The sequence below is a fragment of the Phodopus roborovskii genome, unplaced genomic scaffold (assembly GCF_943737965.1).
Source record: "Phodopus roborovskii unplaced genomic scaffold, PHOROB, whole genome shotgun sequence".
In the NCBI taxonomy this organism is placed as follows: Eukaryota; Metazoa; Chordata; class Mammalia; order Rodentia; family Cricetidae; genus Phodopus; species Phodopus roborovskii.
In genome coordinates, this window is record NW_026126459.1 from 7,485,466 (window position 1) to 7,557,554 (window position 72,089).

A 72,089-nucleotide genomic window follows, 5' to 3' on the forward strand; every position below is an offset into this window, starting at 1 on the left:
CCACACCACACACACACCACACCATACCACACACATCACACACCACACACACACCACACCATACCACACTACCACACACACCACACCACACACCACCATACCATACCACACACACACCACACCACCACACCACACACACACCACACCACACACCACACCACACTACCACACACAGCACAGCACACCGCACTACCACACACACCACACCACCACACACCACACCACACACACCACAAACCACCACACACACCATACCACACCACACACCACACCACACCACACACACCACACACCGCACCACACTACCACACCACACAACCATACACACACCACCACACACCACACCATACCACACCACACCACTCCACACACATCACACACCACACCATACCACACACATCACACACCACACCACACAACACCACACCATACCACACACACACCACACTACCACACCACACCACCACACACACCACACCACACACCACCACACCACACCACTCAACCACACACACATCACCACACACCACACACCACACCATACCATACAACCACACACACCACACACCACCATACACCACCACACACCACACCACACACACACCACACATCACACACCACACCACACACCACACCACACCATACAACCACACACACCACACACCACACCACACACCACCACACCATACCACACACAAACCACACCACCGCAACACACACACCACACCATACCACACAACCATACACCACACCTGACACACCACCATACCACTCAACCACACACACATCACCACACACCACACCATACCACACCATACCACACCACACACACATCACACATCACACCACACACACCACACCACACACACACCACACATCACACACCACACCACACCATACAACCACACACACCACACACCACCACACCACACACACCACACCACACACACACCACACCACACACACTACACCACACACACACCACACATCACACACCACACACACCACACACCACACCATACTACACCACACCACACACATCACACACCACAATCACACCACACCACACACACCACACCACCACACCACACACATCACACCACACACATCACACACACACCACACCACATCACACACCACACCATACCACTCCACACACACCACACACCACAGCACACACCACACCACACACACCACACCACACATACCACACCATACCACACACATCACACCACACCACACACCACCACACCACACACACACCAAACCACACACCACACCACACACATCACATACCACACCACACACACCACACTACACACCACACAACCACACACACCATACACACATCACACACCACACCACACACCACCACACCACACACACCACACCACACACACCACACCACACACCACCACACCACACACACCACACCACACACACCACACCACACACACCACACCATACCACACACATCACACACTACACCACACCACACAACCACACACACCACACACACCACACCACACACCACCACACCACACACCACCACACCACACACACCACACCACACACACCACACCACACATATCACACACCACACACACACCACACCATACCACACTACCACACAAACCACACCACACCACCACACACCACACCACACCATACCATACCCCACACCACACACATCACACACCACACATCACACACCACACCATACCACACAACCACACACACCCCACACACCACACCATACCACACCACACACCACCACACAGACCACACCACACCACACCACCATACACACTACACCACACACCACACACCACCACACCATACTACTCAACCACACACACACCACCACACCACACACACACCATACCACACCACACACATCACACACCACACCACACACACCACACACCGCACCACACACACTATAGCACACCACACACACACCACACTACACCATACCACACCATACACATCACACACATCACACCATACCACACACCACACCATAACACACCACACCAACACCACACCACACCACACCAGTCACCACACACACCACACCACACCACACCACACTACCACACCACACACACACCACACCACACCATACCACACACATATAACATACCACACTACCACACCACACATCCACCACACTACCACACACCACACACACACCATACCATATCACACCACACCACACCACACTACCACACCACATACCACACCACCACATCACACGCCACACACACACCACATCACACCATACCACACCACACACCACACCACACACACCACACAGACACCACACCACACCACACTACACCATAGCACACCATACACATCACACCACATCACACACCACACCACACCACACCACACCATACCACACCATACCACACCACACACATCACACACCACACAGACACCACACGCACCACACTGCACCACACGCACCACACGCACCACACGCACCACACACACCACACACACCACTCCACCCTCATCACATCCTTACTACCATCCTCACTATCCTCAGCCTGTTACCACTATCCTCACCACTATCACCATTATCCTTGTTACCACAACTGCCACCATTGTCACCAATATCAGCACCACCACCACCATCATAAGCCCTATCATCGCCAGCCCTTGACCATCCTGCCTCAGCCTCCCAAGTGCTGGGATTACAGTTGTGTGCTGCCACGCCTGACTTTACTGACATTGCTGAGAGTCACTGAGTCTGTGACATGCTGGCATAGCACTGGGGCAGGCTGGATAGGTCCCTCTGGGGATGCAGGCCATATCTAGGCTCAGACATGTTTTTAGCAGATGTGTGGCATGACTCTCAGTGTCACATTGATAGTACATGGTACCTATGTCTTTTTTGTTGTTTTTGTTTGGTTTGGTTTTTCGAGACAGGATTTCTCTGTGGCTTTGGAGGCTGTCCTGGAACTAGCTCTTGTAGACCAGGCTGGTCTTGAACTCACAGAGAGCTTCCTGCCTGTGCCTCCCGAGTGCTGGGATTAAAGGTGTGAGCCACCACAGCCCGTCTTGGGATTTCTGTGGCAAGCCGACACCTCCTCCATGTCTATGGTGGCCTTTGGCTTTGCTTCAAAAGGTTTTGGTGAATTCTATCATAGCCGGGTAGTGCAAACAGACAGGGTGTGTCCTTGTAGCCCTGGTTGTCCTGGAACTCTCAGAGATCCTCTGCCTCTGCTGGCCGAGTGCTGGGATTAAAGGCGCGCATGCACTACTACCCCTGGCTCATGCGTTTTTACTCTATTTTGATCATATTCCTCCACTGCTACTTCGCTTCTTCCTCCTCCCATTCCCACAGATGCCTACACGTGTAGACGGCCCCTGCCAGTGAACGGCCCCTGCCAGTGAGGCTGCGTGTCTGAGGATAAAGGGACATGTCAAAAGATGTACATACGGTAACCTCACCAACATACTCCAAGGTGTGTGGGCTCAGGGGTAGTGCAAACAAAGCACTTCTCATTTTTCTTATTAAAACACAGGTGATGTTTACAGTCAGCTTAAGTAAATACAAGTACAGCAAGGTGATACAGCTGGTGTTCTATCTTACCATCTTTGATCATATGAAAAAAGCCATGACCTTTGCCCCAGGCTTTTGTCTTTCCGACAGAGATACTGTAGACAAGCCAGGGAATTCTCTTCATGTCTTTGCTTTCGTTTTATTATTTTATTTTATTTGGTTTTTTGTTTTGTTTTGTCTTGTTTTTTCGAGGCAGTGTTTCTCTGTGTTGCTTTGGAGCCTGTCCTGGAACCAGCTCTGTAGACCAGGCTGGCCTGGACCTCACAGAGATCCGCCTGCCTCTGCCTCCGGCGTGCTGGGATTAAAGGTGTGTGCCGCCAACATAGGGACTTTATTTTATTTTATTTATTTATTTTTTTAAGACAGGGTTTCTCTGTGTAGTCCTGGCTGTCCTCGAACTCACTCTGTAGACAAGGCTGGCCTTGAACTCAGAGATCTACTTGCTTCTGTCTCCCGAGTGCACAGCTTTCTTACATAGGCTCCCACATACAAGTATCTTATTTGATTATAATTATAGAGTGTCAACTGGGCCTGGTGACATAGGCCTGTCAGGAGCAGAGGCAGGAGGGTTACAGTCTCAGGACATAGGCCACAGCGTGAGTTCAAGGCCAACCTGGGTAACCTAGAAGCTCTGTACTGAATATTGCAAACGGGTCTGGGGTTGTGGCTCAGTGCTGAGGTTCTTTTTGTTTGTTTTTCGGTTTCTAGAGACAGGGTTTCTCTGTGTAGCTCTGTAGACCATGCTAGCCTTGAACTTACAGAGATCTGCCTGCCTCTGCCTCCCCAGTGCTGGGACTAAAGGCGTGTGCCACTACTGCCCGGCAATGCTGACATTCTTGACTAACATTTGTGAGGCTCTGGTTCAGTCCCCAGTGCTACATGCAGAGAAAACATGGGGGAGTGAGACCTCCACAAGTGGACTACCTATGCGCATGGGTGGCATTCACATGGACTGTGTATTTGGATATAAAATGAGGTCATCTAAATAAAACCCTGCCTGTGGTTTAAATACTGTTTATTCACTCTAAAATTTCCTGTTGAAAGTAACCTCACAGTCAGCCAGGCATTCCATTCCTGTGCTTGCCCCTTGCCTCGTGGTTCCATTTGGACCTTAGGCAGGTTGGATAGTGGATGCCTCCCACTATGGTCGTGTGTTGTGTGTGTGTGTGTGTGTGTGTGTGTTTAACTTCTCTACTCATATTTTCTCTTCCAAAACACCCTCACAGGCTCACCTGGAAATAGTGTTTACCAGCTATCTAGGCAACTCTTTTAATTTTAATTAATTGATTTTATTTGTTTGTTTATTTATTGAGACAAGGTCTCTTTACATAGCCTTGTCTGGCCTGGAATTCAGAGAGATCCACCTGCCTCTGCTTCCTAAATGCTGGGATTTAAGCCCTGTACCACCACGATGAGCATCTAGGCAGCTCTTAAGGGGATGATCTGCTGGGACTAGAGGGAAGGTAGAGGAATCAGTTTGATTCCCAGCACCCACAGGATGGTCCACAACCACTCAACAACTACAGTTCCAAGGGATCCGATGCCATTCTGACCTCTGTGGCATATATGGTGCACATATATACATGTAAGTAAAACACTCATAAAATAAGCAAGTCTAACACACACACTGAAGAGGTATGTCCTTCACCACAATGTAGCCAAGACTGGCGGCCTTGTAACTTTTTATACCACCAAATCAAGGTATTAGCCATGTTATGCCAGGGGTCTCTGTGAAGACCAGAAAGAGAAAAGACCCCTTTTCAGAGTGTCCTCTTGCCATACAGAAGCTGGGCATATGGTTGTTCTCCAGGCTAATGTGAAAAAAAAAAATAGTGTTTTCTGGAGCTGAAGAGACGGTTCAGCATGCAAAAGCATTTGCTGTCGGCAGATGGTCTGAGTTTGGATCCCAGCACACATATGGTGGTTGTTTCACAACTCACTGTAACTCCGACCCCCGGGAACCCAATGCCCTCCTCTAACCTCAGGTTATTTGTACATAACCACGGGTTTTGTGCACACACACAAGCACATAAATATTTTTTTCAGTGTGTTTTTCTCTGCCTCAGCAAAACACAACCAGATAATTGACAAACACAGGGCTCCACCGTCTCCTGAGTGTGTGTTCTCTGGGATAGATACATATCACCTGACTTCCAAACTGCAAGAGTGAAGGGCATGTGTGGATGCTTGGGAGTGTGACAGTTTGGGAGTTGGGTTCGGATAGCTCTGAGCCAGTGACCAAAGAAGGCAGCAAATGCAGCTGAGACAGCCAGGCTGTGCCCAGCAATAAAAGTTATCCCTATGGAGCTTCTGACAACACTGAAAAAGAGCAGGGCCCTGTGATGTGGCCAAGTGACACTTAAAGTGTCAGCATGAGTGGAACATGTCAGGAATTTCAGCGCTCTGGAGGTGGAGGAGCTCACAGTCCTGTTTACCTAACCCTGGCTTTGAGCCATCTGGGTTAGATGAGCCACTGAATCAACAAACAAAAACAAAGCAACAACAAAAGAAAAACCAAGGGAAAGGGCCAGATGCCAGTTCAGTCACAAAGAATCTATTACACAAGCATTAAGACCTGAGTTTGGGCGGGAAGTGATGGCTCATGCCTGTAATCTCAGAGGCAGGTGATCTCTTTTGAGTTTGAGGCCAGCCTGATCTACATAGTGAGTGCCAGGACAGCCAGGACCGCACAGTGAGACCTTGCCTCAACAAAACAAAACACACTGAGTTCAGGGGCTGGAGAGATGGCTCATTGGTTAAAAGCACTAGCTGCTCTTGCAGAGGACCTGGGTACAGTCCCAGCACCCACATGGCAGTGTCAGTTCAGAGGATCCAATTCCCTCTTCTGGTCTCTGTGAACACTAAGCATACAGGTGGTGCACAGGCATACATGCAGGCAAAACCTCATTCACACAAGATAAAACAGAAAACAAAATAAAGACCTGAATTCATGTGCCCACTACTCAAGAAGAAAACTTGTGTGGTAACACTCCCCCATAATCCCAGCACTTCGGGGTGAGAATGGGAGGGTTGCTAGCCAGACAGCCTAAGGGAATAAAAAAAATTCAGCTTCCATGAGAAACCTAGTCTGGTCGTTCCCTTCTGAAAGACTACATTTCCCAGTGTCCCTTGCAGACTATGGAAGTTGTTTCCATCATCATTAGGCTGCATCCCATTTTCTTCTGTAGGCTTTTTGACCAATGGGTGACAAAATGCCCCCTCCCCCATGGTCCCACCTAAGGTCAGATCAAGGCTCTCTTTTTGTGCCTTCAGTATTTCCACAGCTGCAGTTTATAATCCAACATCGTCAAATGACTCAAGCTGAGTGTAATGAAGGAAGACACCTGCTCCATCACAGGCTCATCCACACAAATAAAAGTCATAAACAAAACTGAAAAACTACTTTCAAGGCAATTATGAACCTGTGAGTCCTGTGTGAGTGACATTAGCTCAGGAACGCAGCCAGCCTACTCTGGATGCCCTGTCCCACCACGGAAGAGGGTACATGAGCTTGTATAGTCACAGAACAGTGGTCAGTCAGGACATTTACTGGTTATGTCGGTGGGATCATCAGGTAGGCAGTTCACAGGCAAGGTAGGAAGTCCCTGTAGGTTCAGTGTAACCTCTTCAGTGCCGGGCTGGTGGAGGGACACGTTCTGTGATGCATATCTACTTGCCAGGAGACAGATAAGTCAGGCACAAAGTTTAGCTAGATGAGTATAGATAACTGACTCAGGACTGTGAGTGATCCTTCCCCCCAGCCAAGACCAGGCAGTCTGCAGAGCCTTTAATACAGACAGATGCAGCTGCTTCAGAGAACTACAGCTCACAGAAACTTCTGATAAGAGCAAGCCCTTGGTAAAGATGCTTGTGGCCACAGCCCCACAGCCCTGAGTCCACACGTGGAGAGCAGCAGTGTGGGCAACAGTGGGCATTTTTCCCTCACTGACTCCTCACTACATTGACACTCCCCCGCCCCCCATACCGGTTTCTATTTGTCGCCCTGGCTGTCCTGGAACTCCCTCTGTAGACCAGACTGGCCTTGAACTCAGAGATCTGCCTGTGCCTGCTTCCATGAGTGCTAGGATTAAAGATGTGTGCCACCATTGCCTGGCATCTTATTATTTCTATCTTGGCAGTGCTTGGATTAAACCCAGAGCTTTACTTACACAGCCAGGTCAATGCTCTACCACTGAGCTATATTCTGTACTCTTAAAAAATATTGTATGTGTATTGGTGTGAGGATGTCAGATTCCCCTGGAACTGGAGTTACAGACAGTTGTGAGCTGTCATGTGGGTGCTGGGGATGAACCTGGGTCCTCTGGAAGAGCAGTCAGTGCTCTTAACGGTTGTGCCATCTTTCCAACACCACCCTCCCCTCTCCCTTCCCACCCCCCTCCCACAAAAAAAAAAAAAACCCAAAAATTTTTATATAGAGACAGGGCCTTACTAAATTGCCAGGACTGGCCCTTCACTTACCCTGTAGCCTGGGAAAGCCTTGGACTTTTGGTTTTCCTGCCTCAGCTTCCCTAACTGCTAGGACAGCCTGGCTATCAGCCCCAGATCAATGTAGACTTTTGATGAAGGGATTTTGCTAACAGCACACTGTATATTCTGAACATATGACCTGATATTAATTCTGAGCCAGGTTTTCTGGCCCATTGTAGCACTCAAGCCTGACCTCTCAAGTAAACAGATTTTCTCACAGCTGTGGTGGCCAAATATCCAAATTGAAAGGGTTAGCAGGGTGGTGTCTCCCTGGTTTGTAGACACTGGCTTCTCTTTGTATTTTCATGTCCATCTCATGTGCCCCTAGGTTATAATCTTCTTTTCTGAGATAGCCTCTTGTCATGTGGTCCAGTGTTGTTGGGGAATATACTGTGATCTAAAGGGCCAACATCTTCATCAGATCAGCCTGCTTGATCATCACAGCTGGGTGCTGTAGAATGTTTGTTTATATTGTAAAGATGTGTCTCTGCCTAAGGTGCCTTCTGATTCACTCAATAAAGAGCTAAGTGGCCAATAACTAAGCAGGAGAGAGATAGGTGGGACTTGCAGGCAGAGAGAGGAAACTCCAGTCAAATCTAGGCACTTGGGAGACAACAGCCAGATATAGAATGAGCGGGGCATAGAGAATGGGAGAGAGGTAAAAGGCACGTAAGAATGTATATTAATAAGAATATGGGTTAAGTTATGAGCTAGATGAAAACAAGCCTAAGCTAAAGGCCAAGCTTTCATAATTAATATAAGTCTCCGTGTCATTATGTGGGAGTTGCCTGGCTGGACAGAGAAAGACTCATTATAGCTGGGTTTGTTGAATATTGGCTTTCTCTCACAGAAGGGGTGTGGACCCCTGCCTGAGTATCTCCCAACTATCTGTAGCCCTAATTGTATGTAGCCTTGGGAAGGGGCTTGAGGATATGGGGGGGGTGTCTTATTTTTCTTTTGCTGTGATAAAGCACTATGACCAAAGCATCTTCTAGAACGAAGGGGTTCTTTTGGGTTTATGGTTCTATAGAGATTAGTCCAGTCCATCATGGTGGGGAACCCTGACAACAGCCATTGAGGCATGGGGGCAGAAGCAGAAAGCTCCAAATGCATGAAGCAGACAGAGAGGTGTGGTGGTTTGAATGTAATTGGCCCCCATAAGCTCCCACACTATTAGGTGTGGCTTTGTTGGTGTAGGTATGGCTTTGTTGGAGAAAGTGTATCATTGTGGAGGCAGGCTTTGAAGTCTCATATATGTTCAAGTCACACGCAGTATCTCAGTTCACTTCCTGTTTCTTTCAGCTCAAGATGTAGAACTCTCAGCTCCTTCTCCAGCACCACGTCTACCTGCACACCATCGTGTCCCACCATGATGACAATGGGCTGAAACTCTGAACTGTAAGCCACCTCATTTAAATGTTTTCCTTTATAAGAGTTGCCACAGTCATGGTGTCTGTCCTCGGCAATAGAAACCCTAACTAAGACTCAAAGCCCACCTCTGCTGATGTATTTCCTGCAGTGTGCCTCCTCATAACCTGCCCCAAAGCACAAGCTATGGGGCACCGTGCTTTCAAATGCCTGAGCCTATGGGATGTGTTTATCATTCAAACCACCAGGGGAAAGACCAGGGGATCAGGGAAGGCCATCATCCATGCTGGGCAACCTTCCAGGGTGGCTCCTTTCAGGTCCTGTCTGCTCCTGCACAGAACCTCTTACCTATTGCTCTGTAAGTACTCCTACTAAACTCACAGGCCTCAGAGTGAACTTTGGTGGAATCTCACTTTGGTTTGTTTCTGGGGAAGGGTCCAGGAATGTAGAAATATAAAATTGTAAGCCCAAACACATTTTGGAAGGAAAAAAAAAAAATAAAGCTGAAAGCCACTGTTAACCTTTAACAACCGCTTTCTGCCTTAAGAGCAGATGACACCCTGGCAGCCACTGTGTACAGAGGTAACTTTAACAGTTGTCTCCCGCCTCCCGGCTTCCCAGCAGACAAAGGTTAGCGTCTAACCATTTCCTCTGTGGGACCCTCTCAGTTGCAGTCCCTTAATTTTTAACTGTCCTCCTACGTGACTCTACGCTCTACCTTGCATTCTTTCTGGAACAGTGAAAAGCGGCTGTGTCAGCCACAGGCTTTCCCAAGCATCCTAAGTTAACATCCTACCGTCCAATAACCAAAAGTTGCAAAACTTAAAATGTAATGTGACTTAAGCCTGCCCTCAAGGTTGCAAAAGCTCTTTGACCACACTGGTGCTTGATTTTCCTATAAGAGGAGGCCCAAAACCAATCCCCATTGCAGTTTCAGAAGCCTTATCTCTGGCTGAGGTCCCAGTTAACTGGTAAGCTTTTTGTGCCCTGAGGTGATTTTTTTTTTTTTGGAATGAAGTTTGCTTCTGTTTCATACTTTGGTGGTCTGTTCCCCCATTTTTTTGTGAGCCTGGAGGGACCTTAGGAGGAGTCATAGCCATTGTTTACATCTCCTCTGCCGAAGGAATTTTAGCAATACCAGTCTGGCCTGGAATTCTTGATCCTCCTGCCTCAGCCCCCCAAATCATGAAGCCCACAAGCTAATCTCTTAGGATAAGGTCACCAATCATACTAGGCTGGGGCCAGCCACAGGACCTGATTTCCTTCTGTTGCTTACTTATCCTGATGCAAATACTGCCGTGTGCCTGAGGTACCTGGGGTTAGGACTTGGGGAAGAACACGGTTCAGGCTAAAGGAAGCAGGTTTTCCTACTTCTGTCATGTGACAAGACCTTTCCTGCCACAGTGCGGCTGCCATACTTCTGTTCTGGAAATATGGGGTCGGGAATGATATCTTTACAGTTTATCTTTATCAGAGTTTTGTACCTGAAAGAAATACTGTTAGTTATTATTGTTTGCTTGTTTTTTTTTTTTTTTAGGGGAGAGGGGAAACCTGTATAGATTTTCTTGGTGTCTCAGTATGTTTCTATTGCTGTAAGTTAGTATCAAAGATATCAGTGACTTACTTGGCTTACAGTTCTGGAGGCTGGAAGTCCTGGGCCATGGTGCTGTCACTCATGTGCCCACCTATAGACTGGACATGGGAGGACATCATGTGGCAAGGCAGTGTGTCAAAGAAAGCTCCTCTGTACAAGGAAGTCCACTGCTCTGTGAGCAGATTAAGTTCTCATCCTCATAGAACATTGATATAAATATTAAATAATAACAATCATCAGCTACTTGTCTCCAGACCCCAGGACAAAAGAACCTGGAGTTATGGGAAATGTGTATGACACATTAGAGCCCAGAGAACAGAGTTCCTCTCCACACCCATATCTATGGTTCACATGGAGCCAGGCCTGGGCTGACTCTGCAAGGTCAGCGTCGACCTCCTGTCACGCCCTTCTGGCTCCTCACCGTGTTGCACCTTAGCTGGCTGGAACTCCTAGTTTGCCTTGAGTTTGCATTGTCCTGCCTGTGTTTGTGGTCACAGCATTGTTCTGAGCTGTGGAATTCACATGACTCATCTGCAGCAGCATGGGTTGCTCTGAGCCAGGTATCCTCAAACCAGGCTTGGGGACATAATACAATACCAAAATAACAAGGGGCATGCAAACGTGACATGTGAATACTGGCTATATGAAAATGCGTCAACTGAGATGGTTGTTCCTTCTGGACCTTGGTCAGGGTGAGAGATGTGGCTAGACTGGTAGAATGTTTAGTGTGCAGGAGGCCTTGGGTCTGATCTCTATCTAGCATGGCTTAAACCAAATATGGTAGTAGGAAGATCAGGAGTTCAAAGTCATCCTCAGCTACACATGAAACTTGGAGGAAGCCTGGGATACACAACACTATGATTCAAAGCAAAAGTGAAGAGACACAAGTGTGGGACCAGCACCTGTAACCCCAGCTGCCCAGGACACTGAGGCAGGAGGATTTCAAATTGAAAGCCAGATTGGGCAATGGACAGTGGAGCCTAATCCCAACTAAAAATGTGACTTGTTGCTGTCTATCTTATACTGAGGTTGTTGGCCTGTAGGGAAGTCTATATGATTATTTTTTGGATTAATGATTGATGTGAGAGTGCCCAACCCACTGTGGGCAGTGGTCCTGTGTTGTATAAGAAAGCAGGCTGAAGCAGGTGGTGGTGCACACCTTTAATCCCAGCACACACAGGCAGAGGCAGGCAGATCTCTGGGAGTTTGAGGTCAGCCTGGTCTACTGAGTGAGTTCCAGGACAGCTAGGGCAACGCAGAGAACCCAGACACGGAAAAAAAAAAAAAAAAAAAAAAAAAAAAAAAAAGCAGACTGAGCAAGCCATGAGTAGCAAACCAGTTAGCAGCGTCCTCTCTGTTTGAGCTCCTGCCTCCAGCCCTGTTGGAGTTCCTGCCTTGACTTCCCTCAGTGATGGACTGGGATCAGGGCATGTAAGCCAAATAAACCCTTTCTTCCCAAGTTGCTTTTGGTCCCCATGTTTAATCATAGCAATTGAAAGCCAACCAGAGGACAAGAAGTGTGATGTTCAAGAGACAACATGAAGATGGGCACTGGGGGCCTCCCCTCCACATCCCCTACCCCCAAGGAGGAAGCTCCTATGGATGTCTCTTCTGGGCTTTAGGGTTACAGCGTGGCTGTACCATGGGGCCTGGGAGGAGGCCATGGCAACCTCTTACTGATTCCATCTCCGTATTTGGTGGCATAAAACATGTTGGCCGATGTGCTGGTTCTCCGGAGGCCACCTTACTGCATCCTCTTTGAGCTCCCGTCTGTTGTCTTTCTATGACATGAGTGCCAGGCAGGACCTGAGCTCTCTCCATCTCAACAGGAACCCCTTGATTCCTGCAGCAAGTACCTGGGACTCAACTCCCTGGACACCCAATCTTGGTATAAGTTGGGATGTCAGGTATAGTTGCAGTGTAGCGTCTTCGGGGACCTTTTCATCTGCAGTCCAGTTGTGGCCAGCAGAGTGAAGGTCATAGGCGGCCTGGTTGGGGAAGGTTGTAGCTGGAGGTACTAGATCTCAGCACTAGATCTCAAAGAAAATTTGAGGACTGGAACCTTTGTTTCTAAGGGGTTAGCACAGTCTGGTCAGCCCTGCCCATTGTCTTTAGTCCCATGTGTGGTTGCCTAATTCTGTGTCTGGCTTTCTCCAAGGCTCTTGTTTCCCCATGGGGTGAAGCTGCCTAGGGTGACTGCCCTTCATCAGGAGTGGCATAGGCACACATGATTTTCTCAGCCTCTGGGGGGCCCATCTGTCCCTGTATTTGTCTCCTAAAGCCAGGGCCCGTGGAGACTCAGCAATTATCTCCAGGTGATGCTCTGTGGCTAGATTGGACCCTGGGTCTAGCCCCAGCTGTCTCAAACACTGGTCATATTCCCTGAGCTGGCTAGGGTATCTGAGGGGTCAGCCTGTTATAGAGTCATTTGGAGCTTCTATCAGGGATGTCACACATCACAGTAACTCTCTCGAATTGCTGTCTCTCTGGAGGGCCATTGGGCTTAGTCCCCATTGAGTGCTGTGTCCTAAGCCTCACTGTAGCTTTGTCTGTATCTGAGGCCTTGCCACAGGCTCTGAGCTCCACTGCTCCAAATCACACAAGGCAGGCCTGGATCACAAAGGGGCCGAACGTGTCCCCTTTGACCCTTCCCTTCAAGTCTAAGCCACACTTCCTAGGCATAACTTCTGCCCACAGTTCCAGAGGAAATCGTTTTAGAACTTCCTGACCAATCGCTGTGACACACGACTGAGTGGGGGTGGGGGATGGTGGGTGGGTAAGGTTGTAAAGTTCCCAAACTTGAATTTTGAAATATCAGCGACATTAGCTGTGTGTGTGTGCATGTGGGGGTGCATGCAGGGTACTACAACCAGGCTTTTAAATTGTGCAATTTGTTTTGATTTCATTTTTAGAATTTAATATTTACATTTTATTTGCCTGTTGGAGGATACACAGGGGCCACAGCCTGCTTTTGTTTTTTTCCTACAGTCTCAAAGAATGCCTTCTTGGGGAGCATAGATGGTAGTGTCATCAATGCCCAGGGTAAGTTTGTTTGTTCTGCTTTGGGATCAAGTGGGGTCTGTCACCATCTGGAAAGTCACAGGAAGCCTTTGCTCAGTTTAATCCAGGTCCAGTGGGATGCTATTCAAGAACTAAAACTTGGCTTAGCCACGAACCTAGCTTCCCCAGCTGTGGCAACCTTGCCCTGGAAGGCCGGCCTGGCTAGAGACTCACTTCCCAGAACCAATGATGATGTGTCCTAGTTTGCTTTTTATTGCTGTATAAACATCATGACCAAAAGCAACCTGGAAAAGGAAGGGTTTCTTTCAGCTGACAGCCTGAAGTCCCCCATGAAGGGAAGTCAGGGCAGGAACTGAAGCAGAGGCCATGGAGAGATGCTGTTTACTGGCTTGATCCATGTGACACACTCAGCTTGTCTTTTCTAAGTCTTTGTTATCACCATTACTTTATGTAATTATGTAATTACTTTATGCTGTTTTGCCTACATGACTGTATCACACGTGTGCAGTGCCTGTGGAGGCCATAAAAGGACATTGGATCCTGGAGTTACAGACAGTGGTGAGCTACCATGTGGGTGCTGGGAATCTAACCTGGGTCCTCTGGAAGAGCTCTCAGTGCTCTTAACCATTGAGCCTTCACTCCAGCTCTTAATTAGCTTTCTTATACAACCCAGGACTTCCTGTCCATGACTGGCTCAGCCTACAATGGGCTGGGTCCCCTCACATCAATCATTAGTCAAGAAAAGGCTCCCACAGACTTGCCTACACATTTTCTCAAATGAAGTTCCCTCTTCCCAGATGACCTCAGCTAGTGACAAGTTGACAAAAATCTAGTTAGCACAGGGCCCCAGAGCTAACTGCCTGATCAGGTTCCAGCTGTTTGTCCTTGGATGGACTGATGAGGAAGTGACCCTCTGATTCCCTGTAAAGCCTTAGGGGGACCATGTCACTGCTGGCTCTGCAGGGGGACTTTCCAGCAGGTTCTGCTGGCAGCTAAGAAGGTAATTTTTAAAAATATATTTCCTGTTTATTACAAGGTTAATACATGCATAGAATGTATTTCAATTTTATTCACCCATTTAACTCCCTCTGGTTCCCCTCATCCCAGAACCTTCCCCAACTGTAGTAAAATGCTTTATTTTCTTTTCTGGGGAGCCCACCACCCAGCTTCCAAATGAATCACACACATGGAGTCTTATTACTTATGAATGCCCAGTATTAGCTTGGCTTTGTTTCTAGCTAGACTTTCTTAAATTAAGCCATCTACCTTTAGCTTCGGGGCTTTCCCTGTTCTCCTCTGTGATCTTAGTTAGTCTTACTCTGTGGATGGTTGGGTGGCTGCCCCCAAGTGCTCTCCTTGCTCTCTAGCTCCCCTCCTCTTCCTCAGTTCTCCAAGGGTAGCAAGGGCTCTCACCAGCTGAGCTGAGCCATCTCCTAGTCCTCCATGGTTTACTTTAAAATGCTGCACTTTAACCCTGAATTTCTTCTGGAGGAGGTGTTGCTGAGCTTTCTCTCCAGCCCACTCTGCACAAAGGCTCCAAGAGGAGTTTGTTCCCTGGCTTTTCTGGCTCCACAGCCCTAGGCTTACTTGTGCAGTTCCGGCTGCACCGGCTTCTGCCTTTTCTAGGCCTTGTGTATCACTGGCAAATGCTCTGCTGTTGGGCCACATTCCCATTTTATTTTTCGAGATTTTTTTTTTTTTTTATGTCTTTGGGTGTTTTGCCTACATGTATGTCTGTCCATGTGCATGCAGTGCCCGAAGAAGCCAGAAGAGGGTGTTGGATCCCTTGGAACTGTAGCCACCATGTGGGTACTAGGACTTGAACCCAAGTCTTCTGGAAGAGTGGTCAGTGCTCTTGACCCTTGAGCTGCTTGCCAGCTGCCCCTCCCCCCCTTTAAAAAGAAAAAGATCCAAATGTGTTTCATTCAGCCATCATGAACAGCTAGCTTTTGGTACTGGCAATGAAACCGAAGGGGGCATACCACACAGTCACACCCTCCCAGCCTCCTCTCCCTCTTTCCCCTCCCCCCCAAACAGAGGCCTCATTCAGGGACTTTAGAGGGCAGAGCTGGCCATCAGGCAAGTGGCTGGTCCTACAGAGCAGAGCACTCAGCCCTGTGTCCTCACATACCGGCCAGAGGCCCTGTGGTCAGGGAGCAGATGAGAAGAGCAAGCTGGGCAGGGGCCCGGCTGCCTGGGGATAAAACAGGCACAGAGCTCACAGGCAATGGGAATAAGCACAGGGCTCCCTGTGGGCTGGGGTTTGGATAGAGCTGTCCCCACTACTGAACTTCCTGTGGGCTGTTAGTGTTTGATGGTCCACACGGGTGTTCGGAAAGTGGACAGCTGCGGAGAAAAGGGGGTAACACGCCAGCAGCTCTCCTTCCCCACACCAGTAATGGAGCCCTCTGGGAAAACCCACCCTGAGGTCTGCCAGTCACATTCATAACACGGGTGTGATGGGTGCCAGAGTCGCCCAATGTCCAGTTTACAATGAGTCATTACAAAGGCTCTTGTGAAATGACAACATAGGCAACAGGGTCTGCTGTGCTGTCTGTTATATTTAGAAGTCTACAAATTGGATCTTTTAAGAAAGATTCACAAAATATTCATCTGAAATCATATTTTTGGTTCATCAAATTTCAAATATATTTTACTGTGCTGAACAATATATTCTGGTGCTGTCTAAAACACAGCCAAACGACTTTATCGGTTTACATCTATCCTGTAACTTTTGGAACATCAAGGTCAAGATAAAAAATATTAACAAAACCACCCAATTACAGTCGCCATTTCCCCAATCTGAGTTGGGTCCTGAAGCCATGTCACATGGCTGCCTCACTCAGCTGGGGCTTGCGCACTTATTTCCAGGTGCACTTGAGAGCCTCAGCTTGCCCTGCAACACCTGTTCCCAAGTTGCAATGAACTCCCTTGGCATCGTGGAAGCTCAGGTTTGTTAAAAGAACTGACTGGGGAACAATTTTAAGTGTAGAGAATGTACAAAATAATTTACAAAGTGACAGATGGCTTTAAGTGTTGTCTGAAATCTCTTGGCTGTGTGGAGGCACACATGAAGCAGTCTGCAGCGAGAGGCCGGGCACTGCTGGTCTTGTTTTTGTTGTTCACTGCTTTGCAGTGTGCTGTGGCTTTATTTCTCTGTCCCATCCAGCACCAGCCAGCTCTGGCAGCCCTGAGCCCACAGTTCATGGAGATGCTGCTGCTGCTGCTTAAACCCCAGGTGAAGGCTCCCAGGTCAGGGAGAGATGGGAGGAGCCAGCAGCTCAGGTTCCCAGCTCTGGGAACAAAGATTCCACAAAGATAAAGCAAGGATATGCTTGACTGACACAAGGAGCTAACCTAAATCAGAAACGAAAGCAAATCTCCACTATAGAGAAATGGGGATGCCTCAGAGGAAATACAAAAAAATCAGGAGTGTGCAGGTGCCTTGCCAACTAGTAGAACCTGCCTGCCTGCACAGCAGCCGAGGCTTCGGTGCAGCCAAATGTGGTCCCAGGTCCATCTGAAGTGGAGTTTGACCAGGTTGGACACAGCCTGACACCAGGATTAAGAGCCATAGCGATCCTAGAGAGAACCAGACCAACATTTATTCCAATACACTGCAACATGCCGCTGCTGTTGACGGGCATCCCGTTCTTAGTACTGGCCAGTCTCTGCATGAAGAGCAGATTGAGTGTCGACAGCACTGCTTCAGCGTCTCTATGGCCAGGAGGGTGAGTAGGGTTTGGAAACCTGCCTGGGATTACACCGTATGTGATTGCCCAAGGGTCGAAAGGCAGGGGCCAGGGCCAGGGCCATGTCCTGAGCTGTCCAGGGAGTACCTGTGATGGGAAGCACTGAGGGATTGTCTGAAGTCCAAAACCTAGGTTTTAGTCCCTGCACATCTTACAGAGGTTTCGTCTCTGCCTCTGCTCCTTCACTTAGAAGATGGGATATGAGTGGGAGTACTCTAAAAATAGGACAGTCACCCACAAAACAGGGATACTGCTTGCTAGGAGGACTTGGGCCAGGAGGACCCGATTAAGGAGAGCCCCAAGCCTCTGCAGCCTTAGGCTTTCTCCATGGAGGGCTTCACATTTTCATCAAGGCCATAGCAGGGTCTGTCTGCAGACTAAGAGCCTCCATGGATCCATAAGGGGCAATGTCAAATCAGTCTACTCCTCAGGGCCATGTTTCACCCTAATAGGATGCTTCGAAAGTGACTTCACATAAGCAAGAAGATTCCAGAAGCAAGCAGTTCACATACTCTGAGAAGGCCTCATTGTCATAACAATGCCTCATTGAATATTAAATGAACTAAGTTCTAACACAGAAAGACAAATATTTCTATAGATACATAAAAGCATGTATATGTATACAGTGTAAGAAAGAGGCAAAACTGTCTAGGGGACTAAGAGGACCAACTTGAGGGGGCAGGAGTAAAGGATAGAGGTATGGAGGAAATATGCATCAAGTCAATTCTATACATTATGGAAATGCCCTAAGGTAACCCAGGATCAGAGTATACACTAATAAAAATAAAATTCAAAACGAGATCAAAGCACAGTGCAATGCTCAACATGTGGAACAAGCAAATTAGATATGCATGCTTTTACCCCACAGAAAACTGCCTCTGGAGAATTGTAGTTCCAGAGAGCCTCTCAGAACATGCCACTGAGAAAAGGAGAACAGGCAGCCACACCGCTATAGAGTTCCCCCTTCATTTAAAAAGATACCCAGCCACTGGCAGTGGTGGCTCACATCTTTAATCCCAGGTCTTGGGAGGCAGAGGCAGGTGAATCTCTGAGTAGTTCCAGGCTAGTCTAGTCTACACAGTCAATGCCAGGACAGCCAGGACTACATAGTTTAGAACTAAAACAAAACACAGCACAACACTATAAGTAAGGGTAATCCCAGAACAGGGAGACGGTGGATGGTTTTCATCTTAAGAGTTCTCTCTTCTATGGGGCTGGGAGATGACTCTGTAGTTTATAGCATTTGTCGCTCTTGCAGGAGGCCTGGGTTCAATTCCTAGCACCCACATGGCAGCTCATAACCTTCTGTAACTACAATTCTGAGGATGCGGCCCTTCTGTGGGCCCAGGTGTGCATACACACACACACACACACACACACACACACACACACACACACACGCAGGCAAAAACATTTATACCTATAAAATATTTTTTTTTCAAAAGGAATTCTCCATTCTAAACTCAGAACTGGGGAATTATATGAATCCCAGTAAGAACTTAGAAAATTCTGTCCAGAGGCAGGGTCTCAGCTTAGGCAGGCAGCCCCAGTGGCTGAGATGATAGGCAATATTACAATAGACTTTGCAGCTGCAGGCTTTCATGATGTCTGGGCTAGTCTGCAGCACAACTTCCAGGGCACAGCTACAGACCAGTCCCCTGGGAGCTCCAGCACAGCTTACTCACCTGAATGGACGTCATGACTCCATTGGCAAAGACAGAGAGTTTTCCAGCAACAGATCGCACGCCTTGCTTAAACTGTGCCATGTCTGGGGCATTGGGCAGCACATTGGAGAGGTTGTAGTTTCCTGCACACAGAGAGATGGCCATGCAATGGGGCAGGGCCTGGTGGGAAGAACTGGCCCCATCACAGTTCCTTCAGCCACCACAGCAAGGTGGACACAGCACTCTGTACAGTGGTTCTCAGGGAGCAAACTGGAATTAGACATATTATGGGCAGCACTGGCCATGGGGACTGGGAGTACTGGAGAGGGCTCCTATGCTGGGCATCGGGGCATGCTCTTGTTCATTCATTCTCCATATATCCGATCATTCATTCAAAAACCCGTGACAAGGACTTTACCAAATGCCAATGGCAGAGAAGAGAAGATGGGTCTCACTGCAGTCAGGTCATCAGGTGCCTCACCTCTAACATTTCTGTGTGTTCTGGGGATCTGTAATTCCAGCACTTGAAGGGTGGAATTCCCCAGAGCAAGCTGCTGGTTAGACTAGTCCAATCTGTGAGCTCTGGGTTCAACTAAGAGACCCTGCCTCATAGAATACAGTGGAGAGTGCACACCTGCACACTCAGTGCGTGCACACACAGAGGCATGCACACACACACACATATATGCTAAAAAAACATCAAGGAATAAGCTGGGCACTAAGCTTTTTTCTAACATGGCTGTCACCTCCCTCTACCCTGCCATCTGGGGTCCTAAGCACACCATCCCTTCTCAGATGGCCCATTCCACATATTCACTGGCCCTGCTCATAGAAGTGGCCCTACTGTGACAGGGTAGCTTTGGCACTCACACATGTTTCTCACACACTCCTCAACCTTCTCTAGCAGGAATCAGCCTGAGTACCACTCACAGAATGTCTAGTCACACTTCATCAAAGATCTATTTCACAGAAGGCTCAGGGACCACCCAGATCACCTGATCGGACACATGGGGGTGATATCACTGAATGAGGCAGCAGAATTGCTTCTAGCACTGCCTCTGCCTGGGCTCTTTGCTGAGTCCATCAGTGGCTGCAGGTGTCCCGGGGGAGTGGTGGTGGGGTCTCAGATGGACAGCCACAACCATCCCAACTGTTGGGCATTTCACAAAGGCCCCCTGAGTTGTTCCAGTCCCAGTGTCAGTTCAGTGAAACTTTGTTTTGTTGTGGGGCAGGAGGCAAGCTTGAGCCAGTCAGAGCTCTGTAACAATGTGAAGGACAGAAGGGTGTGTTTGCTTCAAAGAGCTCTTTTCTTCTCTCTCTCTCTCTCTATGTGTGTGTGTGTGCGTGTGTGTGTGTGTATGTGTGTTTTAAACAAACAATGCTTCAGAGTAAATGTTAAAAAAGTATGTGGATATTTCAACAACCTGGGTCTTGAGACGGGCTCTGACTCGATGAGCCAGCACTGGCCAGGTAGGAGCATTGCTGGGAGACCTCAGGGGAGGCTGAGTGCCTTTGTGCCAAGGGTGTGTCACATCACAACAGGAAGCCAGCCTCACAAAAGGCCAGGATGTGAAGGTTGGATGTGAAAAAGTAGCAGACTACTGGCTAGAGCCTTCCGGATAATCATAGCCCCTGCACCTGCAGTCAGGAAGAATGGGCATGGGAGCCATGGCCCTGCCTAGTCCTGTCAGACAGCAGACTTGCAAGGCTGGCCCACCTGTCTTTGAACACAGTTGCCTACCTGTCAGCCACTGTGCCAGCACATGCCAGCCTAGAGTGGCTTTCCCCACTTAAAGCCAATAAGCTGGCAGGGCCATTGTATCTGAGGGCCATAATGACTACACATGCCTGAACTTGCACACATTAGGTTCCAGGCAGTTGAGACATTCTCTGTGTGTGACTGCCGGGATGGTCACCCCACACAAACACTCAGGCCTTCTGTAGGCCAAAGCCAGTCAGGTTGTGAAGAAAACACTGTACACCAGGGTGTAGAGCTCTCTTCCTACAGCACTGGCTCTTGAGACCTCTTCCTCTTGCTTCTTTTCCTGAAATGACCTCAGAGGCTGCTGCCATTTCATGCTCTCCCTGTGGCCTGGTGCAGGCCTTCTGGGACAGGGAGTGCACAGGTAAACGCATAAAGCATATAAAGCATAGTCTGCTCTGGGCCTCACACGGTTAGACTCCAGCCCTGGGATGATCAGACACCTCATGCAAGGTTTAGAGGCGCAGCAGAGACTGGCACTTCCTCTCCACCTGCCCATTTTCTAAGCTGTGTTCCCTACAGAGTCACTCACTCCATAGTGCCTCTGTGTGTCCTGAGACGCTGAGGGGACTCCTGGGTGGAGGGCCCTGCCTGGCTGGTATCTTACACAGTGTCTCAGGGCCAGCTACTCCACAGATGGGAGATGGAAGCTAATCATGCCATGACCCCAGCTAGTGAGTGGCTGGCATCTCCCAGGAGCCCCGTGCCTCCTGTATGAACAATGTTCTGGGTACTAAATTACCAGGTGACAAGGGTGCTGGGGCATAAACTTCATGCCTTGAGACCCTCGCTGCTCACATAGGGGCAAGGGTGTGGGTGCTGGGGTATGGAATCTTGGGAAGGGAAAGTCCTATGGAGACGCATGTGCCAGGGATCCCCATGAGCCTCTCACCTGCTGCCTGTTTCCTCTGCTCATCGAAAAGATCTGCAGAGCTTATGGATGAGCTGGTAGAGAGCCTCTCCAGCCGTGCCCGGGTCTCAAACTAGACAGAAAAAGGCAAAGTTAGACTCCAAGAACTGCTGAAGAGAGACTGGGATGGGTTTGCTCCCCTGTGCTCTCCACCTCCTCTGTCACCCCAGTAAGGCCCTGCAGATGGAAGAAAGAGCGTGTTCTGAAATGACATCGGTCACTCCCAGATGGGCAGGGCAGTGTCCCACATCATTGCCAATGTGGTCAGTATGAGGGGCAGCCAGAGTTCAGGTACTACTCTCAGCCACTCCAGGAAATCCCTCAGTGCTTGGCACATCACTTGAAGGCCTTCACATCTGTATGTGTCCATGCATATGTGCATGGTGCATGAGTGCGTGCGTGCGTGCGTGCGTGCGTGCGTGTGTGTGTGTGTGTGTGTGTGTGTGTGTGTGTGTAGTACTGGGGATAGAACCTAGGGACCTGAGTATGCCAGGCAAGCGCTCTTCCAAGAGCTGCATTCCAGCCCATTAACAAATTTAAAGGTAAGCCAAGTTGAAGAGCTAGAGGTTCCCTCTGGCAATGAGGCCTCTGCTAGGAGACCAATCAGCACCTCTGGGAATGACTCCTCAGAGTTCTATCCCCACCAGCCCCTCTGCACCAGAGGGAAGTGGTCTCAGCCCCAGCTTAGCCAGACTCCTGGATGAATGTGTTCATTTCTGAGGCAGGGGACAGCTGGCTAATGAAACATCCACCTACAAACATTTCCAGGCTTCATTTAACTATGTTAAACTCATCAAAAGCAAATGATGCTACATAAAAACCTAAATTTACTTAAAAGCTACTGACTGAGGGCCACTCTCCCCAGAGAGGCAAAGAGCAATGAGACTGGATCGCTGACCCCACAGCTACCCAGGGTGCTCAGACAGCCCTGGGCTGTTGTCCTGGCTCCAGGGCTATTATCTGGGAGTATCTGGTCAGATCCCTTCTCCCTTAGTAGCCCATCCTCTCATGATCCCACAGCTAAGCTTCTTTCCTGATTCTCAGGGTTCCTGGAGTCGCTCTCTGTGCCCTTACATCTGCTTGTGCTTGTCTTCCAAAGTACATGTCTGAGGAAATGGCCTTGACATTGCCAAACTTCTTTTGGGCTTCATCAGTATTGCCAATGGGCTCATAGTCTGGCTTCCGGCGAGCACTTGACCTATAGTGAAAAACATCTGGAGTTGGTCATAGCACGGGTGGTAAAGCAAAGTCAGTTCACACTCCACTTCCGTGGAGTCTCCCATTCAGCTTTGTTAAACAACACTGCCCACACTGTGGGTGTGTGGGTGTGCGTGACACGTGTAAAGCTCCTTGGTGTGGACAATAAATGAAATGATGGGCTCCTGTTTTAACTGTAGAGGAGTTAACAGAACTGTGAAGAGGAGGCCACCTCAGCCTGAATGGCTGAAGTCAGGGGACAGTGGGGTTCAGAGTTCAGAGGCAAGGCCAGTTACTGGATGACCAGTCCACATGGTACCTTCCCACATAGGAAGACTGAAAAAAAAAATAAGAAAAGCAGGGGCTGGGGACTGAGGACACAGCAAGGGACTTGGGAGCACCAAGACGTCCTGTGCCTTGTTCTTAGTGGTCATTACCTGACTGTGTGTTAGTCAAAATGATGAGGACTGTGCCAGGCATAAGCAAGAGACAGAAGAATCTCAGGTTTGAGGCTGTTGTGAGTAACTCAGTGAAACAGAGTCTCAAAATAAGACAGCGTTAAATTCAGAAGGGCACATGCATGGTTCAGTGCAGTGTGCTTACAAGTGTGCTTCAGGCACTGGGTTTAATCCTTGGCACCACACTCCCACCCCATAGACAGCACCCACACTCATATACATGTGCACACTGCCCACATATCCCTAGAACCACATACACACACATGTATACACATCTACACACAGACAGCACTCACCACCCCACCTCAACCCCCCCCCCCAGAGACCAAACTGCAGATAGTCTTCTAATGGGGTAAGGTGCCTCATTCATGAGCCAGGTCACCCTGACCCATGGACTGAGATCCCCAGGGAATCAGCGCTCACACCTGCTTTCTAACAGCCACAGGCTGTTTCTGGCATGCGCCCCCAGTGCACAGCCGCTTCCTAAAGCAACACAGGACACTCGTGACACAGACATCACCCACTGGCCCTAGAACACATGCACCTGTCTCCTCAGCCTGCAGCTCCTACCTGTCTGAGGAGCCTGTGCTTTTCAGGGCAGGCTCAGGGTCTCTGCTGCTGTCCTTCCAGTAGGAATCGGCACTGTCATCCCAGCTAGAAAAGGAACTACCTCGTAACTCCATGGGGTCATCAAAGTACCTGCTGGAACAGGAGAAACAGTGACCAGGGAGTCTTATGGATGCTTTCTCCTTTTGGGGCCTTTCTGGGATTGGGACCCTGACTTCCCTGCTCAGTCATTTCTGAGATGAAGGGTAGCCATGACACTAGATGTGGCCAATGGACATTAGCTGACATGAGGTGTCTGTTTCCAAGGTCTCCCCCGAAACTGTGTTCCAGCTGACCTGGCTCTCTGAGGGCTTCAGGAAGAGGTGGGCCCTTCCCTTAGGCTGCTGAGGCTGCCGCCCCCTTGGACAGCTGTGACGCTCTAAGGTAGAGCCCAGAGGCTGGTTGGCTCCTCAGAAGCGCATGGTATGGACAGTGTCAGCACTAGATGGGGAGGGGCTGGGACACTTAGATCCTTCTCAACAATGGAGCCCGGTGTTTTGGAGATCACCACTCCAAGACATGAACATTCTTCATCTATATGAGTCAAAACCTTATCTGGACTGAAGGGGCATCAGGGTGCTTTTAAATTGCAAAAGATGACACCTGCATAGGTGCCCAGAGCAGTCCACACATGGGGGTCTTCCCAACTCTCCACTCACTCACAAGAGCTTCTCTATGCTCTGGCACCCTATAGGGGATACCCAGTCACTCACAGGCAACACTCTATACCAGCCAGCCTGTGCAGCCATCAGTCCCACACTAGGACTCAGCAGCTCTCCCTATCACTAACCTTCATCCAGAGTGGGCTTTGATTTCTGGTTCCTATTTCTCCATGAGCTTTTCCTTCATGTTGGCCCTCATACTGCACCTTCCTCCCCTCTGAACACATCCCTGCAGGTCCCTGGGAAAGCCTTTAATAGCACACGGTCTTCTCGTCAGTCACATCCCCACCAAAGGCCATTTGGACTCCATGGGGCTCAGCAAACAGTTCAGTTTCATTATTCTGAATGCAGTATTATAATAATGCATCATTTATAGTCTGGAAATAATGGAATTTACTATTAAAATGTCATGCAAGGATATGTCCCCCTTGCTTAATAGAAACGGCACTCTTCCATAATTCATAACATGCAAGTTCTAATGGCTAATGAATAATTTGGAAGCAGTAAAAGCACTCTGTGGCACTGACATGCTGGCTTTCAGAGTATGTTCACCTCACCTCTGGTGCCAAAGCACCTAATGCAATCCTGCTCTGTCACTGTAGTCCTCAAGTGAACTAGAAGGATGTTTCTGTCCCTAAATGACCTGCAGGCCACCATCTACAGGGCTCTACATCTAAACACCATTTGCCCCAAAATTGGTCCCTGGCACAGAGGCCTCTGGGGCTGACCCTTCTGAACCAAGGAGAGAGAGGTTCCTGGAGGCTCCATGGCACATATAAAGGCTGACCCTGACCGTAGACAGTGCTATGTTATGGGGCCCTGCATGCAAAGTCAGCCCAGTTCCTATCCACTCTAGGTCACCATCCACATGGCATCAAAGCTCCTCTGCTCTACGTCTAAACACCATTTGCCCCCAGATTTCAGAGAACAGTCATGGCTTTCATGAATAAATACATACACAAATCCTAATTTATACTGGACTCTTCTAGCAGTTTTCAGAAGCCAATGTTCCAATACAGAAGCCACTGAAGGTATGGACATGCTTCGGCCCTTGCCTCGGAGACAGTCTCTGCCTCTCTCCACTCCTCACAGTACAGAAACATCTCGTTTGCCTCTGGCTTTAAGCCTTAGCTGCTGACTGACTGTATCAACAAATGTTTTTCTAGTTGTAAACCCTGCCCCTTACACTGTGTCCCCCAGCCTTTGGTCCTACTCATAGACTCGCACCAGCCAGAGCTTTCAAACTGTAATGGGTACTGATCTGTAATGGCTCTTAAAGCCAACCCCTAATGCAGCCATGGCCTTGGCCAGGCTCAGACCACCTGGAGCTGGAGGTGAAGTATGACTCCTCTGGGTCCTCCTGGTACTTCCTCCTTGGCTTTGCCAGTGTCGGTGACTCCTGTTCAATGGTCTGCATGTCTGAAGTCACGGAATGGGAGATGCCACTTGAGAGGACAGAATAAAACAGGAAATATTACATCACTGGCTTTCTAAAGGCTCTGTCTGACCAAACAAAGGAATGCTTTAAGCCATACTCTGAACAAACACAAGCTGATCAAGAGGGCTGGGAAACCCAATGAGAGCTTTGGAAGCTAGCTGTCATTCTGAGGGCAAGACTAGGAAGAAGACAGCCATGTGGTGTGCCCAAGGCATCCACTCCAGTGCAATTTCATGGAGACTCAGACCCATTTCCTTCTTTCCAAGAAACACACACACACACACACACACACACACACACACACACACACCTGTCTCATATAGTCCAGATCTTTCTGGATCTGGATTGAGCTTCTGAATGCTAAGATTAGAGACACACACCACTATACTTACCTTTACCCTGATTATTTTGTATTTGTTGTTTGTTTTGAGATAGACAGGGACTCCTCTAGCTCAGAATGACCTTGAGTGAACCCCAAACCTTGGATTCAATGGTGCTGGGGATCCAACCCAGGGCTCTGTGCATACTCTACTCAGGAAGCTCAGTATACTAAATACCAAAGCAAAGCCAAACAACCAGGAAGGGAAGAGCACCAAGGAAATGGTCTGAGGTTGAAATGAACCTCTAGACCCCTTCATCATGAGGAGACTGCACTGGGCTGAGCCGGCCAAGCGGACCCCACCTCCTGGAGCTTCCAAAGCCCATGCCCAGCCTTTCAGCTTCCACCTTCTTCTGGCCACTCAGGTTCATTTTTTCATCTTTCTTCGTGTGAATTTCAAGATCCTTGTAGGCCAATCGCAATGAGGAAACGCTGGAGAAAAGCAGAGGCTAATTAGTTCAGCTTTAAAACTACAATCCTAGGTTAAAATCATAGGCAGACCGGAGCCATGGAGTTCCTCCTTCAGCTTCAGGGGTCTCTCTGTCCTCTAGTTAGCACTCTTGGCAGAGTGATGCCATCAAGTCTTTCTCAAATACAAGCTCAGGACTTCCTGGCCGTTCTTCCCATTGTCTAGTATGGTGGCGAGTACCTCAGTTACTTCCTACACAGGAGCCTCCCTCTGACTGACATCTGATTACACTTTCCCAGAACATATCAGCCTATGAGGTTAGTAAACATGTCTGTGTCATTTAAGAGGTGAATATGACCACTCCAGGCGATCTGATGCCCTCTTCTGACCTCTGCAGGCACCTGCACAAACATGCAAACTCCCACATGCAGAGACACCATACATGCAATTAATTTGTTAATTTAAAAAGATGATTATATATCTAAAATTGATTTTGCAAAGATAATAATCATTAGTATTTTGAATAATTTCCTATGGTGTCCTTTATGTATTGGGATACTGAGAACATTTTAAATGAGCAGTCCACTACCTACCAGCCACTGTCTCTAGCTTTAAAACCACTTTGTTATCAGGTGTATATATGTTGTGTGTGGGATGGGTGACATGTATATGGAATGTATGTGTGTGAAGGTCAGAGGACAACTTATGGAGTCAGCTCTCTCCTCCCACCATGGGTTCCTGAGATTGAACTAAGGTCATCTGCTGAGGCACCCCATGAGTCCCAGCTATACCCCAATTTCTATTTCTAATGTGTACACGTCATTGGGCCTGGACAGTGTATGCACATTCCCCATGCTCCCAGGTACCCACCCACAAGCACAAGTTGTACATAAGCTCATATAGAAAGCTGTGCCCAGGAGCAGGAATGGGGGTTTGCATCAAAAATGGACACTCAGTGCATTGAGATGTGACACGCCTGCCCTCACCACGGAGCCATAGATATGGCAGGAAATATACCAGAGACATTCTACTCCTGTTTTTGCTCTTTCCTTCTTATAACAAGACACGGGGATTTCTTGGGTCAGCTCTGACCTGGCAGGTGTCTTTTTCTTTAACTTTCTTACTATTATCTTCCTTAGTAAACCAAAAGTGAAACATCAGGTAGGTTTGTTTGTTTGTTTTTCTTATTTTGGTTTTTCTTCTTTTTCTTTTTTCTTTCTTTATTTATTATTTTTGTTTTTCAAGACAGGGTTTCTTGGTGTATCCCTGAAACTTACTCTTTAGACCAGGCTGGCCTCAACCACTTGCCCCTGCCTCTTGAAAGCTGGGATTAAAGGCGTGTGCCACCACTGCCCGGTTTCTTTAAAAGTCACTACCTGATCAAACTGCAGCAGCAGGTTCTCTGGAGAAAACAGAAGGACTAGGAAGACCACAGGAGGACTCCCTTAGGACTCTAAACAAGGACTGTCCTTGTTCACAAGCATGTGCTCTCCTCTCCTCGAAGGCTGGGCTGTAGGGTGCTCAGAAGCCAACAGCATAGCCTGAACAGATGAGGCATAGCCTGCATGGATGAGGCACCACAAAGGCCCTTAGCTTCACAGTGTTACAGTGCAGGACATGCTGACACTCCCTACTGATTCCTGAACTGTAACCATTCACAATCGATAGGAACATCAGCTTCCAGGATACAACCCTCACTTCCCCTGGTGAAAACACAATGTCCCAGAGAAAGGCAACCAAGTTGCCAAACTGGGTCCCTAAGTAAATCTTTCTTTCCCTCCCTACCATGCACCTCTGCACCGAAGCTTTCTTTCTGCATGCCTGGCAAAGGCTCTACCCACATGGTGTGGGATATTTCTATACTGTGTGAAGATGTGGTGCTGTAATTGGTGTGACAAAAAGCTGATCAACCAATAGCTAGGCAGGAGAGCATAGGTAGGACTTCCTGGCAGAGAGAAACTCTGAGAAGACAAATTCACCAGTGAGACACAGGGGAAGCAGGACATGCAGTATGGAGATAAGGTAACCAGCCACTCAGCAGAACATAGATTAAAAATATGGGTTAATCCGGGCAGTGGTAGCACAAGCCTTTAATCGCAGCATTTGGGAGGTGGAGGCAGGTGGATCTCTGAGTTCAAGGCCAGCCTGGTCTACAAGAGCTAGTTCCAGGACAGCCTATAAAGCCACAAAGAAACCCTGTCTTGAAAAACCAAAAAAAAAAAAAAAAAAAAAAAGGTTAAGGTTAAGTAGGTTAAGTTATAAGAGCTAGTTGGTAACAGCTTTCATCATTAATAATGAGTCTCTGTGTCATTATTTGCAGACTGGCAGCCCGACAAGAAAGTACTACTACACCCACAAGCTGCAAGTCAAGCCCTCATTAATGTTTGTTCAGTGAACCCTGAGGACAGACATATGGAGGGTGGGTGTGGCCAGCATCCTACACTAATCTCCCTGTGAACTGCTTCTGCAGCCTCCTGACCACACAAAGGAGGGTGTGGGTGCATCCCACGGCTCTTGTCTCACCAGGATTTTGAGCTTACTTCAAGATCTCACAGCACAGGCAGAGCCACTTCCCAACACCTGTGCCCTGGTGAGAAAGCAATGAAAGGAGAAATTCAAGTCTTGACACTCCATTCCTGTCATAGAGAAAGTCTGTCTACACCAGTCAGTGCTGCCCTGGTATTCTCAGAGCTCAATAGGGAACTAACAGTCTCAAACTATCTGGGCTTAGCCTCTGAGTTTCATTCAGCAAACCAACATCAGCACAAACAGGAACAAGTCAGACTGATCAAGCACCTACTGTCAGTTGTACTGATTGAACCCCTACTGTGCTTCAGGTACTAACGTCAGGAATTCAATAATTGTCATCTAAACTGGATCTTGAAAGAACCTTACAAAACAGGGTCATTTATTTAGCTCATTATACAGTGGACTACAGTTCCAGCTAGAGCACATAAAAAACAGGAAGACGAGACCCCACAGAAGATAGTCCACACAGAATTAAAACATGACAGGAGACAGCCCACACAGAAACAATCACCACAGACGACAGAAACAGAATACCACAGAAGACAGCCCACACAAAGCCAGGACATCATAGAAGATGGTCTACACAGAAACAATCACTGCAGGGGACAGTCCACACAGAAACAAGACTCTTTGGAAGACAGTCTACACAGAAACAAGACTCCCTGGAAGACAGTCCACACAACAACAAGACTCAAGGGGAGACAGTTCACACAGAAACAACACTTCCTGGAAGACAGTCCACACAAAACCGTGACTCCATAGAAAACAGATCACACAAAAACAAGTAGCACAGAAGATGGTCCACATTTAAAAAAAAAAAAAAAAAAAAAAAAAAAAAGAGACTCCATGGAAGACAGTCCACACAAAAACAAGGCTCTTCAGAACACAGTCTACACATAAACAAGGCTCCACAGAAGACGGTCCACAAAGCTCCTTGGCCAGTGGGTAAGGGACTGCCTGGCGTGACACCCTGGGTTCATCCCTAGGCCCCACATGGAAGAATCAGAGAACCTACTCCTGCCTGTTGTCCTCTGACCTCCATATATGCAGTGACTTTGTGAATGTGCATACACCCACAAATACATACATCAAAACAAAACAGACAAAAACCCCAGGGTATTGCTGCCTTCCCTCCGCACTGGCAGCACCTGCTCTCCCTCCCCAGCCTCTGCCTCTAACTCTGTGATATGCTGGTTGGGCTTCTCCTATGGGGAGAATCACACACTGTGTAGTTTTACATGTGGCTTCTTTCTTATAAACTTTAAATGTACACCTATGTATTCATTCTTTCCATAGCTCAATCAAATCACACCGTGAGGACACACCACATCCTTTATTCACAGGAGACACATTCAGGTTCCTTCTACTCTATTCTGGGGTTCATGTTCTGTGAATGCTCTTGTATACCCCAAGCAAGCACTCTACAAGTGACCTACATACAGCTCTAGCCTCAATTACTTTCCCATTGCTACCAACATTACAATCGCTTGTGTCTTACCAGTATTCCCAACAGTCTGGAGAGGGACAGACCCTCATGTATGCTAAGTGAGTCTTGTGCCACTATCCCAGAGTTCTCAACCTTCCTAATGCTGCAACCCTTTAATAAGGTTCCATATGTTGTGGTGATCCCCAACCACAAAATTATTTTTTGTTGCTACATCATAACTGTAGTTTTGCTACAGTTATGAATTATAATCTAAACAGCTGTGTTTTCTGATGGTCTTAGTCAACTCCTGTGAAAGGGTCATTTGACCCCTAAAGGGTTCGAGACCCACAGACTGAGAACCTCTACTCTAACCTGTCTTTTCTGCTGTAGTTGCCTTCCTGATAAGAAGTAGTGTCTCCCTTACATTGTGCTCCATCTGCTCTTCCTGCCCACGCCTACCTCAGGGACCGCTGTTGCTCCCTAGAGCCACCAGTCCTGTCCTTTCCAATCCACATGCCAGTGTGACACAAACTTTCTTGAAACTACACACTGCATAGCACAATCACCAAAAATACAAGGTGTTTGGAAAACACACCAAGTCAAAGTATAGACCTCTCTGCTCTCTACAGTGTTAGAGGAAGCAAATGAGCTTACATGGACTCCTCCTTTGGTGCACCCTTGGCCAGACCTTCCTGCTCCTTTCTTTTATCCACCGCCTGTGCTTGCTTTTCGATCTCAGTGAAGGATGCATTTGTCAGTTTCTGGGCTCCCAAGCTCCCTTTTTTGGCTCCAAGCTGAAAAACAAGTAAGATTTCATTCTCTCCAGGCAGTTAAAACCTGTAACTGCAGCTGTATACTCTGAGGTCCCTGACCTGCCAGGCCTATCTGTGACAATCATTTCCTTCTTAGTCCCCTCTGTGAGGTTGGCAGTCTGAATGACACACATGGGATTCATGGGATTCGAGGCAGTAGCCAGGACCACCTCATGGGGTGGAGCTGGAATGAGTGAAGGGGAGGGGTGGGGAAGTGGGTGCTCCCACCCCAACCCCTGCCTGCAGGGCATCACCACAATAGAGAACTCTATAAAACCACCCTCTGCTCCTCACAGGACACAGATGCCCCTCAGAGTCACAGCAGGAGAGAACTCTCAAGTCATATCAGGTACATTTGATCACAGGCAGAAAACAAGGTTAAATATGCACAAAAAGCCACATCTATTATTATGGCTCAAAATAAGTGAGAATACTGCTCTGATTAGGGTGAGACAGGATCCCAATATAGGTCTTTTTCTTCTCTGTTTCTGTCTCTGTCTCTCTTTCTTATGAAGGGGTTTTTCTGTGCAGCGCTGGCTAGCCTGGAACTCACTCTACAGACCAGGCTGGCCTGGAACTCACAGAGCTCTGCCTGCCTCTGCCTCCAGGTTGCTAGAATTAAAGACATCAAGCCAGAACCATGTACAATTGAGAATATTCCAGTTAAAAACAAGGCATAGGAGAAAATGGATCTCTATCTAGTTTTAGAGCCAACTCCTATATTTTTTCATAATTTAATACTCACTCCTTTTTTTGCTTGATTTGGTTTCTTTTTTATAATAGATGAAATTTCTGCCAAAAAAAAAAAAAAAAAAAGAAAAGAAAAGAAATAAAGAGTCAGATAAGTAAAAATTCTAATGTGTCTTCTAAATAAGATGTCTTGTTTCAGCATATTCTCAGGTCAGCAGAGTTGCATCAACAAATACACTACCTCAGCCCAGAGCAAACATCTGCTGAGTACACACTAGAGAAACAGGGTTGGGCACAAGCATTTAAAAACACTCTTCTGTGAGATGGCTCAGGGAGGAAAGGTGCTTGCTGTCAAGGGACCCATGTGTAAACCCCTAAAGCATGGCTGTCATTGGGTGAGATGAAGCCTGGGCTTAGGGTCCTTTCTCTGTGTGATACAGCTTGATGTTAAGCCTTCAATACTTACTGTCCTGTTCCCCCATCGTTGGAGGAACCTTTTTGTCAAATTTCCTTATCAGACCTAAAAACCCATGGCTCTCAAGGACTATATAGTTATGCTACATTGCAAAACACTTGAGAATGCAAAAGTCCTTCTCTCCCACAGGTGGGAACATGCAACCTCACGATACCCAACACAGAAATCCAGCATCCGTAAAAGTCTTCACAGATGCTCATGGATTGAACGTGTCTGTTTTGTTTTCAGAGGTGCTGAGACTCGAGCACCTCATAGGGATGGTCCATTGCCCTAGTTTGACTACAGCTGCAGAACCCTGTACATTTCAAGCTGACACTGACCAAGGTGCCTTTGCCCTGAGGGTTTCCCCCAGGGCCACCACCTTGCCTTTTCATTTGCTCACTCTCCAGGAGGCAGCTGAGAGCTCCTTTATCATCAGAGAAGCCAGCCTGTTCCTATGGTTCCTTTTTTCCATCTTATGTGTGGTGTTTGCCTGTTTGTATACCTGTGTACCATCTGGGTGCCTAGTCTCAGATAACCTGAGACTAGGGATACAGACTGGGAACTGAACCCCGGCCATATCTCCAGCTTGTTCCTGTGGTTTCTTTTGATGCCTTCTCTGATGGCTTCCTGATGCCTGTTGCTACCTTGAGCCTTGTTTGCCATCTGTGGCCACTGGAAACACTGCCCCCTCCACTTGATCTAAGCTGTGTCCAGCCCTGGACTCCAGCAACATTCTGTGAATGGTTTTGGCAGTCTCACATAGTTGTTATACATTTCAAAGCCCCCACCCCATCCCACCTCAGATTCCTGCTGCCTTTAGTATACCCCCAGCCCCAGCCCCAGCCTCATTATACTAACTCTATCCTTTGCTATCCTCTTGCTCTTTCCCTATATACTGTTCTCCCTTCTCTAACAGATAGTCCTGGCCATGTATGGTCTGTTTATTTTTCTCTGTGTTTTGGACTCTTCCAGATGCCTCTGGATGTTCTCTTGCTCTTATTTACAATAAAAATGAGCGGTCATGTTTGCAGTTTCTTTACTGTACCCTCATGCATACAGTCATCACCATCATCATCATTCTCACCACCATCACCACCACCATCATTATCACCACCATCACCACCACCATCACCATCATCATCATCATTCTCACTATCGTCACCACCATCATTCTCACCACCATCACCACCATCATCATCATTCTCACTATCGTCACCATCATCCTTCTCACCACCATCATCATTCTCACCACCGTCACTACCATCCATTCTCTCTATCGTCACCATCATCATTCTCACCATCACCATCATCACCATCATTCTCACCACCATCATCATTCTCACTACCACCACTACCATCATCATCATTCTCACTACCATCACCATCATCATTCTCACCACCATCATCACCACCATCACCATCATTCTCATTACTATCATCACCACCATCACTACCATCATCATCATTCTCACCACCATCATCACCACCACCATTACCATTCTCACTACCATCACCACCATCATCATCATTATTCTCACTACCAATCATCACCATTACCACTGCTTGGTGCTGCTGGTAATCAATCCTAGGGCTTTTATGGTAGGCAACTGAGGAACCTGGAGGCTGCAGAGATGGCTCAGTGGTTAAGAGCATTGGCTGCTCTTGCAGAGGACCTGGGTCTGAATCCCAGAACCTACATGGAGGCTCACACCCATCTGTACCAAGTTCCAGAATATCTATCTAACCTTTTTTCTAACTTCTGTAGGCTTCTGCATGCATGCATGCAGTACACAGATACCCATACACATAAAATTAAACATATAAATAAAAAAAATCAAAAACAGGAAAGGGCCCAGCACTATGCCTCAACTAAAGTTGAGGGCTGACTCACTGTCAGTGAGTCAGTTCCTACTGACTTACACACAGATCTTATCATTCAGCCACTGAGACACGAGGAGCATCTTGTCATTAAGTAGCTGTCTCTTTCTACTAAGGTCTTAGTATCAACATTTGATAAACTTCACAAAAATACATGCTTTATAGAGGTTTTTTGTTTTTTTTTTTTAATATCACTTTCTGATTCTGAGTTTTCTCCCTTCCTTCTTTTTTTTTTTTTTTTTTTTTTTTTTTTTTTGAGCCAGGGCTTCTCTGTGTAGACCTTAGCTACCTGGAACTAGATTTGTAGACCAGAAGGTTTAGTTATTTTCCATCAGTGTGGCTACTTTCCAATACATAAAAATGTAATACACATCAAAGAGACACTGCTTTGAAGTTCAGAACAAGGAGAAAATGCTGAGTGTCTGATGAAGGGTGGTGCAAGGTAGGGCTCTGAGCCCTGCTAGTGGGTACGTTTGTGGAGCAGCCTTTGCAAGGTGCACAGCAGGACGGCTAGATGGCTAGGTAGCTTTGCCTGATACACTACAGTAATGGGTTCAATCACAATGTTGAATCACTGTAAGAACTGAGACAGGCAGAATCCAAAGGTGGACCCCAGGCCACATTACCTACTGCAGCCTTCCCTGGAGCATTCAGACCTTCCACACTTGGCCCTTGCTCTGGTCCACCTGAAAACATAAAACACCAATCTTTACTTTGTGTTTCAGCTCTATGATCTATTTCATCGTTATAATTTTTGGTAGTGCACATGGCCAAGATGGTGCTCTTACCACTGAACTACCCCTTTCATTATCATTTAAAGACATGGTTTCACTATGTCAATCAGGCCAGCCTGGAACTCACAGAGATCTGGCTGTCTCTGCCTCCAGAGTGCTGGGATTAAAGGTATGGGCCACCATGTGGCCCTCCATTTCTTTTAAATATATTTTTTTCTTTTCAGTTGACATATTTATGACACACACACACTATGACTTTTCAACAATGTGTACAGTGTGTTGCAGTCATGTATCACATAAAACATTAGCTGGGCATTGGTGGCTTATACCTTTAATTCCAACACTCAGGTGGCAGATCTCTGTGAGTTCAAGCAAGTTCCAGGACAGGCTCCAAACAAACAAAAAACCAAACCAAACCAACCAAACAAACAAAAAACAAAACAAAACAAAAACAAAAAACCAAAAACAAAACATTACCACCTCTCTGTGTTAGACACATTTAAAACCTCTCTACTATGCTTTACTATGAGACAGTTAATAGCTGTAGTTATCCTAAGGTGTAAATCATGGCAGTCATTCCCCTCTCCAATTAGACCTCCAGCTCCATTACCACCCTCCCTACAACCTGTCATAGGTAATTTGACTTAAAATTGCTGTAAGAACTGGGCATGTTGGCGTCCTCCAGCACTCAGGAGGCGGAGGCAGGACAAATAGACGTTCTAAGTCACCCTCAGCTACACAGTAAGTGTGAGGCAACCTAGGCTATGTGGGACCCTGTCTTTAAAAAATGCAAGTGCGTGTTTAAAACAATGGTTTTATAGAATGAAAGTTAATTGTCTTTTCAACTGCTATTATTTAGAATTCTACTTTGTAAAATTTTTGGACAGGGTATCATATAGCTCGGGCTGGCCTTGAACTCCCTAGGTAACCAAGGATGACACTGAACTCTGACTTTGCCTCTCAGTGCCAAGACTACAGGCGTGTACCCCACCCTGGCCGCAGAATTCTACCTCATCATTTTGGTGGTTTACAGTATGGCACCTATATTATCCATGATACACGTACTATGCAGCTTCCCTTCACTGGGACACATGTCACATGCAGCCCAAGGGACACAGCAATCTCCAGAACAGGGTGTACTGTGCTAGAAGGGAGACAAAGTGCAGAAGGCAGTTGTGTTGGGCGTGGTCAATGGCTGCACCTGGAGCTGCATTCCCAGGAGAGAAAGAAGGAATGGGGGAGAATGCCAGGATGGACCTCTGTCTTTCTCTAAGGCATCTCAACCACAGGATACAAAAAAGAAATCCAAATGTCCAGGTGATGGCAGCCAGCCTGGTCTACACAGAGAGCTCCCGGACAGTCGGGGCTAGAAACTGAAACCCTGTCTTGAAAAACAAACAAACAAACAAGAAGTTCACACTTAATACTGTACTAAAGCAGAAACTAACGGTTCAATTATCCTACTCTCTAGTTAACCTTCTAGAATGTCTTTTGAGTCCATGGGCTAACAAAAAAAGGGTTTCTATTTTAACTTTAGCAGTTTGATCTTGGCATTCTGTGTTGACTTCATGAACCCCACCTTCATTTTTTTCTGGAGTGGTTTCCACGGTCCATGGTGTTAAGGGAGCTGGTTCTGGCTGAGCTGATGCCTGCAGGATACCACTGACCTGCAGCAGGGTGAGAGAAGTCATTAGCAGCAAAGCAAGGACTGTCACTACAGTAAACCAGCACAGGGTAGCAGTGCAGGAGCCCCTTCTGAGCATGTGCTAGTGGCAAGATTCCCAAAGGCCTCTGTCCTCAGCCCTGCCTCAATGTTCAAATGTCTCACTTTGATTGCTGTCTTTTGGGGGTTTTGGTTTTTTTTTTTTTTTTTTTTTTTTGTTTTTTGTTTTTGGAGATAGAGTTTTATGAATCCCAGACTGGCCTAGAACTTGGTACTGTGGCAGAAGATGACCCTGAGCTTCTGATTTTTTCTCCTTTGCTGGGATTACAGATATGCAAGGCAACACCTAGTTTATGAGGTCTGGGGATAGAACCCAGGGCCTTGTGTATGTTCTAGCAAACACTCTACCAACTGAGCTACATTCCCAGCCTCTTCCCTTCCAGGGTATAAATTTTTGAATGTTTTTGTGAGATAGGGTCTCATTATGTAGACCTGGGTGGCCTCCAATTCACAGAGCTCTGTCTACCTTTGCTTCCTGAGGGCTGGGATAATAGGTTGGGCCACCACAGTCGGCTGGAATAATTTCAGATTTATGCAAAAGTGATCCAGATTATACAGAACATTCCCCCCTCTGCACACCTGTCAAAGTAGGACATGGTCATGGATGCAGCACCCCTAGGCATGGCAAGCCCAACAATGGGCCCTGGAGCCTCTACAGCCTATGATCATTTCTCATGGCCTTGAAGCTTTTGAAGGATGCTGTCTAGTGCTTTGTAGCAGCCTGGCTCTCTCCTTGCCTGTGTCAACATGACTCAACATTGGATATGGTCCCCTGACCCTTGGTAAGGTGATAGGGCCAGTTCCTTCCTTTCCAGTCTTGGAGGTGTCTCCCAGCCTGACCTGCACTTGAGGAAAGTCCAGCTGAGTTCCATGTCCTGAAGACTCTACACACAGCTTAGGGTCCTAGAGGAAGACCTCCCTCAGCTATGTGGTCCTCACTGACATCACACTGACTCCTGGTGACAGGTTCTTTGGGTGGTAATGCAAACTGATTTTGTGGTTTGGACTGCCCAAGCTTTAACCACTGGGGGTCTTTCAGGCTCCTATGAGTCCTTTGAACAAAGCCCTGTCTGTTCTCCCCTCTGCACCTCACTTTCTAGCTCTAAAGATGGTCTGCACTCTTGGCTCAGTGGCCATTTTCTACAGGTGGTCCTGACTCTGCTGCTGGGAGATGGGAATTAGAAAGTAGGATCTGAGGGGATGGAGAGATGGCTCAGTGGTCCACAGCACTGGCTGCTCCTGTAGAGGACTCGGGTTCAGTTCTCAGCACCCTCATCGGGCTGCTTACAACTGTCTAGAACTCCAGCTCCAAGGCATGTGACATCCTCTTCAGCATCTGCAGGCACATGTTGCACACATACACATGCAGACACTCACACACACATAAATAAGTCTTTAGAAACCAAGGTCAGATGCTGGGGGTGTTTGCTGAGCCAAGATGTCACTGTGTCTAGGCATTTGGTGGGAGTGGGGTGGGGGTGGGGCTGGACTACAAAGTGCACATCTATCCAGAGTCTCCATCTGCACAAGAGCAGACACAATGCAGAGATGACACAGATACACCTGAGTTCATCTTAGAGTCCACACCACGCTGCTCCTGGCCCTCTCTTCCCAGCCCATCTTTTTACTTCTGCCATCTCTCAGCTATGAGGCATGGATATTCATAGTCTATTCTGTATCTAGTGCTGTGTTAAACAATAGTGACATTCCCCACCCAGGCTGGCCTCAAATCACAGTCCTCTGCCTCAGCCTCCTGAGTGCTGGGTTACACATCTGTATCCCACACCCCAGGTTCTGGTAACTACTTATTATACTGTCAATGACAACATATCCATGTAAATCATAATATCAAAAAAGAAGAAAAAATCAAGTTTATCATGTGTGTATGTGTGTGTGTGTGTAGTACAGCGTGCATACATGTTCACAGGTGTATGGGTACAGGTTGGAGATTGATCCCACTCCCTTTATCTACTGGGGCAAGGCTTCTTGCTGAGCATGGAGCTTGCTAACTCAGCTAGTCTAGACAGGCAGCTTGCTTCAAGGATCCCATCTCTCTCTCTCCTGAGCACGGGGATTTCAGGAAGGCTGCTATACCTGTCCACCTTTACATGGTTCCTGTATCCAAACTCCAGTCCTCACGCACAGTAAATGCTTTGTCTTCTGAGCTATTTACTCAGGGGCTTTTGCTTTTTAAATTTTGGTTTTTAAAGACAGAGTCTCACACTATGGCCCAGGCTGTTCTGGAACTCACTGTAAGCCACAGCAGACCTCTAACTTGTAGTAGAAGTCCATCTTAGTCTTAGCAGTGCAGGAGCATGAATGGATAGTGCTTGCATCTTGTTCTGGCTTTTAAATGGCTTCCCGCACCAAAAGCTTGGTATCACTATTCACTCTCCAGCCTGTGGTGAGTAGGTTCTAAAGGGAGTCCTTAGGGCCTTTGGAGAGGGAAAAAGGGATCCCAGTTCCTCTGGCCATGATGTGAGCAATTTTGCTTCTCTGTATGCTCCCCACCAGTGTCCTAGTGTTGAACTGGTCTAGGAGCTACAAGAACAGCCACCATGGACTGCTGTGGAACAATCTTTGTATACTTAAATATGTATTATTCTCTTTGGTTAATAAAGAGCTGACTGGCCTATAGCTGGGCAGGAAGAGATTGAGCAGGAGAGCCAGCCAAGGTCAATGCTGGAAGGAAGGGCAGAGTCTGAGGAGTTGCCAGGAGATGCCATGAGATGCAGAGCAAGCAGAATAGAAAGTACGTAGATGAGGTAAACAAGCCTTGGGGCAGCACATGGATTAGTAGAAATGGTTATAAGACCTAGCTAAAAACAAGCCTAAGTTATTGACCAAGCATTTATAATTATTAAGTTTCTCTGTGTTATTTGGGGAGCAGCTGGTGGGACATCAGTGGTCTAGAAAGGTTACACTGGACTGTAATCTCCAAACCTGCATCACCATAAATCTCTCTTCATAAGCTGACCATCTTGGGCATGTATCACCATGACAGGTATGAACACGTAACTTAATTTTAAAACTGAGCAAGTAGCTAGGTACAGAGGTGACCAAGTTCCAGCCAGCAAGACAGGAGCAGTGGTGTGGATGCCACTTCCAGACTGTCCCTGACACAGGACAGGACCTTTGCTTTCCTAGACATGTATCCCTCTGCTAAGAACTGTGGAAGGTCGTACTGCTGCTGGGCCTCAGGTTAGACCCTGAGTCAGAAGCTATGAATGGAGAACAGCACAGGAAACTGGTCAAGCAGTCTGTATCTTACTGGAACATCTCAAACACATGCTTGTTATGACTTTCAGAATAAGCACATTCTAAAATTGTGTGAAGCATGGCCAGAGAGATTGCTCAGTGGTTAAGAGCTTGCAATGCTCTTAACCCCAGAACCCATTAGGGCAGCTCACAACTTACCTTTAACTCTAGCTCCAAGAGTCTGTTGCTGTCTTCTGGACTCCATGGGCACTGTACCCACATGCACATACGGCCCACACATATATACATAACCTAAAATAAACCTTGAGAACAAAACAGCAAACTTACCTCCTGAGAGGCATGAGCAGCAAAAAAATCCTCCTCCTTTGGGGGAGGGGACACAGGTGGAGCTGCACAGCTGTCAAGCCATAGCTAGAAGGAAAACAAAGCAGCCCTTAGCAGGGAGTTTACCTTAGCTTTCCCCTCCCCTCTGGACTTTGCAGGGACACTGTCTAGCCCCTCACCCACAACACCACAGTGTCCAAATAGGGCTCTGAACACACTGTGGAAAAAAAGCTGCCACTCCAAAACATTCCACACCCCCAGGGGGTCAAGGACCCTAGCTCCTGAAACCCTTTTAGATATAAGTGCAGGTTCTAAACCACAGTGACCAGGCCCAGCCTGGATTCCACACCTAGGATTTCTATCCTCACCAAGGCTGCTTGGGACCTCAGCTCAACATGCTTGGTGTTTTCAATCCCTCTCCAGACACACAGCAAAGATGAGATTTGGGAAAAGCATGTTCCTGGCAGAAGTTGAAGCAGGCATACTGTCCAAACTGCCCTGTGCTTTAACCCTCAGACTCATAAAGGAGAGGCCTTCCTGTGCTACATCAGGGGATGCCTTTCTCACTGCCATGCCTTTTATCCTACTATTAGTTTCCATGTTAAACACAGCCCCAAGGGCTGAGCAGCTGTCTCTGGCTCCAAGGCTCCTGGGGGCTGTGATGTGCCTTCCTGTCTTCCAGAGAAGCCCTGATTAGCCCCTGTGTATGTGTGGTCAATGTTCACATGTCACCAATGTTAATTCTTTTGAAGCATGAAGTTGAAGCCCAGGCAACAAGCATTCTATCACTGAACTTAAGCCCACTAAATGAAGTTATCCTTTTATGACTGGCTGATTTTCATTTCCAAGACCCTGACTGGCCTAGAACTCAATTATGCAGATCAGACAGGCCTCAAAATTAAAGTAATCCATCTGCCTCTTCCTTCTGAGTACTAGGATCCTAAGTGTGAGCCACCCTGTTTGCATATTTTTGTTTTCTGAGATGGGCTTGAACATGGATTCCTCCTGCTTCTGCCTCCTAAGTGCTGGGACTCCATGTGGAACCAGTACACCTAGTATTAAAATGAGAGATCTTTAACAGGAAAAACACAAATTAAGCAAAGTTATGCATTGATTAGTTAATGGAAACATGACCTGTGTGACCCAAGGCTGAAAGGAACCTAAAGTCTCCAGCAGTGATCTTCAGTGCCCATGTGTGTAGAGAGCTGGGCTGATCTGGAGAAGGAATATGGCTCCTTGTCTAAGGCCCAAATTACTGGCAGAGCCATAACAGCCTGGGGCCAGGGTCTTGGGGGAACTGTGACTTTAACCTAAGAATTCAACTCTTGCCCCTAAAGGGCTGCGTCGTCTCTCAGTTCTCAGGCTGCTGTATGCTCTGTCTGTGACACACTTGAGATACCGTGTTCCCTTTGTACGCCATTGCTTGATTAGCTTCCTGCTGACTTTGTCCCATTGTATGACCGCTTTCTGCTGACTCTGTTGAACTTTCCCCTTGCAAATTGTATATAAGATGCTGTACTTTCCTTTCTTTATTTCTTCCTTCCTTCCTTTTTTCCTTTCTTTTGTTTTTGTTTGTTTGTTTTTGAGACAAGGTTTTTCTGTGTTGCCCTGGTTGTCCTCGAACTTACTCTGTAGACCAGGCTGGCCTTGAACTCACAGAGATCTGCCTGCGTCTGCTTCCCAAGTTCTAGGATCAAAGGCATGCACCACTACCTCCCGGCCAGACTTTACTTCTTAATAAATGTGTTTGCATGAGCCATCGGTTTGTGTAAGACCTCCCGAGCCCAGCTTTCCTATCTTCTTTATCTTCTCACCTGGCCCTCCCCCTTTGGACCCTGTCACTGAAGATTGACCTGCTGGTCCAAGTCACACGTGAATTGACAGAGCAGAATACTTCTAATAGTGAGGGTTCACTGTACCCTGGCTCCTCACAGGAGATTTCAGAGAGAAATTCACTGCTTGGTATTAAAAAAAACGCTTTTCACTAGATGAACTTCATCTAAAGGGACTCACATCAGTGCCGTGCTTCCGGGTGGCCTGGGTGGCCAGAGACTTGACTTTCTCCCTGTAAAGCTGAGCCGCACGGCTGTTGTACTTGGCGTTGGTGTCATTGGTAGCACACCCATGTTGGTGGAAGAAGGAAGACTACAAAGGAAAGCAGGCAAATTAACAGAAGTATCAAAGACCTCTAACCTCATGATCGAAATGCTACTAAATGAGGGACTTAAGTACAAGGGAAAATGAAAATAATTAGACATCACGCAAGTTCTAAAATACATTTTCTTTACAAAAGGGCCAACAAGATGGCTCAGCATGTAAAAGGCATTTGCTGCAAAAGTGAGAACCCGAGTTCAATCCCCAAGACCCATAAGAGAGGAAAAGAGATTCAACTCCTGCAACCTGTCCTTGACCTCCACATGTGCACCATGACGTGTCATGCACAAGCATGTGCACCATGACATGTCATGCACAAGCATGTGCACACACACATACAAAGATATAAATGTAATAAAAAATTTTAAAAATCCCTTCAAATATAGTGACGATTTATTTATTTTTATGGCACTGGTGTTTTGCCTGCATGTATGTCTATGTGAGGGTGTCAGATGCTCTGGAACTGGAGTTACAGACAGTTGTGAGCCACCACGTGGTTGCTGGTAATTGAACTTGGGTCCTCTGGAAAAACAGCCAATTCTCTTAACCACTGAATCATCTCTACAGTCCTGAATATTTTTATTTTAACATTTATTATTGATTGACGGATGGATTGTTGAGGGATGCATGTGTGCATGGGGGAATTATATGACATCTTAGGGGCTCTGTTGTCTTCTTCCAGAAAGTAGGACAGCAGGGTGAACCATCTCAGGTCCTAATGTTAATATTTTGATCAAACTAGACATAAGACTACATAAGAGAGTGAGTAATTGGCCTTCATGTCTCTACCACCCACTTGTGTCAACCTAAAGGCTATGAGGAGTGTTTCCTTGGTGAAAGGCAGGGGCTCACTATGGATCTCTATGAGTTCAGGCCAGTCTGGTCTACACTGCATAGTCTCAAAAGAAAAAACAGGTGGGATAAACACGTCTTGAAAAATGAATGACAACTCTTCATTACAGGGTCTCACTATATAGTCCTGGCTGACCTGAATTTCCTTATGTAGACCCAGGCTGGCCTCGAACTCACAGAGCTCCTTCTGCTGCTGCCCACTGGGTGCCAGGGTCACAAGCATGGCCACCACATGTGATCACATATAGTTTCTTACACCAGGCTAAAGAGCACCTCTGAAAGCACTCCAGTCACCAGTCAGCATCATTTGGAAATGAAGCGAGTGTCAGTGTCTCAAAAGATCTTTTGGGCTGGAACTTTTTCTTCTTTGACAACTTCATACAAGTATAGAATGTGTTTTTGTCATTTTTTACTTTCTATCCCCTTTACTTTCTCATCCCCTTCTTGCTGCTTACTCCCAACAAGTCCCATTCTTTGATGCCTTCTGCAGGGCTTGCTTTTTTGTGTGACCCACTGAACTCAGGGTGCCTGCACAGCATGGGTGGGGGCTATCTACTGGAGCATGCACAATTAGCCCATGGCTACATCACTGGAGAAATGACACCCCCTCCTACACACACACACACACACACACACACACACACACACACACACACCAGCACTTTGAAAAGGTTTCTTGTCTTTTACTTGAGGGACCTCATTCATTCCCATGAAGGTAAACATACACATTCCAGTGTATTCACACTGGAACACAGAGGCTCCCCTCCTTTTTAAAGTTTTTTCTATTTCTGTATATGAGTGTTGTATTTGCATATATGCCTGTAAAACAGAAGAGGGCATCAAATCCTATTATAGATGGCTGTGAGTCATGGTTTCTGGGAATTGAACTCAGAACCTCTGGAAGAGCAGCCAGTGCTCTTCCATTTCTCCAGCCACTCCTTTTGTTTTTAAGAATGTCAGTTCTTCTAAATCCTCACTTGTGCTCAGTTTCCTTAAAGCACTTACACTTACTTGTTAATTTATTTCTTCAGTTGTGCTCTAACCCTACCACCAGAGCAGTTGGCTTATTACCAGATACCCAGCATCTGGCCCAACAGACACTCAACAAAAAATGCTTTTGGCCATTGGGCCTGCTTTTTGTCCTCCTCCCCCAAATCCCCAAGAACCTCCTAAACACATAGGGATTAAACTTCAGTAAAGAGGAGGAAAGACCAAGCCTGAGGGACTTACAGCATTCGAGTTCCCTCCAACTTGCATGCATCGAAGCTGAAACCAAGACCAGTTCGAATCCAGCTCCGTGGATCTGGGAAGAAAGAAGATCCCATAAAGTGAAAACTTTCCTTCTGTGGCTTCAAACTGCTAACTAAGCTTTCAAACATGCTTCCTAGAGCACTGGGATTTAGGGAATTCTGTATAGCCAGGCACAGTGGTGTGCCTGTAATTCTCACACCTGGCAGGCAGAAGCAAGAGAATTGTAAGATGGAGGCTTGCCCAAGTTCCATGTGAGCCTATTTCAAAAACACCGAAGGGCGGGCCTGTGGGTGCTCTACCTACACGTGTGTCAGGGCATCATGGGTACGCCTGGCCCCTAGCCTGCCTGAAGAGGGAGTCTGATCCCCTCAAGTTATACACAATTATGTGCCTCTGCATGGATGCTAGGGAACCAAACCCAGGTCCTCTGGAAGAACAGTAAGTGCCATCTCTTTAGCTCCTTTAAGCAGGGATATTTAACTGAGTTAATAGAAATTCCCTTGGAACCCTAGACTCCCATGATAAAAGGTTCTGATGGTGGAGGCCGGAGCTTGGCCCTGCAGGAGCTTTGGGCAGCACCCACTCCCATAGGAAGAGCTGCTGCCTTCAGAGAGTCCTATGAAAGCTGAGTGCTGAGAAAAAAAAAGTGCTCTTGTTAACCACTGGGGTAAGGAGAAAGTGGCCTCTGAGGTGTGGAGACAGTGGCCTCCCTCACTTCACTAATGGCTACTGAACACAGCAATTTTCTGAGTAGATTAAGTAGATTTTGGATTGTGTGTTGTAATGAATGCTAACAAAAACATAAAGGGAAGAAACTGCATGAACGATGCAGACAGTCTCAAGGAGTGTGTGGTGGGTCATTTGTTTCCGATGTGGGAGGGTGCTTCCTTCAAGGCCAAGTGTTCTCTCCCATGCTGTCAAGGCTCATTCCTGGAGTTCCTTGAGAGGCTCCCAGCTGAGTCTGAGTTGGTCATGAGCTGACTATGAGTAGCCCTTTGAAAAGTACGGCGCTGGGTTCTGGGCAGGGCCAGGGCAATTCCAGCCACTGCTGAATGCTGGGCCCATGTCTGTTGTCTATAAACACACTCCTAACTTGCTTCAAAGAATGCTGACCAAACACAGGTTAGAAATGATCTTGTACTCTGTAAAAATCACTACCTTGGGGCACTGGAGAGATGGCTCAAAGGTTAAGAGCACTGACTATTCTTCTAGAGAACCTGAGTTCAATTCCTAGCAACCACATGGTGGCTCACAACCATCTATAATGAGATCTGGTGACCTCTTCTGATGTGCAAGCATACATGAAGATAACTGTACACATAATAAATAAAAAATAATAAAAAGTCTTTTTAAAAAATCACTACCTTGAAATTCAACCTACAAACATAAACTCCACTTGTTTAAAAATACTCACCATAGCACACTGTTCACAGTGATCACATGTGAGAGCTCTGGCTGTTGGTGTGTGCCAGTAACCATCCATGTGCATGTGGGTGGTTGGCAGGGGGAGAGGAAGGAGGGACCCAAAGCTGGAGCTTATGCACCTCACTGACATAAGTGGATGCTGCTTAGACTTTCTCCCAATGAGCATTTGTAGTTTTTCTTTTGAGTTGGGGTGTGAAGTTGTTTGGCTGGTCTTGAACTTGTGAATCAAGTGATGCCCTCTGTCTCCCCAGGGCTGGAATGAATTGCATGAGCCAATATGCAAGGCTAGAGATGGTTTGTTTGTCTGCTTGTTTGATTTTTTAAAAGATTTATGTATTTATTATGTACACAGGGTTCAGCCTGCATGTATGCCTACAGGCCAGAGGCCAGAAGAGGGTATCAGATCTCATTACAGATGGTTGTGAGCCACCATGTGGTTGCTGGGATTGAACTCAGGACCTCTGGAAGAACAGCCAGTGCTCTTAACCTCTGAGCCATCTCTCTAGCCCGTTTGTTTGATTTTTGAGACATGGTCTTTTTTAATGTAGCCTATGTAGACCGGGCTGGCCTTAAACTCAGCAGTGATTGTCCTGGGTAATATGTGCCCTGGATTTTCTCCTGCCCACAGCCTCGGAAGTGGCCCTTTGGCTCTGTGCTTTTTAGACATTATTTTTTGAATCAACTGTTAGCATGTGACTCATACAATTACATTTATCTGACTTTCAAAAGGCACACAGTTGAACCTGAATAGACCCAACAGATCTAGCTGTCCAGTTCCAGGCTCCAGGCCAGTCCTCCTCCGCCCTGATTTCCTAGGAACTGTCTGTGGGCATGTGCCTTGGAAGTGAACAAGAGGACAGGCCAGATGATAAGGATGGGATCTGGAAAGGAGAAAAGGACAGAACAGCCCCAAGTAGAGGGAGGGCCTTCCTCTGCTCTGGATAGGGTGTGGTACATATATGAAGTTAATGACCAATCTGGGAAAAACATTTTCAAAAGTAAATCTGGAAGCTGGGGGAGGGGTTGTGGTGCTATCAGCTCATATATATTCCTAATACCTCAGGCGGCTGAGGAAGGAAGAGCTCAAGTTCAAGGCTAACCTGGGCAGTGCACTAAAGTGAGTTCAAGGCCAGCCTGGATAAAGTATAAAAGCCTGTCTCAAGGCCGGGTGTTGGTGGCACATGCCTTTAATCCCAGCACTTGAGAGGCAGAGGCAGGTGGATCTCTGTGAGTTCTAGGCCAGCCTGGTCTACAGAGCTAGTTCCAGGACAGATTCCAAAACAATACAGAGAAACACTGTTTTGAAAAACCAAACAAAAACAAAACAAAGAAACAAAACAAAGCCTGGCTCAAAGCAAAAGTGCAAAGATGCTCAGTGGTAGAACAGTTGCCTAGCATTCATTGGTGTGGCACTGTATACATACAAGGCCCTTGGTTATGTCCCAAGGGGGCTCATACACCGACAAACAACAAATGTGTACACACACACCAAATTATACACTTAGCTACTTCCATAAACAAAAATTAACTCATGCCTTTAATCCCAGCACTCAGGAGGCAGGGGCAGATGAATCTCTGTGAGTTTCAGGTCACCCTAGTCTACATAGAGAGTTCCAGGAACAGCCAGGTATAGTGAGACCCTGTCTAGGAAATAAAACCAAAACTCAAAAGGGTCAGTGACGTAAATGTAAGGCTTGAAACTATAAAACTCTGGGAGGAAAAATAGGATAAGACCACATGCACTGGGTTCAGTACTGATTCTATGAGAAGGATCTGGAAGGCACCTACAAACTGGACTTCAGGAAAGTTTCCAACGCATATATCAAAAAATAGTACGGAGACATCCATCAAATGTGAGTGAAAGACCTGCGGAGTGTGGACCTTCACGCTCCCACTCAGGAAAGGCGACACTCCAAATCACTCACGAGAAGCAGTCTCGATGCAAATAACATGAGGAGTTTTTATTCCAAGTGCACTGGGGTCCACAGTCACACGCCACGCAGGGATAGAGGACTGAGGACCTCAAGGGCAGAATTGAGACAGCTTTTATAGGATTTACATCAAAGCTAACAAGGCCAGTTTCAAAGCTAGCCTGTTATTTTCATTAGGCTTAAAAGCAAGGTCATGGGACAGTTCAATAAGGGAACAGTTAATAAGGTTTCCTAGGTTACAGAGATTTCATAGAGTACACAGTTTTTACAAGGCAGGATTGTTTAGCGCACCTGCAAGGTTAGGGGGTTTTCTTTCTCTAGGACCAGCGGGCTCAGTGGCCTTGTCCTTAAGATAATGGGGGCAGGGAGAATGTACTCTCCTGTCAGGGAGTTATCTGTATCTATTGGCAGAGACACTTGTTCTTTCTAGTTTTCCCTTCTTGCCATGAGTTCCATCTCTTTTAGTTATTGCTTTTCTTTGTGGACAGGATGACCCATAACAATTCCCAGACTGTTGTTGTGGATAACAACATTCACCAGAAACTAGGTGGTTATGAATAATAATAATAATTTCCAGAAACCGGTCACCATGACCAAGCTATTTCATGTGTTTTCTTTTTCCTGAGCTTTGCATGCAGCTAGGGTGATTTTTAAATATATGCCGATGGACTTTTTAAAATTTCTAACTTTTAGTGGTCATTAGAGAGTTAGGCTGTATTTTCATCCTTTCAGGAGGAAATATTTTTAAATCATTTCTGCTACAGGGGATCAATATGCAGCAAGCAAAAAGAACTCTGAAAACTCAACACAACATGGGGAGATGGTGAGCGGGATGGGAGGACAGGAGGGGGAGGGAACTGGGATTGGTATGTAAAATAAAATTGTTTTTAATTTTAATAAAAATTAATTAAAAAAAAACCTCAATACAACAAACAACTCAATCCAAACCAGGCAAGAGCATGAACAGAAAGTCTTCAAAGGAGACACATAGATGGCCCATGGAACATGAGAAGATGCTATGTGCTTATCACGGGGAATTCACATCAGACCTGTTATTTAAAAAAAAAAAAAAAAAAAAAAAAAAAAAAAAAGGAGGAGAGAGGGAGGAGAGAGACAGAGAAGGAGGAAGTGCTGGCCTAGGGTCTAGCTCAACCCCAGAACACCTGTGGGGTATGCATGAGGCCCTAGTTTAGTCTCCAGCACCACAGAAAAGAAAAAAGAGCAGGAGCAGTAGAGTGAGGACCGGGAAAAGGAGGAGGAAGAGAGGAAGAAAAGGAGAGGAGGAAGAGGATTAAGAGAGGGAGGAAGAAGAGGGAGGAGGGGAAAGAGAAGAAAAAAGTAAAGTGACAAGTGCTGGTGAAGATGAGCAGAAACTGGAACCCTAGAGTGCTTGCTGCTGCTGCTGCTGCTGGGGATGTAAGAAGGCATAGCCATTCTGCAAAAGGAAGGGATTCCTCAAAATAGGAGAAATAATCACCACCTGAGCCATCAACAGCACTTCCGGGTACTGGCCCAAAAGGACACACAGCAGTTCTCAAAGAGACTGGGGTACACCTGTGCTCAAGGCAGCTTTACTCAATAGCTACTATGTGGGAGCAACTCAAGTGTCTATCCATGGCTGGACAGATAAGCAAAACAGTGTTTAGGATAACTAGGGTATTATCCAGCGTCATCAAAGAAAGGAAAACTGCCTATGAAAATGGATGAGCCTTGAAAAAAGTGAGCCAAGCAAATTGAGCCAGTGCCAAACAAGCATCCTAATACAATTCACATGAGGTGTGAGGTTTGAGTCAGTGTCCTCCACAGGCTCTTGTGTTAAAGCCCTTGGTCCCAGCTGGTGGTGCTGGCTGGGGAGGTTATGAGGTTATGGAACCTTTAGGAGGTAGAGCCTTGCTGGAAAAAGACACTCAGGGTGGGCTTTGAGTTCTTATGACCTCACCCCATTTCTTGGCCTCTCTCTGTTTCCTGATGGTCAGGCTGACCTCATTTCCTGCTGGTATGATTTTTTTTTTTTTTTCACCTTTATGGACTTTCTCTCTCTGGAACCCTGAGCCAAAATTAACTTTCTTCTATAAGTTACTTTTGGAAATGGTGTTTTATCACAGCAACAGATTGGAAACTAGAACAGAAGTTATTAAAATAGGCAAATCATAGAGATTAAAGATAGCAGCAGGAGCCGGGCAGTGGTGGCACACACCTTTGACCCCAGCACTCGGGGCCAAATCTCTGAGTTCTGAGTCCAGCCTGGTCTACTGCATGAGTTCCAGGACAGCAAGTGCTAGAGAAACATGTCTATAATAATAATAATAATAATAATAATAATAATAATAATAATAATGAGACAAGGACACAATAGCACATCCCAAACATTCTGGAACCAGAATCTAAGACAAAAGACAATGACTAACACGCTGTCCTTTAAATTACTCCTGCCAGGTATTTTGTTTCAGCAGGGAGACAAGCATTGTATACATCCATGTAACAGTGCAATTTTTCTAGCTGGCCAGGGAAAGACAGTTTACTTACCGAATAAAACTCAAGTGCACACCAAGTGACCGGTGTGACCCTGAGCAGTCGATGCATAGAAACACCCCATAGGTTATGCTTGCCCAGCTTGGATTTTTGGCACCACAGTCAAAACATACCTGGAAGAAAAATACATTAGATGTGGTTAGTAACTAGTCGACATCAGCAGGTGAGTCATCCTGGAGGCTGGAGTACAGATGATGAAGGAAGCACATTTTACAACCAGGGAAACTCTCCATCCATAGTGCTGGCCTTGCAAGCATGAAGCCCTGCAGTCCATCCCTAGAACCCATGGGAGGGTGGGGTGGTGGGGGTCAGCTGGCTGGGGCTGTATGTTGCTAGGGAGGCAGAGACCGACAGATCACCTATTTACCAAGTTGCAAGCCAGTGAGAGAACCTGCTTCAAAAGAAACAAAGTGGATGGCATCTGAGGAATGGGAATGACAGCTGAAGTTGTTTTCTGGCCTCCATACACATGTGTACACATGTGCTTATACACCAGCACACCCGTGCCCACATTATCACATGGACATACACACAGGAAGAGAAAAGATGTCACCTAGGTTTCCAAAACTTTCACATTTCTTTTATAATGATGATGATGAAATGGTAGCGATATAAATACATTGATTAAATATAGTAAGAGAATATAGATTTATCTCAAACACTGCCTATCCTGGAACTCTCAATAGGGACCTTCCACACATAAATGCATGCTGGTGAGGAACGAGGCTCTGCAGGGACACTCTGTCCCATACCATCACCTGGGCGTGGCTGTATTCCACATAGCAGGCTTCTGGGTGTGATTCTCTGTCTGAGGAGGGTGCACTAGCCAGATGCCCGATCATTCGCCACCTCCTAATATTCATATCCTTGTGCAATCTCTGTCTCACTTTACCAAGGTGCTTTGTAGAATGGAGCAGGAGGGCCATCTACCACTTCTGCGGTTGAGCCAAGACACTCTGGCCTTGTTGCCACTGGGTCACTACCTCTGGGAGAAACCAGATACAGCTTGTCAAGGACAATCAAGACAGCCCTGGGGACAGGCTCAAGTGGCAAGGAGCTGGGTGATGTCCTAGCTGAAGAGCTGTGGAGAGTGGAGGCCTGCCACACCAGCAGACAGAGACTGTTCAGATGTTAAAGAGGAGCAGCATCACAGACACAACACTCCAGCCAGCCAAGTCACTCCCTGTTCCTGACCTCAGAATCCACATGGGCAAACACGTCTGTGGATGGAAGATGCTAAGTTTGGGGGTTACCCCAGTGCTCCTCTCTGAAACATAGCATACCCCAATCCCCCATCCAGGTCACTTCGAGAACTATTAGACACACAGGTCACGACGACAGAATGTGTCCTCCACTCTGTGGTCACGGAGAGTCCCTACAGCGTTGGGCCTTCCTTGTCACCTGCTTTCTCTGTTAGCACAGGTGTTTAGTGCTGGCTGGCTGAATAGCTCTGGATATGTAGCTCCCATGGACTCTGATCAAGTAGTCTTTTCTCAGAAGCATTTAGCAAATGTTTGTTAACCAAGCAAACACCAGAGACTGCCACCAGACCCTTCAACAATGATGACAGAAAACACTCCTTATCTGATAACAGGTACACAGAGCTACTTAAAGATACACAGTGCTGGACCACCGAGAGGGTTCAGTGGGTAAAGGTGCTTGCTGCCAAGCTTGACGACCTAAGTTCGATTCCCAGATTTTACATGGTGGAAGGAAAGAAACTAATCCCTTAGGTTGTCCTCTGACCTATACAAGCAAGCCATGGAATGCATAGCATGGTACTCATGTAACCTCCACCACAATTTAACAAATAATTACAGTGTCTTCCATGGCATTTAATATCTATAGTTAATTCAAGTCAGAATTACAAATTTTCCATAAACAGGAAATTATCTTTATAAAGTAAAAACTACCCTCAGGGAAAAAGCTGCTTCTGGCCTCTGTGGGAAACAAGAGAAACTACAAGCTGCTGATAACTGTCACCATGCTGGATTCAGGCTGACCAGTGATAGTGGGTGTGGAATGACAGCAGGCATGGAGAGCAGACAGTGACTCACAGGGCTACGTGTCAGACACTGTGACAGAAGCCAAGGTTCAAAGGAGTGGATGGAATCATAAATTCACCAGACCTGGTCCCTGCCAGGCCACATGCCAGCCTGTGAGGTTCTTGCTCCTTGTGTGGGGAGAGATGACACAGACATGAAACAGAGTGGGGGCAACAGTTCTGGAAGGAGCCTCTCTGAGGGGACACAGAATGGCCTGGACCCTGCTCACTCACCTGACTTTACTGTGCACTTCCCATCCTGTGCTGTCCCCGGCCCCCACCATCTAGTGAGCAAGACAACTCATTATGTGATCGGATGGCTTTAGGTGAGCATGGAAGTCAAGGTTTTCTATACAGGTCAAAGACATGACATGGCCCTCTGGAGACAGGTGGCAACAGAGGGTTATTGTGCACAGTCCAGGGCAGAAAGCTGAGCATGATGAGTGGTCAAAAGGTAGGCCACATGGGAGGAAGAAATGGGGTCTTGCTGGGCAGTGGTGGCACATGCCTTTAATCCCAGCACTTGGGAGGCAGAGGCAGGCTGATCACTGTGAGTTCGAGACCAACCCAGTATCCAGATCGAGTTTCAGGGCAGGATCCAAAGCTATAGAGAAATCCTGTCTGGAAAAACAAACAAAAAAGAAATGGGGTCTGGGCTGTGCTTTGATATGTGATCCCAAACAAAAGTAGAGCTGTGGTTTTCTAATGAGAACTCAGTTTGTAAGGAGGAGAAAAAGGAAACAGCTTTCAGCTGACTATGCTTGGAAATAAAAAGACAGCACAAGGGGTTCATCGCCTCAGCTGCCCCACTTCTGGGACACCTGGGAAATCACCTGCTGCCTTAGTGGGCTTGTGGCAGGCTGAATGTTGTGCAATTCCATGTTTAAATTCTTGATGCTTTTCAAACAAGAGCATAACCTCTCTATTTTCTGCATTTTACAAATTAACAGCTGGCCTTCACCATCATTTTAGAGAGAATAAGGAAATGCACATCGGAGCTGATATTCAGGCACCAGAGAAGGAACGTGCCTGGGAAGTGGAGGCAGAGAGGTCAGAAATTCAAGGACCCTAAGTGGTTTGTGTTCTTGGTACCTACTCCTATGCATTTCACCAATGTCTCCCATATCAAAGAGCACAACACATGAAGTCCTTCATCTACTTTTAAACATTAATTTATTTTATGTTTTGCATATATATGTATATATGTATGTACATATGTGTATGTGTATACATGTGTGTGTGCCTGTGCACCACATGTCTGCCTGGTGTCGGCAGAGGTCAGAGAGGTCACTGGATCCTCTGGAGCTGGAGTTATGGATGGTTGGAGCTGGAGTTATGGATGGTTGTAAGCCATCATGTGGGAGCCAGGGAACCAAACCCAGGACCTCTGTAAGAGCATTAAGTGCTCTTAACTACTGAGCAATCTTTCCAGTCCCCCAAATACTTTTTAAAAGATTTATTTTATTTTTAAATATGTGTGTGTATGCTGTGAGTACCGTGACCCTCAGAGGCCAGAGGCAGTGAAGCCCTTGAAATTGGAGTGGCTGTGAGCCGTCTGGCATGAGTGCTGGGAACCTAACTCAGGTTCTCTGCAAGAGCAGCACCAGCTCTTCACTGCTGGTCCATCTCTCCAGCCCCACTTCCTGTTCACCATCCACTACTGCAGGCTCCTTGAAGGCATGTGTAAACGTCATCAGTGCTCTACACAGCAATGGGATACAGAGGGTGCCCACAAAACTGAGCGCAGTCTGCATTTTAGGGCTCCTTTTTTTTTTTTTTTTTTTTTTTTTTTTTTAAGAGCCTTCCTCCTTTTTTAGACAGGCTTCCTATAACTGTCTGGACAACACTTGTTCTGTAGCTATAGGTAACTTTGAACTCCAGCTCCTCCTGCCTCTCCCTCCAGGTGTTGTAATTAAAAGTACACAGCACCATATCAAGCCTACAGCCCTATTAAAGCAATGTTTACTTGCAAACTTAGATATTATACTTATTTTTTTTTAATTTTCATTTGTGAAAGGACCTTGCTATGTGGTCTAACCTTGAATTTGTCAATCTTCCTGACTCAACCTAAGCATTTTTAAAAATGCCAGGGATAATGACATACTCTTGTAATTTCATCAGTCAGAAGGCTGTGGCTAGGGGTTGCAAAATTCGAGGACAGGCTGGGGCTAATAGTGAGCTTAAAGCTAGCTACACAGAGAGAGCCTATCTTGAAAATGAGAGAGAGAAAGAGAGAGAGAGGGCTCATATGCAAAGTACTTGTCTAGAATGCACAAGGCCTTAGGTTGAAACCCCAGTACCATATTAAAAGGGAGGGGGCTTATTTTTGCTCAGACCTTCTAGTCATTAAAACTCGTTTTCACCATTGTTCAGATCATGGCTTCAAGCCAAGACCATAAAGGAAAGCCAAATGCCATGAGACAGGACCAAGCTACTTTGGCATCTTGCTTTAGAAATCATATTGAGTGGCTGGGGAAATGGCTCAGCAGTTAAGGGTGCTGGCTATTCATCCAGAGGACCCAGGTTCAATCCACAACACTCACAGGACAGTTCACAGCTGTCTTTAACTCTAGTTATAGATCCAACACCCTTATACAGACATATATGCAGGCAAAAAGACCAATGCATATGAAATAAAAATAAATAAATTAAAAAAAAAAGAAATCATATTACAGGCCGGGCGGCAGTTGTGCACACCTTTAATCCCAGCACTCAGGAGGCAGAGGCAGGTGGATCTCTGTGAGCTTGAGGCCAGCATGGTCTACAGAGTGAGTTCTAGGATAGCAAGGGCTATTACACAGAGAAACCCTGTCTCAACACACACACACACACACACACATACACACACACACACGTCATATTACAGAACATAATATATCCACAGGTATGCTCTTTGGAATAAAATGGAAACAATGACTGTATTCATGTGGACTAATGTCACACCAGTCTTTTCTTGGATCATCTAATCTAATCTTCATAGCCATCTTTTTTTGAGAGATAGTCTCATGTAGCCCAGGCAGGCCAGAACTTGCTATGTAGCTGAGGCTGCCCCTGGACTCCTGATCTTTCTGGCTTCGATTCCCAAGTAGCTGGGATTACAATATGTGCCACCATAGCTAACTAAACTGTTCTATGTGGGTTCATTAAAAGTGTCTTTTGGTATCATAACACTATTTCAAAGGAGCATCTTCCCTTTTGTTGCTTTTTATTTTTCTTATTTAGCTGTGTCTTCTTGATGAATTTAAAGAGACTAAATATTGGTGTAATTAGGAGAGAAAGAGGTAGCATATGCATTTTCCACCCTGCCAGCTGCAGATCCAATCTTGTGTGTGGTAACAAGCAAGCCTTTGCTATACACAGATCAATCTAAATTTAAAAAAAAAAAAAAAAACTCAAGAAAGTAGTAAAGCAACAACAAACTGGACAGTGCCTGGAAGCTGTCTCCTCTTTCTTACATCCACCAGACATTATCACTCCCAACTGACTATTTCCTTCACTAGAAGGCTTTAAAAATTAGGATTCCCACCATCAAGACCTAAAATGTCTGAATTTTGTAAAACGCTGCAACTTTCTATGCCATCAATTCAGGATTTGTGGCTGTGCTCATTAACAGATGTTTCCTTGGAGGTGGAGGTAGCAACCAGATTGAACTCCAAGAGGGGTGGGGAGAGTCCACAGTGACACGACAGCCCTTTGTACTCTCCAGGTTCCACCCTACTCCCTACTCCGTCATCCTAGGGAAGTGGTCACCTTAACCCTGTGTATCAAAACAACACTGCCAGCCATATGCTAAAAGTTACACGGTACAGTGGGGGGTGGGTTAGGGCATTTACGAGAAAAAAAAATTGGAGGGGTGAACCTCAATCTCCAGAGGGATGAAGGTGAACTTTGGTGGGACTTCCTCAGAAACACCAAAAGCTGGCAGCTTAGCTTTACTGCACTGGGAAACGGGATGTCACCAAAGGACAATGGGGAGCAGGATCCAACAGGTCCCCAGCCCTGAAGAATACTCAAGTCAAGGTTCATGGTGGGGAGAAGTCCTTTCCTAGAGCCCAGCACATTTAGTGTTCTGACCTCAGGAACTCTTCTCCATGGGTCTAGGAGGCTGTAGTATTCACCCTTAACTCACAGGAGCCAGAGTGTATGCCTCCCCAGCTTTCTCAGAGTCCAACTATCTAACGGACAGACACACTGCTCCCTCCACTTCACCTTGTCTGTGCTTCTGGATCAAAGTGCTCTGGTCTCCAGACCTAGGCGCCCCCAGATGCCAAGAACCGGCTCTCTCTGAGCCCCCAGGTACTGACCTCTGGTCCTGGACACCCCTAGAGGCCCATACAGCAGTCCTCTCTGTGCTCCTAGATGCACTAATCTTCTGTCTTAGACATTTCCAGCTACTCCCAGGCGATCTGACCTCCGGTGCTGGACATTCCAGATGTCCATGCCCCAGCCTTCTCTGTGCCCCCCAGGTGCTCTGCCCTTTGGTTCTGTACATTCTCCAGATACTCAAGTCCCAAGTCCTCCCTGCGCCCTAGGGCCTCTGGCCAGGCTCTCACTGGACCCCGTATCCCGTTGCCAATCCCCTGGTGTGCGCCCCCTCTTCCGCCCCTTTCTGGCGAAGGTTGGGGAGCTGTGGCTGCCAGGCCCACAGTGCGACGTGTCACAGGCCGGGCGGCTCCTCCCACGGCCGTGGCCACACCGGGGTCCAGCGAGCCGCGGTGTCCCGAGCCCGCCTGCTACTGTTACCTTGTTAGTGGGCACCGAGCGCAGGCGCTTAAAGATGGCCAGGATGTCCTGCTTGCTGGGGTCCCCCATGGTCACCGAAAACCAAGGCGAGGCAGTCCCCGACAACCTGGAAAAGACAAGAAGCGGTTGCCGCCTCCCGGAGGCCGAGGGGCGGGGCTGCGCGCGACGAAGGCCACGCCCCTGCCGCTCCCAGGCTCCGCCCACAAAAGCTGGCGCACGCGCCGTTCTCCCTCGTTCTGACGCTCCAGCTGCGCAGAAAAGGCCCCTTGATCTTCCACTCTATGCCCAGTGCGGTAGGCGCATGCGCGGAAGCTCGCGGCGGGGTGGGGGGGGGGAGTCCAGTTTTCGGATCTTCGCAGTGTCAAACGTCAGGTTTTGCTCAGGGAGCACCCAGTTTACCCATCGGACTCGTCAGCATCTCGCTGCCGGCTCCTCCCACGTCTACAATATCACATCCTTCCCACAGGGTGACAGAGCCAGCGGGTTCTATCCTCAAGGGATCCTAGTAGAGAAGCAGTGGAGGAACATTTGTTTGTACTCTCTCAGCTCAAGCCAAACCCTGAACGAAAGTCTGTGCTGGAAACAGCTGTTTCATTTTCTCCTCTCTCCGGTGAGGCTAGGCTAGTCTTAGAACCTACTGTGTAGTCCCAGGGCAGGACTTGAACTGGAGATCTTCCTGCCTCGGCTTCTTGCGTGCTGGGATTACAGGTCTGCACTGTGCCATACCCGTTTGGTAATCCTGCAATTATAGATTGTCTGTTTGGTCAATGGAGAGGGAGTGTCCGCCTCTAGGCCACAGGTCCTGTCAGGATCAGAACTGATAAGTCTAGAAAGACCAGAAACATGTTTAGTGCTTGGGGCACCATCTATACTTTGGATAACATTAGTAGCTAGAAGATGTGATCTCAGGGGCGGGTGCCTCTTTTACATCAGCCAGCACCAGCGTGGAGCACCAGCGTGAGCACATTGTCTCAGGTAGGGCACAATAGAAGAAAAACAGGTTTTGGTGTCAAATGCAATGCCCCAGGTTTTTTCCGGTTCAGCTGGCTGCTTCTCAACCATGCGGCTTTAGCCATTTCCTAGCATTCATTTGGATGAAGAAGTTGGAGGTGAAAGTTGGAGGAGAAGAAGTTGTCCGGCGCAGCACAGCAGTTTCCCTGATGTTCTGGAAAGGGAAGTAGTGTGAAGCTGGGAATACTTTCCCTGCCTGTCTACACACCCTCAGAGAAGTTGGGACCTCACAACAGCTATACATTCATCAGCTCAGATCAAAGGGTAGTAGTGAGAAAGGATACCTAGACAGAGTGGGAACAGTTGGGTGTTAGGCCTCTTTGTTCAGGATCAAACTTAGGCCTTGCAAATGCTAAGCAAGCACACACTGCCCGTGCCCATGAAAGGACATTTCGGTTCCAGTAGGTTCTGCTTAGCTGTGTTCTCACACCTTTTCTCCAAACTTTGTCTTTCCCATGTAATGCTTCTTGCCATCAGTTCCACATCCTGCCTCCATATAGTGAAACAATTAATCCACACTCCCACTCACTGTTATTCCAACTGCTGTCTGTGAATTATGCAGTTCAATCACTGATGCTTTTTATTTAGAATGTGTACGTGTATGGACCTGTGTGCCATAAGAGTGTTTGTGGGCATCAGAGGATAAGTTTTTGGAACTTGTTTTATTTCCTCCCACCATATGGCTTCCAGGGATTGAAATCAGGTCTTCAGGCTTAGTGAGTGGCAAGAGCTTCTATCCACCAAGACAGCTCTCAGCCCTCATTGGCTACATCACTTTCAGAGCTATTTCCTTTCCTGTGTGTAGCAGACACTCTACATAGGGCCTCACACATACTAGGCAAATGCTCTACTACTGAGCTGCATTCCCTAGCTCCCAGCCATATTTTCATCACTAAACAGCCCTTATTTTTGAGCCAGTAACTCAGCACTTCATAGAACTCCACATTTAAGACTCCTGGCTACATTCCAGATGTCTTTCTCACTCTTCTAAGTGTCTCTTAGGAAACACCTGTGTCTGACAGTCCTGCTGAGCCCCAGCCCCTTCATGACCATGTCCATCACACACTGACTTCGTCCTGGCCCTTGTACTCATCTTCACCCTCAGCTTTTCTCTTTCCTCATTACTCACTCATGTGAGAGCTCTCCTTCCATGCTGTTCCAGTTCCTTGTGCTGTTGCTTGCTCCATGGCCAGCTAGCCAGTTGCTCTTTAGCTGAAGCCACTCTTTGGAAGGCCTGTTTTGTTCTCTCCAAGTTCAGATGCTACCAGTGAGGCCAGACTGCTGGAACTCGCTGCCTTCTCTTCCTGAGCATAGTGGCCAAATGTGTCTTCCTTTGATCCCATAGCAACAGACACAAATCTGAGCCCCTTCTGAGAGCCAGCCTCCATTTTCTCTCCTGTGTATTACTGATAACTTCCTTTCTTTGAGGGTACTTTCCATTGGGGTGTCATCTGTTAAACTGAGATGGCAGGTTAAAAGTAGTAATCAGAGATGCCCAAGTATATTGGCCAGCATGGAGGCATATGGGGGTGGTGGACGACTGTCTTTCTGCATTTCCTCCCTTTAGGACACGGCTTCCTCAGTTCTTTGTCTGGGTCCACTACTCTCAACTGCTGTCATTCTTCTTCCAAAAGGAGCACATTAAAAAAAATCTTGGCTGTTACTCACCTCTAGGCACTTTTTCCTTTCAGTTTTATGCATCTGATTTCACTATTATTTTACCCAAACACCACCAATACATTTAGTCCTAACCATGACCCCAAGTCTCAGGGACTTTTGATCTTTTCTAGGTAATCTTCATGGTGAAGTTCCTCTTTGATTCCACTATATCAACTGCTCAGTATCTATGCTTCTCTGGCCACCTCTCATCTAATGGCTGCAGGCCTACCTCTGCCTCTTTGGTTTTACCCTAAACCTGCTTTTAATCCCACCCTTTCCCCAAGGATCTAAACTCCAGATCTTTGCCACCCCCATGGGGACCATCATTACCCTCTTGACTTCTAGCTGTCCTTCACAACACTGCAGTGACAAGTTCATCACCACTGGACATATTTATTCAGTGACACAGTTTTTCCACCCACACACCCCAAGTTAACTACTGTTCTCCCCTTTGCCAGTGATTTTCTCTCTAAAATCCATGTGTTGATAACTTACAGAGGTCTACAGAATTTCCATCTGCAATGCTTAACACTTTAAAACAAGATACTTTTTATATTTATTTTTACATAAAATTGTTTTGCCTGCATGTGAGTGTACATATATCATATGCATGTCTACTGCTTTCAGAGATCAGAAGGTATCAGATCCCTCATGCCCTGGAACTGGAACCACAGATGGCTGTGAGCCACCATGTGAATACTGGGAACTGAACCCAGGTCCTCTATACTCACAACAAATGCTCTTCACGGAGCCAGCCATTTCTCCAGCCCTTATTTTAAATATGTATTTAAATTCTGTGGTTTTGTACATGAAGATAATACCTGCAGAGGCCAGAAGGCATCAGATTCCCTAGAGTTATAAACTCTAGGGTGGGTGTGGGTACTGGGCGCCAAACTCAGTATGTGCTTTTAACTGGTGGGCTACTGTTCCAAACCCATAAAACCCCTTGTCATCCATAAATATTCTTTCCCTTTTAGCTTTCTCATAAAAATAGGTTCTTATGGAGCCGGAGCAATGTCTCAGTGGTTAAGAACACTGGCTGCTCTTCCACAAGACCTGGGTTTAATTCCCAGCTCACAACAATTTGTAAATATGGGCTCAGGGGATCCAACACCCTCTTCTGGCCTCCATGGGGATTGCACACACAAGGTATACAAATATACATGCATGCAAAGCACCTATATGCATAAAAAAATTAAATAGATTACCATACCTATAATTTCTCCATATTGCTTTGTGCCTACTTAACAATTTTTTTTTTTGGTCTCTCTCAGTATTGGAGATTCTTCTTACACATGCCAAACAGGTGCATTAAAATTACTACTGAGCTACATCCACAGCACAAGTACACAAAATTCCTAAATGTATTGGTTTGTGTGTATGTGTGTGTATGTTTTTGTGCATGCAAGTGTCTGAATGTGTATGTGGAGGCCTGAGGTAAGCTTGAGTGTCATACCTCAGGAGCAGTCTATCTTTTTGAGACAGAGTCGGTCTTTCACTGGGACCTGAGGCTAGGCTCAGGTTAGGCTGCCCAGCCAATACAGATCCTTTTGTCTCCACCACCCTAGTGCTGTGATTATATCAAATGCTATCATGTTCAATTTTTTATATAAGGGTGCTAGGGATCAGACTCTCTCTCGTGCTTGTAGCAAGTACTTTACTGAAGCATCCCCTTGGTTCCTGAAAAACTTTTCAATATACATGGATTAACTTATTTTATATTCCTTGCATACAGAACTACACACACTAACTAGAATTCTAAATATTCGAGGACACAACCATCAATCCAGGTAGCTTGTATTTTTGCATTTTGGAAGTTTGCTAGAGGACTTAACTTATATTCAGCAATGAACATGTCACATCTTGGAAGTTTTCTTTCTTGCCTTTGCTTATAAACATTTATCCTATGTATGTTTGTCAGCTTATTTTATTTTAGGGAATTAGAGATGGAACCCTGGGGTCTTACTAATGCTAGGCAAGTACTTTACCACTGAGCTATACCCTCAGTGCCCCTTTATTCATCCTTATTTTTCAGGCATTAAAGCTATCAGAGCCATTAGCTAACACTCTTTTCCCATATGAATGTTACAAAGGGTTCTTTAAACAAGAGCTTTACATGTTAAAATGCACAAGTACTTGGTTCATCTTGAGACACATCAGAGACATCTGTCATTATCAGTCTTCTTCACCTAAGCTTTCCTACATTATATACAATTTGCAAAGCATTTGGTATTGTTTTCTAACAGGTGCCAGACTTCAACTGATGCCCATGTTAGAGGCACCATTCTGACCTCAAAACCCAGCACAAAGGCTCCCAAATCTTCCAAAATGGAAGCAAAGACCTAATCCATCCAAGAACTAATCCATAGTTTCAAGAAAGTCTCTAAACATATTAACCTTGAATTCTAGCTTCTGTAGCTGTTTCTTGCTAACCTAAGTGTGATAAACAGGATGTGGGTTCTGTTGTTCTGGTTTTTTTGTACATAAAAGACACAGGGCTGTAAGAGTTAGGCCAGTCCCCAGGGCAGCAACCAGCTGAAATAAAGACTTTCTTTTTGGCTTTAAGAGTGTATGAGTGATTTGGGTGGATGGTGGTGCATGCCTTTAATCCCAGCATTTGGGAGGCAGGCAGATCTCTGAGTTCAAGGCCAGCCTTGTCTACATAGTGAGTTACAGGACAGCCAGGGCTACAGAGTAACCCTGTCTTGAAAAAAACAAACCAAAGAGTATCTGAGTGGTAGTCTCTGGTGGGCTAATCTCACAAGTTTCTTTGATAAACAAGTGTTTATTTCTAACTCAATTCAGTAAAATGTACACAATATGCACACAGTATACATGTAGGTATATACACCTTTACATACATATAGACAGAAAAAGATTACCCTTATGTGTTAGTTATCTAGTGTTGTGCCCAAAACTACTTGCTACAACTGAAATGAGTAGACTTATTCTGGCTTGTGGCTTTGGTCCATGGTTCACTGGTCTCATCACTATAGACCTGAGGCAAAACTGAACATCACAGAAACACTTGGCAGAGTGTTTACCTCATGATAGGAGATTGGGTTAAAAAGATATATCCCTTCCAGGGAACTCCTCCAGTGTCCCACTTCCTGTAAACTGACCCCCATGGTCTTAACTGTCCACTCAAATATGAAATGAAAGATTAATCTATTGGTGCCACCACCCTTCTGATCCAATCATTCCTCAACAGTACCACTAGCTGATGAGCCTTCCACCTATCAGAGCTTTGGGGTAATATTTTATACCCAAACCCTAAAATCACAAGGTAGAGGATAATGTAACAACCAACCACAAGTGTCACCCAAAGTTCCACTGATAATGACATTGAAGTTCATGGGCTTCCTTGACCCAGGGGTAATTAACCATGGCTACACTTGGGTGGGGGCTGCTGTTTAGTCAGCCCTTTACAAAGTAGTCATTTCCTAGTACCCTTCCTTTTGGTCAAATATGCACTGATTCTCAGTCAGGTGCCTTGGTTCTTGTTAGATAAATTTGGGTCATATTTATTTTGAATTACCCTGAGGTAGTTGCCACAAGGTACTGGCTTTTGTCTATCCTTTCTCCCCTCTGCGTAGGGTCTGAGTTCCTCCCTGAAACTTTTGTGTCTTCCCTCAGCTGTCTGGATCACAGGGTCTGTAGGCCTAGGGGCTTAGGAGTCTCTCAGATGAGGGTCCTAGTATAAAAAAAAAATTAAAGGAGTCTCTCTTCCTGCTTTTGCATCAAACAAACCCATTGTCCAGCCAATTGGTCTTTTAATTCATACTGATGTCAGGCATTGAGGCTAGTTGTCCTTTTTCCTGAATCTTTTGGATCTAAATGAACCTCAATTCCCAGGCCCACTCTTTAATTAGGAGATGGAAAGAGAGGTAACTTGTAAGCATGAGAAGCAACTAGAAACTCAGGGCTCTCAGAGCTGCTTTTCATGGCATCCCTGGGAGTGCTAATGGTACTAGGCTCAGGACCTGCAGACAGGGTGTGAGAACTGGAATAGGCACTCACAAAACAAAAGGTGCACTAAATTCAGAGTATCAGAAACCAAAACAGAGCTCAGAGGGATTTTGGACATGGACAAAACACAGTGCAGTTGAGTGGTAGCCCTACCTAAAGTCTCTTCTTTTCCTTTTCTTTATATTTTTGGAGTCAGGGTATCCCTTTGTAGCCTAAGCTGGTCTGGAACTCACTATGTAGCTCAGGTTGACCTCAACCTGGCAATGCTACTTCTGCCTTCTGGGTGCTAGGATTGCAGGCATGAGTCACCAGAGCAGCTCAAATTAAAGTTCCAGGAGCCAGAGTCTACTGGAATAAGTAACCGAGTCAGTAGAACAAAAGACAAAGCCTACAGACTGTTACAGTGCTGCAGCCAGTCTGCAGGCCAAAGGGAAGATTAAGTCAAGGCCACCATAGCTTTTGACAGCCAGTGAACACTCCAGAATACAGGACAAGCAGAGAAGATTGCATTAGGGTGGGTAGGGGTATGCACTGTAGACTGACTGTAGACTGTCAAGGAAGAGCCCATTGGCTGAAATTAAAGCAAAGGTTCAGGCACCCACAAAGCAAATTTGCCACCATGGCTGGTCGTCTTCAGACCCTCTAAAATCCCTTTGTGGCCATCAAAGATGTCAGCAACTAGTTGAGGGGATCTTTTGCTCAATGCAGATAAAAATACAAAGTGTAACTTTCTTCTTGTTAGCAGCTCAGAACTGCTGCCTCAGATTAAGAACACAGCAGAGACATGTACTGGAAGGCCAGTCAGGCAGTTAGAAAAGAAATTGTTGGCTAATACTGTGAAGACCATGGGAAGAAAAAGACGAGAACAGATGCCATTTCTTTCCTGGGGGAACCTTCAGGGTTAATGCCTGAACCTTACAAAGTCCACAGCACAAACAATGAAACATTGAGTATTTTCATTCTAAATCAGCCATTGCACTCATTTTTAAAAATCCCTAACTTAAAAAAAACTTACATGAAAAAAAAAAAAGAGTCAATATTCAATATACTGTTGAAAAGGTAGGTATGAATCAGGTTTTGCTATCCGGACTGTCCCTACCAGGATCTGTACGAAGAGCTACTTTTAGTTCCAGCCTTGCTATTGAGCTTTAGGACACTGGCAGATGCAGTGACTGCCCTAAGCTTCAGTTTCCTCATCTGTGAAATGGGGACAGTTATTCCTACTTGCTAGGGAATAGGCAATATTCAGAGGCTGAAAACAAGCATGGTGCCTAGCATATGATGGGTGGGAATAACTAGAAAGTAGTAACATTCTTTTAAGTGATGACATGAAAGCAGAAGGCTTTAGTTCAGTGTTACCAACTGTAAGAAGCTGTTCCTGTCCCCTATGTTAACACGTCAGGCACTCTTAGCCCTGAATTTTGCTACCTGGCATCTCTAACCTACCAGCTGGTCTGTCAGTACCTTGGCCTGGAGTTATACGCAGAGAGTATCAGTCTTCAGACTTCTCTGTTGGTAACAACAGCAGGGAAGCTTGCTGTCTGGCAACACAGGTTAAGCATGGGAGGCTGCAATGGCCTCTAAAGCAAAAAGGGACAGACTAGCCACTCCCAGAAGTGTCTGGCAGCTGGACAGTTACTTGGTAAGTACCTGTGGAATGAGTGCCTTTGCTTTTTAAGTAGCAAGGAAACTATTCAAAAGCAGTATTATAATACAAATCAGGAAGAAATTAGCTGTCAAGAGTGACCAAGTGAGGTCCTTTTCTGATGACTTGTAGTGATAGTTTACCTACAGTTTGTAGCTGCTTCCTCATCTGACAGTACACACACATATAAGAGATGGCAATGCAGCTTCTTAGCAGAGCCTTCAGAAAGCCTAGAGTTCTCAGAAAAGAATCTGAAAAGGCCATCTTGAACAATGTGGTCCTTAGTACTCATTCTTATAGGCAGAGTGCAACATACAGTGTATAACAGGAAAATCTTGCTATACCTTCACCTGAGAGGCTATAGATGGAATACTATAGATGGAATACCTGCTAATGGACATTCTGAAGGCTAATCACAGGCTGGTAAGGTATGCTGAGCATTGGCATGGTACAGGAGGAGTGTCATGTACTTCTCATATGCATCCGTGAACACCCTTCAGTTGTTAGACACACATATGAAGAGCTCTGTAATAAATAGGTATGCCTAGCACCCAGCTGACCCTCACTCCCAGGAAGCTTCTATCAACAAACAAAACTGTCTGGAACCACAAAAGCAATAGATTAGCATGGTATGGAGGGTAGGGTACACACATCTGGGCGAATGTGGTCTCCACACAAGTCAGGTGTTCACTCTCACCACATCCTAGGGATTTAATATTCTCCCCAGAGACTTGCTTAAGTTGGACCATATTGCTCTTTATCCTTTTATCTAAATGCTCTTCTTCCAGATGGCCTTGAAACAGAGGCTTATTGAACAGACTTGAGGAATGTCTAATCCATGTAGCTTTGTGTCAGTCATTTAAGTCTCAAAATACAAAAAGTATTGTCTGATAATGGGTGAGGCCCAGGACCATTTCTCATGTAAGATGCCTCACATGCCACAGCTGCCAGGGCTAGATCAAGGCTAGAGTGTTGCACAGCATAGCACTCCCCACTGACAAAATGAACACAGGCATGTGATGAACAAAGAAGGCAGCTATGCTCACAACTCTGCCACCAATGTAGATGTATGGGATCCAGGACACTGAGTGTTGATGTGACCATTTCCTGACTGACTACCTGTTTGGCCTCACACCGGTGAGAGGGAGAGCAGAGTGACTTGCCTTCTTGTACAGGGCCTAGACTTACAGAATGCTAGGCTCTGGAACTCCTGCTCCCACATTTGGAATCTAGGGAAGCCTGAGCAGCAGTGGGGGAACATGAGGTAAACAGAGGTGGGATGGAAACAAAACTCTGCCTGTGCTAATTTCAACACAGACCAAGGACAAGTATGAGAAGACCCTGAAGGAGCTTGATCAGACCACACCCCAGTACATGGAGAACATGGAGCAGGTGTTCGAGCAGTGCCAGAAGTTTGAAGAGAAGCGCTTGCGCTTCTTCCGGGAGGTTCTGCTGGAGGTTCAGAAGCACCTGGACCTGTCCAATGTGGCTAGGTAAGTTCCTCTGAGGCAAAAAAAAAAAAAAAAAAAAAAAATCATTGCTGTGACTTACAGGGAGGCTGGTATTGAATAGACTCAGGTGTTGCGTGGCAGCCTTGGGGGACAGGGCAGTGACCCAGAGGGCCTGTTTGCAGAGCCAGCATACACACAGCCATGGAAGACTTGAGCAGGGCAGGCATGGTGGGCTTGATGCTGCCAGCTCCAAATAGGTCTAGACAGGAAGAGAACTGTCTGTTCTGGTGCCACAGCCAGGACCAGCCAGACCAGACATTCTGGAAATCCACCTGGGCTGATGCAGCATTGGCCGGGCCTCATGTCTTCTGCCCACAAGGACAGTCCCTTGTAGAGGTCTTCTCATCCCTGCTGCCGGCTCGACCACTGGCATCTTGGTGACTGTAGTAGGTCCTGGGGAGGCCAGAACGGCAAGACACAAGTTTGACTTGTGACACAGCGTACCTGCATCAAGAGAGACCCAGATAACAGGACAGAGAAAGAAAACCACTTCCTTCATCCATCTGAAGGATCTTCCTTAGGTCCATTCCCCTTTGTCTCTTCAAAAAAGGTGTAAAGTAGTCATTGCACAGCTGCTCTGCTGTCATTTCATCTCTGTGACAGCCTGGAAAGTAGGCAGAATTGTCCCCATCTTGCTGGTGAGGAAACTGAGCTGCTACAAAGCTTTAGGGGACAAGAAAAGGGACAGGGCTGGGACTGTGTCCTGCTCTTCTGTGTATGAGGTACCTCCTACTGTGTTTGTACTTGGCTGTGGCAGAGGCCTGAATCAGCACAGTCTGCCCCTGTGTTCCAGGCCACCTGAGGGTGGGAGGGTCAGGGGGAAGAGGGTCGCACATGGTGTGGTGCTGCTAGGGCTGCTGCAACAGAATCTGGGTGGCAGACAACAAGGGAAGCTCATCACTCTGTTCCAGAATACAGAAATCACAAACCAAGGTGTGGCCACACTCCTCCTGAAGGTTCCAGGCAGGTCCTTCCTGCCTCTTCTAGCTTGTGGAGTCTGCCACAGTCCTCAGCTTTCCGGACACCTCACCAATTCTGTCCAGCCCTCTGGCCATCTTTCCCTGACTATCTAGTGTACAGGTCTCCTTCTTTATGTAAGGACAGCATCCCTGCTGCATCGGAACCACTTTACAGAACCTGTTTTAAGCTTTCACCTCTGAAAGACCCTGTTTTCAGCAAAGGTCACCTCCTGAGGTTAGGGCTTCAGCTATTGTATTTGGAGACCACAATCCACTCCTTAGATAGAATGGGTCTTATGCCCACTCTTCATTGATGGAAACTGAGGCTTAGAAAAAGGAAAGAACCGCCTAAGTAGATAATAAGTGATCTCTCAGGTCCAGTCAAGACCTGTGTTCTTGACTGCAGGAAGCCCGACTGGATCTCCTAGTTCTGCCTTCCTCCCACACTACCTGTCACTTGGGGAGGAAAACCTCCAGCTCTCCTGAGAGATGGAGGAAGGGGCTTCTTCCTCAACATGACCTGACCCAGTGGGACTGCTGTTGCTCCACAGAGCACACCCAGGATCTGATGCAGGGCAAGTCTAAGTGTGCCGCCTGGTGATGTGAAGCTTATTTGTCGGTGGGTCCCAGGTTCTAGAGGATGGTGTGTGTCTGTACATGTGATGGCCCAGGAATGGCGTTCCTGATCTATTTCTGGGGAGACAGATTCCGTGCAGGCTACAGGGCCTGTTGTGGATAAGAGGAATGGTAGCTGGGTTCTGCCTTTTATAGAGCTGTCCTTCTGTTTCTGATTTAGCTACAAAGCCATTTACCGAGAGCTGGAGCAGAACATCAAAGTTGTGGATGGCTCCTGCTGAGGCCTGCCTGGCTGTAGCCCATAACAGACCTGCAAGGCTAGCCCAGTTATGTCTTGGCCACACCTGCCTCTTCACACTGACAACAACCTGCCAGCCACTGTGGATGTGAAATGAGTGCTGGAAAGGAGGGTACAGAAGGCATTCCAGCCTGTAGCTCTGGCTTCCTGGTCCTGCAGGTTCACATTTTTCTGAAGAGACTGCTTTTTCACAGTGGTCTAGGTGTCTCTGCTGCTGTCCTTCTTCCAGCAGAAATCGGCACTGTCATCCCAGCTACAAAAGGAACTACCTCGTAACTCCATGGGGCCATCAACACACCTGTAGGAATAGGAAGGGAGTGTGATGGTGGGGTCTTTATTTTTGCTCCTAATCAGGGTCTCTAGTTTCTGGGTATGAAGCACATACTTCCCCTGCCCAGCCATGTGCTGATATAACATCCACATAATGTGGCCAATAAACAGGAACAGATATGAGGTGTCATTTCCAAGGTCTTTGAAGTGACTGTTCAACCTGACCTATCTTCTCTTTGGGGGTGTAAGGAAGAGGGATTGCTATATCATAAGGTAAATGAGACCCATACTCTCCTAGTTTGGAGTTGGATTGCTACACAGAACATGGGAACTCTAGACAAGTGGTTCTCAACTTTCCTAATGCTGCAACCCTTTAATACAGTTCCTCATGTGGTGGTGACCCCAACCATAAAATTATTTTATTGCTACTTCATAACTATAATTTTGCTGTTAAAAATCATAATGTAAATATCTGATATGCAGGATAGCTGATATACAACTCCTATAGGGATTGTGACCCATACGTTGAGAACCAATGTTCTAGACAGTCAAATTTACCCAAAGCTGACTTGCTAGACACAGGGATACTCTGCTATATGCTGAGTCCCCGAGACTTGAGAATGCTTATCACAACATGACCTGGCCTGTTTGTACAACCCAGATCTCCCTCATTTTCTCCTAGTACTGTTATAGATGCTCCTAGGAGCTTCTGGCTGCCAATCTCTTCCCTGGTCAGTGTGTTCAATATGAATATGTAAATGTCACTCACTGACTTCCTGGAGTTGGATACAAAGCCACAGACCCTTTTCAAGTGCTCTTGCAGTGTGGTCTAAAAGTATCCTTGAAGAGATGCTGGACTTCTAGGTTGGTTTTTCCATTGTCAGTGGAGCACAAGATATCAAATAAGATATCACTTAGAGAATAGCACTCAATGCCAGCATTCCATCCTATGTGACAAGGGAAAAAGATTCCCCAAGAAGTTATAGTACTGTTAGCCAGGATAAGACAGAGGCAAGAAAGATGTTCATGAACTGTGATGGTGGTGCCACGACTGTTTGCAATGGAAAAAAAAACCCAGGGACATGTGTGCCCAATATGAAGGTGGATTTCAAGGGGAGTCTGGAGAGAGAGATGGAGTCCACAGCTGAGGGATTAGGCAAGGCAGGGTGGTAGGAGAGAATGCAGTCTTAAATAACTGAGTAAAAACTAGAACCACACAGGAAGCAAGGCAAACACCAAGCTCCATGTTACAAAGGACCACAAGAAGATGGACATGCCAGATCAGAAGGGCAGAAAGCCAAAGGAGCCACACCAAACCTGAACGAGCTGGGTCAGGAATCATATAGGCCAGGATCATGGTGAGGTTGCCAAGAACAAATACAAAAGAGAGGGGGATTACCTCAGTGTCTGTATCAAACAGGGGATTTCACAAGAAACATGGAGAGAAAACAGAAGTGTTAAATGTAAATGTGGCTCTGTCTTCTCTGGCAAGGACACTAAGAACATGCCTGTTACATTATCATCCAACCAAGAAAGAAGATGTGGTATTCGAAGCATCCCTGTTTTATCTAGAAACTCTAAATGCTCCTCTGCAGTTGAATGGAGCAGCACCTAGGCCCTGGCTCTAACTGAAGAACAGAGAGTAGAAATCTTGTTCAAAGAACATAAACCAGAATAAACAAGGAAACAGAACTAAAATTAGAGGAGGGTTCTAAAGGAGTAAGTGGCTGCTGACCTTCTTGTGCCTCAGAGATTATCTTTAAGATCCCAGGAAGGAGACTAAGACCAACTCAGTAAGTACCTTCAAGGGGTCAGAACTATAGTACAGGGAAATAGGGCAGAAGATAGCTCCTGTCCCTGTTCATGACGCTTGCAAACTAGTTCACAGAAGCTGCTGCTTTGGGTTCAGGACCCCATAGACCTGCTCTGATGGGAGGCAAAAAGTCTAAGAGAGGCTGGTGGGGCCTTGGAGGACATACTATTAGTGGGGTGGAATGAAGGGCTGAAATCTCCAGGGTTTTTAAGGCTGTGTTCTAGCACAGAAGCATACAAGTTTAGCCATCTCTCTAAGGAACAGATACTCTTCATTTGTATGAGCTAAGAGCTTATCCTAGAATGCAGGGGGCATTAGGTACCATTCAACTACCCTAGAGAGAATACATAACACCTTGTATAGGTGCCC

General features: G+C 46.7%; 1 protein-coding gene across 2 annotated transcripts; it reads right to left on the reverse strand.

The window, feature by feature from the left end:
- Positions 1 to 16,589: 16,589 nt before the first annotated feature.
- Arfgap3 (ADP ribosylation factor GTPase activating protein 3) lies at positions 16,590 to 58,175 on the reverse strand. Of its 2 annotated transcripts, none has more exons than XM_051189502.1 (16): positions 58,010 to 58,175; positions 51,217 to 51,335; positions 45,314 to 45,386; positions 43,091 to 43,222; positions 41,081 to 41,164; positions 37,391 to 37,478; positions 35,704 to 35,763; positions 32,798 to 32,844; positions 31,895 to 32,034; positions 27,180 to 27,308; positions 26,382 to 26,504; positions 24,362 to 24,490; positions 23,211 to 23,334; positions 22,119 to 22,209; positions 19,486 to 19,607; positions 16,590 to 17,630 (listed from the first exon to the last, which is right to left on the reverse strand). In XM_051189502.1, the coding sequence occupies exons 1-16, from the start codon at positions 58,076 to 58,078 to the stop codon at positions 17,613 to 17,615; spliced, it is 1,548 nt and encodes a 515-aa protein (XP_051045459.1). In that variant the 5' UTR covers positions 58,079 to 58,175; the 3' UTR covers positions 16,590 to 17,612. The 2 variants fall into 2 exon arrangements, with proteins under 2 accessions (XP_051045459.1, XP_051045458.1); XM_051189501.1 differs by having other exon boundaries at positions 24,362 to 24,493.
- Positions 58,176 to 72,089: the final 13,914 nt, after the last annotated feature.

Excerpts from the sequence above, each read along its gene's own strand:
- Arfgap3 (XM_051189501.1), bottom strand. The coding sequence starts at position 58,078 with ATGGGGGACCCCAGCAAGCAGGACATCCTGGCCATCTTTAAGCGCCTG. Across the intron at positions 37,479-41,080 it reads CTGCTCATGCCTCTCAGGAG|GTCAGTGGTATCCTGCAGGC; the intron begins GTAAGTTTGCTG and ends ACCCTGCTGCAG. Across the intron at positions 32,035-32,797 it reads CAAATCAAGCAAAAAAAGGA|CTTGGAGCCAAAAAAGGGAG; the intron begins GTGAGTATTAAA and ends CTTGTTTTTCAG.